A 51,752-nucleotide genomic window follows, 5' to 3' on the forward strand; every position below is an offset into this window, starting at 1 on the left:
CGCCCCCTGCTGCATTGTCCCCGCCCTAGGCACGTAATGCGGGGCAACTAATGTCCAGTCCGGGATCCCGGGGCTGACTGTCAAAATCAGGACAGTCCCGCGGGATCCGGGACGGTTGGGAGGTATGAGAATGTTTAAAGGAGTATGCAAGTCACATACTCAAAGTCATATAACCGCCTGCTGCCGTGTCTGGAGAATCCTCACAGCGTGCGATGTGAACGCTGTGAAGATTCAAATGTCTACAGTCACATAGAGCAACCGAGAACAGAGACATAAATAGAGTGTGATGGGTTGTGGTGCAAGATTTGAACCGGACCCCCGCATCATATCTATCTATAATATAACACTGGGAGCATCACTGTGTCCGAAGCCTTTATAAACTGAGCAAGCGCCTGCGCAGTCTGGACTCCACAGAGTTATGCATCCGGGGATGAGAATTGTGGCCCAGGAAATCGCAGTATGCGTAAGCACTGAACGCATACTGAGATCTCTGACAGAGAAGCACGGACGTGCCAGGAGGGCAAGTATGCGATATTCCCCTGTCCCCGTTCAACCACTGGGCTACGGCTTCCGCGTCCTCTGGCTGTGACGTTCAGGTCAGAGGGCGCGATGACGTGCTTAGTGCGCGCCATCTGACTGAACAGTCACAGCCAGAGACCCGGAAGACAGACTGGAGCACAGCGGTGGAACGGGGACAGGTGAATTTCGCAAGTGTCGGGGGCCTGAGCCATTTTTTTTTTATCGCAGCAGCATACGGGGCATATTATGCTATGGAGCATCTTATGGGGGCCATCAACCTTCATGGAGCAGCATACGGGGCATATGGATGGGAGCAGCACATGACACAATGGGGGCGCAGGATGGGAGCAGCACATGACAGGATGGGGGCGCAGGATGGGAGCAGCACATGACAGGATGGAGGCGCAGGATGGGAGCAGCACATGACAGAATGGGGGTGCAGGATAGGAGCAGCACATGACAGAATAGGGGCACAGGATGGGAGCAAATGACAGGATGGGGGCACAGGATGGGAGCAGCACATGACAGGATGGGGGCGCAGGATGGGAGCAGCACATGACAGAATGGGGGCACAGGATAGGAGCAGCACATGACAGAATAGGGGCGCAGGATGGGAGCAAATGACAGGATGGGGGCGCAGGATGGGAGCAGCACATGACAGGATGGGGGCGCAGGATGGGAGCAAATGACAGGATTGGGACACAGGATGGAATCAGTACATATCAGGATGGAGACCATATACCAATATAAATGCTCGCCACCCGGGCGTAGAACGGGTTCAATAGCTAGTCTATCTATATACACACACTGGTATATGTCCCTTATACTGGGCCTCATCTTGGTATATATATCCCCATCCTGGTAATATATATCCCTTATCTTGGTATATGCCCCTTCCCCCCCCCCCCATTCTGGTGCTGTTCTTTAACCGCTTTATTACCTATGCCGTAATAGTACGACATAGGTAATAAACCCTGTTTCAGCGCGGGCTCCGGCGCTGAGCCCGCTCTGAACTGAGCATCTCAGCTGATCTATACAGCGGAGCCGCGTGTGTGTTCGAGGTGTACTGAGCGGAGCCGCGTGTGTGTACGAGGTGAACCGAGCGAAGCCGCGTGTGTGTACGAAGTGTACCAAGCGGAGCCGCGTGTGTGTACGAGGTGCACCGAGTGGAGCCACGTGTGTGTCTGGGTACCGAGCGGAGCAGAGTGTGTACCGAGCGGAGCAGAGTGTGTACCGAGCGGAGCAGAGTGTGTACCGAGCGGAGCAGAGTGTGTACAGAGCGGAGCAGAGTGTGTACCGAGCGGAGCTGCTTGTAATTTTTGTGTAGAGCAATTAATTAATTGTGCCATGATTTGCTGTCTCATAGCACATGATGATACAGTGTCAGACTGTCACAGGGGCTTTGGTAGCCCTTTTATGCGTGGGGAAATAGCAGCCACAATAGCGTCGTGTCGTCACCCTCTCCGTGGGAGCTGCAGCTGCTCCTCCTCAAATGCCCCTGACTGGAGACAGACATGTCAATGAGTCACCGATCTGTGACATCGACTACTCACTCACACTGGGCGCTCTGCAATAAGAACACAGCAGTGAGCACTGAGCAGCTGAGGCAAACAGAGGGAGGCTGTAAGTGTGTCCGTCCCTCCCTGCTCAGCCCCACTCTCATTCCGCACGATTATTATTAGCCAGGCATTATAATTAGCAGCTACAGCAGTCCACTCACACTCTGGTCTGCTGCTTACATTGCCGCTGGCACCCAGGCTGTGTTCGGCTGTGTTACTAATTACGTACCTCAAACTGAAACTAGACGTGAGTCACTCCCCTCTCTCCCTCTCTGAACAGTGACGCTGGAAGACTCAGGAACATACAGGGGAAGGGGCGTGGCCTAACAAAAGGGGGCGTGACGGGAGGGCTCCTGCTGTCTCCTGGGATCACAGCGTCCTGCGCTGGACAGCAGGACAAAGAATGAAATCCAGGACAATCCCGCACAATGAGGGACGGTTGGGAGCTATGGGAATGGGAGGAAGCTGGTGGGCCTAAAGGCACAGACAGGACAGAGATTGTCCAGCGAGGCAGGGATTGCCCGAAGCGAGGCAGGGATTGCCAGAAGCGAGGCAGAGACTGCCAGGAAGAATGGAGTTTGCCAAAAAGGCAGGGAAAGCCTTAGAAATATCAGTCTGTATACACTGTGCCGCATCTGTACTGAAAACCCTCTTGCTCAGTAAAGTTAACTTGTTAAGAATGGACATCGTCTCCAGAGTTATTTGTGAGACCCCTGGATCCGGAGTTGGAGTGACAGAAGACGAGGGACTCTGACAACTAATGTGAGTGTTCTGCTGCGCACGTTGCACACACCGAAAAAGGAACATTGGGTTTTATTTGTGAGGTGCCAGGGTATGGAAACACTATAGCAAGTTGCCACGACTACCACCCTGTCAGCCTTACACTAACCTGTGGGCTTGATGCCACTTGACAATACAAAGATGACATCAACCCCACAAATATGAACTTCACTTGCCACCGCTTCAGGGCAAGTGGGAAGAGCGAGGCTAAGCGCTAGAATTGGCACATCTTAGAGATGTGCCTTTTCTGGGGCTGCTGAGAGCTGATGTCTTTAGCCTGGGGGCCAGTATCTAATATCAGCCTGCAGCTGTCAGCATACCATTTGCTGGTTATTAATTATAAGGGTACCCCACGTCATTTTCTGGGGGGTCCCCCATTTTAATAGCCAGTAAAGGCTAAGTATACAGCTGTGAGCTGATATTAATAGCCTGGGAAGCTCCATGGGTATTACCCCTTCCCAAGCTATAAACATCTGCCCCCAGCTGTCGTCTTTCCCTCTGCTGGTTATTAAAATTTCGCAGGAGCGCATACCAATTTTTTTTTAATTTTTTTTACATTAACAGTTGCTGTTTGGCTTCAGCCTATGTAGGTTCATTCTGTTAAGGCTGGTGACAATGTGTGTTAAGATTACGGCTTAGTAATGAGGGTGTCCAGCTGACACCTTTTCATTACTAAGCCTAGAGCTACATATCAATGACAGTTGCTGCCCTAATCCCATTACCCTGATGCCACACTGCATCAGCGTGAAATGGTGGTGTTGAGCCAAGTAATCACATCACAAAACTTTTTTTTAAGATATTTTTTTTAGCTCAAAAAAGCATTTGTTTCTGTACGCATGCAAAAACGCACCAAAATGCATGCAAAAATGCACCAAATCATGGCAAAAATGCGTGTTTTAGCTGCAGCGTTTTTCTTACCAAGGGATGCAGAAACCTTGACGAAATTTCGGAAAGCAAATACTCAACGTGCGCACATAGCCTTAATCCGAGTCTGGGAGGAGATCCCTCAGGAGAACATCCGACGCCTCATCAGGACCATGTACAGTTGTTGTAGGGAGGTCATGGAGGCCACACACACTACTGAGCATCATTTCCTTGTCTTGAGGCATTTCCGCTGAAGTTGGATCAGCCTGTAATTTGATTTTCTATTTTGATTTTGATTATCATTCCAAATCCAGACCTCCATGGGATATTAATTTTGATTTACATTGATCATTTTTATGTTTATGTTTTATTGTATTTATATGTACACAGCAGTTTCGGCATCTATAAGGTGCTGTGTACAGAGGAGTTTTGGCTTGTACTTACCCTCCCTGGGTCTACCGCTGTCTTTGCAGTTATGGTGATTAGTATTTCAAAGTGAAATACCGTATATACTCAAGTATAAGCCGAGATTTTCAGCCCAAATTTTTGGGCTGAAAGTGCCCCTCTCGGCTTATACTCGAATCACGGTCGGCGGCAGGGTCGGCGGGTGAGGGGGAGAGGGCGCTGAGGCATACTTACCTGCTTCCGGGGCTCCTGGCGCTGTCCCTGCAGTCCCACGGTCTCCAGGTGCCGCAGCTCTTCCCCTGTTCAGCGGTCACGTGGGACCGCTCATTAGAGAAATGAATATGGACTCCACTCCCATAGGGGCGGAGCCGCATATTCATTTCTCTAATGAGCGGTAACGGTGACCGCTGATAGAGGAAGAGGCTGCGGCACCGAAGATCAGCTGTCCGGGGGAAGGAGCGGGACGCCGGGAGCAGGTAAGTATTACATATTCACCTGTCCACGTTCCACACGCCGGGCGCCGCTCCATCTTCCCGGCGTCTCTCCGCACTGACTGTGCAGGTCAGAGGGCGCGATGATGCATATAGTGTGCGCGCCGCCCTCTGCCTGATCAGTCAGTGCAGAGAGACGCCGGGACGGGATGCTGAGGAGCAGCAAGCAAGAGGGGTGAGTATGTCATTTTTTTTTTATTGCAGCAGCAGCAGCAATGGCACAGCTTTCTATGGTACATCTATGGGGCAATAATGAACGGTGCAGAGCACTATATGGCACAGCTATGGGGCAATAATGAACGGTGCAGAGCACTATATGGCACAGCTATGGGGCAATAATGAACGGTGCAGAGCACTATATGGCACAGCTTTCTATGGTACAGCTATGGGGCAATAATGAACGTTGCAGAGCACTATATGGCACAGCTATGGGGCAATAATGAACGGTGCAGAGCACTATATGGCACAGCTATGGGGCAATAATGAACGGTGCAGAGCACTATATGGCACAGCTATGGGGCAATAATGAACGGTGTAGAGCACTATATGGCACAGCTTTCTATAGTACAGCTATGGGGCAATAATGAACGGTGCAGAGCACTATATGGCACAGCTATGGGGCCATAATGAACGGTATGGAGCATCTATTTTTATTTTTGAAATTCACCGGTAGCTGCTGCATTTTCCACCCTAGGCTTATACTCGAGTCAATAAGTTTTCCCAGTTTTTTTGTGGCAAAATTAGGGGGGTCGGCTTATACTCGGGTCGGCTTATGCTCGAGTATATACGGTATTAGATTGTTGTTTTTATTACCTCAAGTACTTTTTTTCTTTTTAAAGTTAAATTGGAACTTTTCTCTACCCCTTTATTTAAAATTCATGTTTGGACCTACATATTATATGGTCACATGTACATGTATCTTTTAAAAGACGACAACAACAACATCATTTTTTTTTATTGTTAAATGTGCTGTTCTCTCTTTTGTCTGTGATAGATAAAATGTGGCAAAGATCCAGGAGAAATTCTCAACATTTTAAAAATCTTCTGTATCCCCTCAAGTCTAGGCAGAGTTTTTACACCATGTGAGCTTCTTCATTTAAAAGGAACCTGTCAGCTGATACATGCTGCCCAAATGGTGGGCAGCATGTATCAGCCACTGGCTAAGTGATCACAGCGATATATGTTTGCCTTTGAAACACTGCAGCGCTTCACAGAAAAACATGCTTTTAATAGCCAGCAGAGACCGAGCTATGTTATTGACTAGTTGTACAGGCGGGTCCGTGGCAGCTTCTCCCTGCCCGCTGACACTGACTGATAAGCATCTGCCTGCAGGTGTATAGGCAGAGGCTTGCCAGTCACTGTCAGCGGGAGGGGAAATGTATCTGTGGACCTACCTGTATGACTAGTCAATAACGGCTTGGCGACTATCAAAAGCATGTTTTTCTCTGAAACACCTCAGCATTTCAAAGACAAACATATATGGCTGTGATCACAGTTTGGGCAGCATGAATCATCTGACACGTTCCCTTTAAAGCAGAGCCATGAGGATGAAGCATATACACGGCCTCTGGTACTATGGAGTCCTGTCATATTGAGATTCCATACAATATCCTCCAGAAGCAATGGCAATGCTTAGGCTAAGTTCACACTAGACATTTTTACAGATTTTTTTTCTATGCTTTTTTTTATGCCAATTTTCAGCTGGGTTTTACAGTACCAGCAAAGCCTATGAGATTTCAGAAATCTCATGCACACACATCGGTTTTTTTGTCATCAGAATTTTGTACTTTGCAAGTACAGTAGTACATGAAACCCATTTATTTTTGTGATTTTTCCAGGTTTACAATCTTATCTTGGTCACCTGAGATGGCAGTTTGGATTAGTACAATTAAATTAAATTAGTGATGCGTGCAAAGTAATAATTGTCCCACGCAGGTGTGAGATTGAACAATGCCTGTGGCTGACCAAGGTGTGAGATTGCACAATGCATGACCAGCTCAATGGGTAACCAAAGTGTGAAATTTGACAGTGTCCTACAAACTCAATGCACTGCCAGTGTCTTAAGGTACCTTCACACGAAACGACATTATAACGATATCGCTAGCAATCCGTGACGTTGCAGCGTCCTCGCTAGCGATATCGTTTCGTTTGACACGCAGCAGCGATCAGGATCCTGCTGTGATGTCGCTGGTCGCTGAATAAAGTCCAGAACTTTATTTGGTCGTCCGATCGCTGTGTATCGTTGTGTTTGAAAGCAAAAGCAACGATACCAGCGATATTTTACACTGGTAACCAGGGTAAACATCGGGTTACTAAGCGCAGGGCCGCGCTTAGTTACCCGATGTTTACCCTGGTTACTAGCGTAAAATGTAAAAAAAACAAACAGCACATACTCACATTGCGTCCCCTGCAGTCTGCTTCCTCCTCTGACTCAGCGCCGCAAAGTGAAAGTGAAAGCAGCACAGCGGTGACGTCACCGCTCTGCTCTCACTGTACGGCGCTCAGTCAGTCAGGAAGTGGACGCAGGGGGACGTGAATGTAAGTATGTGCTGTTTGTTTTTTTTAGATTTTACGCTGGTAACCAGGGTAAACATCGGGTTACTAAGCGCGGCCCTGCGCTTAGTTACCCGATGTTTACCCTGGTTACCCGGGGACCTCGGCATCGTTGGTCGCTGGAGAGCGGTCTGTGTGACAGCTCTCCAGCGACCAAACAGCGACGCTGCAGCGATCGACATCGTTGTCGCTATCGCTGCAGCGTCGCTTCGTGTGAAGGTACCTTTAGGTAAATCATTTCAGACCAATTCATGTCCCTCAGCTGTTACATTTGTATGTGCATTTTTTCATGAACATAGGTCTTCTATTGGTGACCAGTATTCATGCTTCTGTGGAAGCAAATCTGAACTTTGGGATCCTGAAAAAATGCACCTAAAACACATCAAAACCGGTTATTACTTACCGGTAATAGGATTTTACAGAGTCCACGACAGCACCCTACGAGAGGGGGGATCTGCCCACCATCAGGACAGGAACCTACAGGTTAAAAAGGGGCGGTCGCCTCCTCAGTTTGTGTTTCAGAGTATGAGAGGAACCGCCGTCCAATTAGTACACGATAATCTTCAACTTAATAATACTAACTACCTATATAGTAATCTATATGACACACCTTCCATCAGAGTGAAGGAAACCAGTGATTAACTATGGGGGAGAATGTGCGGGTGCTGTCGTGGACTCTGTAAAATACTATTACTGGTAAGTAATAACCGGTTTTCCTATCGCCACGACAGCACCCAACGAGAGACTTTCAGAGACTATTCACCTGGGAGGGACCCCAGCATTAAGTACTGATCGCCCAAAGTCTAAGCTGGAAGTGGATGATAGATTAAGACGTAGTGTCTATAAAAGGTGGAAGGTGACAACCACGTTGCTGCCTTACAGATTAGATCAATGGAGACGTCCGCTTTTTCTGCCCAGGATGATGGCATAGCTCGTGTGGAGTGAGCTTTTATTCCCTCTGGTGGAGTTTCCCCTTTGGCCGAATAAGCTAGACAGATCGCATCTATAATCCATCGGGCGATAGAGTTCTTTGTGACACTTGATCCCTTCCTTCGATTCTGGAAGGAAACAAACAACGCCCTACTCTGCCTCCAGCTCTGCGTCTTCTCTAAATACTCTAGCACTGATCTGACTTCCTTCCGGCTACTCAACAAGGTAGCAACTAAGGCCTCCGAAAATCCCCTACGCCTCAGTAACTCCCTCTCAAATTCCACGCCATCAAGTAGAGACCCTCCACCTGAGGATGACGGAATGGGCCCTAAGAAAGAAGCTCTGGGCTCGTTGGCAAAACCCAATGGTCGGTTATAGACATTGCTTTGAGTAGAGAAAACCATGGCCTCCTTGGCTAGAAGGGGGCAATTAGTATTGCTCTCGCCCTCTCCTCCCTGATCTTCCTGAGAACTAGGGGAATCAAGCACATTGGTTGAAACGCATAAGCTAGAGAAAAATCCCACCGAACCTGAAGACAGTCTACTATGTATGGCCGGTCTGCTACTCGTAATGACACAAATCTCCCGACCTGACTGTTGTTCCTTGTGGCAAAAAGATCTATAACCGGGAGTCCCCATAGATATACCATCTGTCCGAAGATCTGCCGATTCAGGGACCATTCCCCCTGGCATAGGGAGTGACTGTTGAGATATTCTGCCTGCACATTGTGCTCCCTCTTTATGTGGAGTGCCGACAGAAAGGAGATGAGCCTCGGCCAAGATAAGTATGTCGTCTGCAGGGACATCAGTGATTGTGACCTTGTCCCCCCCTGATGGTTTAGGTAGGCTACCACTGTCATGTTGTCGGTCTGTATGCATACGTGTGAACCATGCAGAGATGGTAGAAATTGAAGGAGTGCATATTTCAATGCCGTAAGCTCTTTTAAGTTTGAAGAACTTTGGGTTTCCATGACTGACCACCTCTCCTGGGCTAGTATGTCTCCCATGTGGGCTCTCCACCCTACAGGGTTGGCATCGGTAGTAATTATGCTGTCTGGTTTTATTCCCCACGGCACCCCCTTTGACAAGTGCCGTAGGTCCAACCACCAGATCAGATTGTCGAGTGTGGCGGTTGACAATCACAATCTTCCACCCAAGCGATCCTGAAGTGTTCTGTCTGCTCTGAGAACCTCGGTTTGTAACATGCGGGTGTGGAACTGAGCCCACTGAACGGCTGGTATGCAAGATGTCAAGGAACCCAGTAGGGACATTGTGTCTCTTAACGTCAGATTTGGATCGCTTCTTACTCCCATGACCCTGAGAATGATGCTTAGTTTTTGTCCTCCGGCAGAAAACAGAAAACATTGTTGAGCTTTTGAGTTCAGAAGGATGCCGAGGAAAGTCTGACGAGTTGAAGGATTTAGCCTTGACTTATTTAAATTGATTAACCAGCCAAGATCCTGAAGGGATGATATTATACAATTTTGGTGGGCTCTACATTGGATGACCGACCCTCCCACTATTAGTAAATCGTCCAAGTAGGGTATCCCGTTCTCTGAGATGGGCCATTACCTCCGCAATTACTTTAGTATATACCCTTGGTGCCATAGATAGCCCGAACGGCATAGCCGCAAATTGAAAATGTCTGACCTGATCTTCAAGCCGTACCGCCAATCTGAGTTATTGCTCGTGGTCTTGGTAAATAGGCAGATGGTAGTAAGCATCTTTTAGATCCAGAACTGTCATGTAGCACCTGGGAAATAGAAGTTTAGTCGCAGATCTAATGGATTCCATTTTAAAAGGTATGATACTGCAGGAATTTATTCAGTTTCCGCAAGTTTATAATGGTTCTAAAGGAACCATCAGGCTTGGAAATTAGAAATAAGGGAGAATAGAATCCTTCCCTTTCCTGGTCTTTAGGGACTTCTACGATAACTTTCTTTTCCCTCAACTGCAGAATTTCTATTTCTAGGGCTTGCTGCTGATCCGGGGCATTTAAAGTTGTTAGTACAAAGAAGTTCGGAGAGAATCTCTGAAATTCCAAATTTAGCCCGGATGAAATAATTCCCAAGATCCAGGTACTGGATGTTATTTTAGCCCATTGGTTATAAAAATGACTATCTACCTCCCACCGGGAGGACAGCTCTAACGATAGATAGTTGCGTCTACGTCTTGACGTCGATGCGCCACTGAAGTAAGCACCTCTCTTTTTTGGCTCCACCGGTTCCAAATCCCTGTCTGAGTATGTCTTCTGGAAGGACATCAGCTTCCTGAAGGTGTTCCTGAATGCAGGATTAAATACCGTATTTTCTGGTGTATAAGACGACTGGGCGTATAAGACGACCCCCAACTTTTCCATATAAAATATGGAATTTGGGATATGCCCGCTGTATAAGACGGGGGTCATCTTATACGCCCAGTCATCTTATACGGCGTGTGGTTCCCAGGGTCTGAAGGAGAGGAGACTCTCCTTCAGGCCCTGGGATCCATATTCATGTTAAAAATAAAGAATAAAAATAAAAAATATGTATATACTCACCCCTCCGAGAAGCCTGGCTGTCACTGCTGCAAGCGTCTGCCTCCATTCCTAGGAATTGCAGAGCATGAAGGACCCTCGATGACGTCGCAGTCCTGTGATTGGTCCGTGACCGCTCATGTGACCGGTCACCTGACCGTGACGTCATCGAAGGTCCTTCACGCTCTGCAATTCTTATCCCATTCCCGCTTTGAGATCTTTAACTGTGTCATTTACTGGAAATGGATTGCGATTTCTCTGGCACAAACCCGCACACATGAGGTCCTGGGTCGATTTGGGCTCTTTATTATCTGCAACCCCCATGGTGGTGCATACTGCTTTAACTAATATGTCCATATTTTCTATGGGGAAACATGGTCTACCTTCCTCGTCCGAGGATGATTGCGATGAGGATTCTGAACACTCATCCTGCTGTCCTCTTAGAGATGGGCTAGATCCTGAGCTCAATTTTTCCATACTAACCCTTTCATGGCGTCTGCCTTTAAGGGAACTCTTAATCTCTTCCCTGATGACAGCCCTTAAATCAGATGTACGGAGGGGAGCTTCTTCCTCCGTACATCTCCGTACAAGCCTGACAAAGCCTCTTTACATAGCTGTCCAGCAGGGGTATTGTGCATAAAGCACACTGTTTGTGTTTAGTTTTAGCTGACTTTTTAACCTAAAACAAAGCACAGAATGGGAAATTCAGCTATTAGGTGATCAACAAAAAAATCACCACACAAAGCTGTTCAGTGGAGTACCGGTACCGGAGGAGGGGATTCGCCACGTGACGTTGGGGCCCCCGTATGCTGCCGCCCCCGTTCCACTCTGCTGTCGGTAGTCCCGCTTCTAGAGCGGCCGCTACTACCACCGCTGCCTTTCTTGTGCTGCTCGGGGACCTCAGACACTGGTAGGTGCTCCATATCCCCCACAGAGGACATCTTACTGGCACGCCGCCCGCAGATCCGGCGCCGACCTAAGAAGGCCAGGCTACGCCTCCTCCATGCATCCTCCCTGGCCTCCCCCGGAAGTACCTGGATCAGCTTCCGGGTTACGAGCGCTTTGCTTTCCACGGTCATTTGTAACCGGCCTGGATGAACGCAGGGATTTCTCCTCCACCTGCGCTGTACCCATGTGACCCAGGGCGGCCTCCCCCGGACCCTGGGATCGAGACATCCATACCTTCAGCTGAGGAAGGGTCTGCGTGCAGAGCACCCCGATGCTGCTTCCGGCGCCCCAGGCTCTACCGTTCTCTCAGACACTGCCGCAGAGGCTGTTGGACCCGGGTCGATTCTATCCCTGTCGGTTCCCAACAGGAACCCAAACTGAACTGAGGAGGCGAGGGGGACCGCCCCTTTTTAACTTGTAGGTTCCTGTCCTGATGGTGGGCGGATCCCCTCTCTCATTGGGTGCTGTCGTGTGCGATAGGAAAACATGTGTTTTTGACATCGCTTCTTTTCTGCCAAGAATGCAAGTTTTGCTGCAGAAAAAAAAAGCATCAAAGACGCCTAGTGTGAACTTAGCCTTATAGTGGAAAAGACCTCCACAATACTGAATCTGATGGAACCGGCCATTATAATGGAGGCATACGAAGGTACATTAGGATCTCAAGACCTTTACAGCTGCAGTAATAAGGACCACTAAAAGTGCATTCCAGCTCTGATCACTTCTACATCAGGGAGTGAGCAGAGCCACCGAGGTCACGTCTACGGAGATTTGCTAGTTGTTGTGCGCAAGCGGAAGGTAACATGCAGCTGTCCTGATAAATAAGACAGGTACAAAATACCAGTCGCTTGCACAATCAACCCTGCAAGAATCAGTAGACATGACCTCAACGTCTCCACTTGCCTCCCGATGCTGGAGTGTACAGAATTACACTAACACCTTTAAATGCAGTTCAGTTCTTGCTATGCCTCGAAAAATAAAATTACATTTGCAAAATTCTAATTTTTATTGGCAGTAAAGAAAAAAAATTAAGGTATTTTCATTTAAAAAAAAAATCACAAATTAATTGTAAAAAATGCTGTACATGTCATAATTCGGCCTTCTTACAAGAAAAAAAATACATTCTGGATACTCTGCCAGTATTAGCACAGGAGAATAATACACAGCGTACTACACTGAAAGTAGATTTAGGCAGATCAGACCCTTCATAGTAAACACAGCATTTTTGGAATGATTTTTTTCTTTTTCTCTTTAAAGTGATGATACCAGATCCTAATTCAGCGTTTGGAACATGATTAATGCAACAGATTTAATGTCCTCTGGCATAAACCACTGACAAAACTGTATTGGCATACAGTGAGATACATCGCCAGTAGGGTCCCATTATTTCACACATTATATACTATACACACAATTTTAGATTATTTGCAAAATCTACTATGTTATTCTCTACATTTTATACTGTCTGGACATAAGCAAGGGGACTCTTTTTTGACCTGTTAAATTTCTGTATACATTCTTAAAGGGAATCTGTCAGCAGGTTTTAGCTATGTAAGCTCAGAACAGCGTGATATAGATACTGAGACACTGATTTCAGTGATATCTCACTTATTAGGCTGTGTGCTGTTTCCATAGAGTGAATGTTTTAATCATCATAACATTATCACTGCACAGACTAGCTGCTTCTTGCCAAGTGGTCCAACCATGCCCCCTCCTCTAATAAACAGCTCTCTGTCAATAGGCAATTTGCACAAAAAGCCGAGGTGTGGGCAGGGGTAGCTTTCTGAGCTCTGCTACATCTAAAAACTCTGAGTCACAACTGCTGCACCCAGTAAACTAAGTGAAACATCATTGGAATCAGGGTCTCCTTCTCTACAGCTCTGCTTCATGCTAAATCTAAAAACTCTGTGTTAGAACGGCTGCACCCAGTAATCTAAGTGATACATCGTTGGATTCAGCTTTTCTTTGCCTACAGTAGATGACATAGCAAAAACATGGTGACAGATTCCCTTTAACACTGACACAAACAAACTTTCCATAAAGCAATAATACAGGCGATTATAAGAACCTTTATAATGTAACTTAGAGAAATCAGCCTTCTTCCCCACGTATCAGGCACTTCTCCCCCACCACCTCCTGATCTCACCATTCACTGAAAAATCAGCTTAAGTCCATTCTGCCCAGAGAAGAGAGACTGCGGGTTATCACGTGAGACAGCCCATTATCCTCTGAAGAGGGTGAGTGAGCAACAGGGACGGGAACAGAGGGGCAGACAGAAAAAAATCAAGCAGAGCTCTGAAACAAGTGTTTTACCTCACATCAGAGGTTAATTCAGATCAACACAGCTCAGCTCTGCTGTATAATCTCCTCCATGCTACGGAAGCTTGTCTCTGGGAGCTAAAAAGGGAATGAAGAGCAAGTATTTCCCTCTCTGTGCTGTCTAAAATCACTTCAGCTCATTTCTTCCTCCTAGTAAACAGTGGATTGCAAGTTACAGATAGAGCATAAAGAGGGGAAAATTGGTGAGAATGCATGACAGAAGTCACATAAGGGTCAGAAATGGTGCCAATCGTCATGTACACGCACCAGACACCTTATTCTGAAAAGTTACTTGAAAGTAAAGTTACCATTTAAAGGGATTGTCATAGGACCTGTTCTGCAGTACCTGGAAGGGCCCATTACCCACTGAATAGAGGTGTACAGTACAGCTCCGTTCCACGTGCATATGTCCAGGCGCCACCAAAGCTGGTAAACGCAGATTGGTAGGGGTGTTGGGTGATGCACATATCCCATGGATATCTCCTCAATATATTATGACTGGAAAACCCCTTTAAACGTACACCACAAATTCGATGTGGACATAGACTTAACCGCATATAGTAACACTAGCAAATAGTAGACCTATGTGGAAATAGACTAATGCCCAGTTTAACACATAACCTGCATGTTCCGATTCCTGGACCAGTTCCTTGAGAAATAAAAAGTCATTTTTCTTCTAAAATCATCTTCTCTCTTCTTAAGCATATTTTTGTATATACACTTTATAGAATAAGGTCCTTATTAGTGAAAAGTCCAGTTTTCAGGAACTTACCATCTACAACAAACACATTATACAAATGATCTTTTAAAAATACTCCAGGTAAAAATATAGAAAATAGCATTACTGTTGTTCTTGTTTGTCTTGTTTAAAAGGAGAAAACCTGCACAAAAAAAGACAGAATTACTAATCTTATCATACAGTTCAGATGGGTTTTATAAGTATGGCCACATGCTCGGGTGCAGGGGGCTACTGGAATTTGTTATAAGAGTCTGTAAAAAAAAAATAACCACGTAGTTCGTTGTGGGCTACATGGCGACTTGTCACAAGGCTGAAATTGCACTGACACATTGCAATATTGGATGTAATCATGGCCTATGGTGTCATGTCGTGACCTGCGACAACATTTTCTAAGAATTAGTGTTGTGAGACAAATGTCACCGTGCAACCCTTCATACTTCCATTTTTGTTGTATCCAATGTGAGATATAGAATCTGAGGATAAGAGTGACTAATGCACCGAGAAGCCCTGGGCCTTATATATGGGGAGGTAAGGTACCTATACACCTTGAATAAAAGTCTGTTTCAGTTTACCTTCCCACCCCCAGCCAAACATTTAAAGGGACTCTGCCAGCACAGAATGACTGTTCAAACCAAGTATAGGTGATCATGACATGGCCAAACAAGTACACCTTCCCACCTGCTTGCTTTCTATCTCTGCCCTTTTCTGACTCTATGAAGCTAGAGCTGTCAATCAAAGAAGAAGGGGGTGAGGGAAGGTGCACTTAATTGTTTGGCCATGCCATCAGTGCCTGTGCTTCAGTCATTCTGTGCTGAAAGAATCCCTTTAAGAAAGAAAAACAAACTAAGCGCAAAAGGATAATTCTAGTCTTTCATGGAAATCCCAACCACAATGTACGCAGAAGACTAACACTTACAGGCGTCTTATCGTTGACTTATCTTTGCTGCTGTCGTTTGGTCTTGGTGAACTGGTGATTATGGATTCATTTTCCAACGTCACAATGTGGTCTTCAGTATGAGGAATGACACCACTGTACAGAGGATTAGAGAAGGTTATTCCTTAACTTGAAGAATACAATTTTAATATTAAAAATAATTTGAATTAGTTTGAAACATTTATAAAGATCGAACAGGGAATGACCTTTTATAGCACTGCAATTCATCTTGTGCAACCAAGAGCTGAACCTTCAGCTTATTCCGCTCCTGCAGCACCGCTCTTAGTTCTTGTAATGTAAATCGTGGCCGGTTTGGGTCTGTGAGATCTATAATCATTTTGTCAGGTCCAAGGTCAGTCTGCAAAACAAAACAATAAATCAGTCCATGCATCTTAATAAATGAGAGCATTTCAAACTCTTCCTTTAAACCCGCGTTAGAACTTATCTATCTCGATGGTCCACTACGTATATGTCATTTAACAACTGCATTTATTGAAGGTTTTGACAAATGCAGAAATAAAGTACTGTAAGATGGTTACAATATTCTTAATAAAACAACATCAGTATCAGAACCACAATAAATGCACCAGAATAGTGCATGCCACATTTACCATTGTGTGGAAATCCAAATGAATGTTCACACCTTTCAAGATCCTAACAAAAAACCATAAGGTTGTGAAAATTGATAGAGATGGGTGAACCTGAACAGTAAAGTTTGGCGTCCATACTGAACACTTACTGTTTGGGCACGGATACTGAACACGGACTCACCAGTAAGTCCGACTTACTGTTTGGGTTCGGCCCCTGGAACAGCGGGTGTATGTCGTGCTGTCATGGCATGACAGCGCAGCAGACACTGCTTCTGATCGGTAGTAAAATCATCACTGCCGGTCAGACAGCCGCGGTTCCCATGCTGCACAGCCCTCCGTCTGTTCTCTTCCCCCACTCAGGGAAGAGGGGCGCTACTGTGCACTGTAGTACACCAACCTGACAAACAAGGGTTAACAGAAAACTCCAGGCATACAAAATATTCACTCACATATAACAGAGGAATGTACCGGGGCGTGGAGTAGGGGAATAAACCAAAATCAAAATAGAGAAGGATAGGGAATTAACACACATACAAACCAAGCAACAGTCACTCCTCCAACACTCCTTCTCATATGAACACCTCTCCCTCCGGAAGCCATGCAGCAAATGCTAGCTCTGACAAGGATTTGCATCAGAGCCCAGATTATAAAGGGGAAAGGAGTGGCTAACTGAGCTCAGCTGCGAGCACAGAGATTTCCAATATGGCCGATAAACCCCTGTTATGCCAGAAGGAATAAACACCATTAAAATGATGGCGAAGTGCTTCTTCTCAGAGCCGAAGAAGGAGCAATCAGACGCTGCGGTCTTTTGGCTCCACACTGTAGCGGTAACCCGTGACACGAGCTCACCGCAGTTCAAATTCACCGCACTGAGATTCGCTCGGTGAATTCGCCTCTGCACCGAGACATTTTTCCACGGTGCTAGCAGGGATCTCACCAAGGAATGCAGCCTCAATTACCTGAAGTAACCTTGATGACGTCACCGCTAGTCACTGATGCTGCGCTTGCAGTTCAATCACCAGTGGTTCTCAGCTTGGACGGTCGCATCTTGGCACCATCTAGGTTGAAAACTGTTTATTCCCCAGACATGGATTATGGCGCGGGATAGAACGACGGACAGGAGAGGGATATTATTTTTTTTTTAGCTTTGTTTTATTACAGGAGACGAAGGATTCAATGGAGAATATGTGTTAGGTGAGTATAAATATGTTTGTTATTTTTAAATAAAAAGGAAAAGTGTGATTTGTTTTATTTCAAATAAAAAGACTTTAATCTGGCTGTGTGTTTATTTACAATACAACTATAGGATTAGTAATGGAGGTGTCTTATAGACGCCTCTCCATTAGTAATCCGTGGGCTTGAAGTCACCTGACAATACAAAGTTGACATCAACCCCACAAATGTGAACCTCACTTGCCACCGCTACAGGGCAAGTGGGAAGAGCCGGGCAAAGTGCCAGAATTGGCGCATTTAATAGATGTGCCTTTTCTGGGCAGCTGTGGGCTGGTATTTTTATGGTGGGGAGCTATATCCATGTCCCCTAACCAGACTGAGACTACCAGACCCCAGCTGTCTGCTTTAGATTGGTTGGTTGTCAAAAATGTGGGGGACCCCACGCCGTATTTTTTATTATTATTAATTTAAATAATTAAAGAGTACGGCGTGAGGACCCTTCTATTCTTGATAACCAGACTTGTTGAAGCTGACAGCTGAGGGTTGCAGCCCCCAGCTGTGAGTTTTGCCTGGCTGGTTATCAAACATACAGGGGAAACCACGCGTTTTTTTGAATTATTTATTGACAACGCACTCACCGGCTGAAGAATACTCTCATCAGCCACTAACTGTTATTAGTGGCAGCAGACATCGGCTGATGGCAGCAGTAGTGCCATCAGCTAACACTAGTAAACTTTATACCTCCGATCACAGCTGCACGCTCATACTGTCTTTTGACAGCATGGAAACTGCGGCTGTCTGACCGGTGGTGATGATTTTACCGATCAGATGCTGTGTTTGCCATGCTGTCATGCACATGACAGTGTGGCAAACACTGGATGCAGATGCCGCAATTCAAGTGAATAGGGTCCGGGTACTGAACCCGAACTTTTTGTAACTGTTCAGCCGAACCCGAATATCCAGGTGTCTGCCCATTTCTAAACATTGATGTAATTTAGACCCATGCAATGTTTCCATCATAACAACAAACCAGGAAGATGAGGAAGCATATAAGCTGCGAGCTCTCAAAGGTGTGCAAGCTCTTAAAGGTTGTCCAGTCTTGTGATGAAAGTCTGAATCCTGACAGCATGTGGTTGCGTACACTGTTACGATTCATCCTCTCTAAGTACACTTCTATCGAGAGAGGACAAGCATGTCTAGTCGGCATGTGACAAGTATGCAAATCGCATAAACACTTGTACTGGCAAAACTAGAGAATCCTGACAGCGTGTGCATTGCACGATGTCAGGATTTTGAAGTCTGCAGACTTTCATCTTTAGCCTGGACAGCCCTTTTAAGTCAAACGTTTTGATCTCAAGTATTTTTTTCATCACTAATTTTGTGGGTTAGAAACAAGAAAATCTTGAAAGAAGAATGATCCATCTACACATAAAACTCAACTAAAGAATCCTCAGATACCTGATCAGCCTGCAGACCTTCTCTCATCAGTCTTTCCACCTCTCCCTTTAGGTTGTCCCTTTCCATCTTCAGTTCCTCAGTGGTAAGACTTGACTGGTTCACCAGTGTTTCCAGGACCTCCAGAACACGTACAATTTTAAACTGAAGATCGGCTACTAGGTCTGTTACACCTCGGGCTTCTTTGCCGATCTTCATAAGATCTTGTCCAATTACATGTGAGATATCATATACGTCTTCTACAGTCATTTCAAACGGGTCCTTTTCAAATGCTGTTTTGGGAGACATGTCCTCTTGTTCAATTTCCATCTTTTCGTTAACCTACTTACTTCCTGCCAAAGAAATGAACCAAAATGTTGCATGACAACTGAGAAGATATCAAAGGGAATCAAGAAAACTTTGATGTATAATGTGGACACTGGGCACACATCCTCAGCCACCTTTGTTACTAATGATGCGATGTAAAAGCATGCTTCGCTTTTTTATTGCTGTGTAGAAACATTTTGCAGCATATGGCCGAAACTTGTTAAAATCTAATCCACATGCCTATTGTATTCTTCGGCAGATTTTCCACATGGAACTTTGCCTAAAAAATCCCTAATATTTTCATCCTATGTGGTTGTATTTTGATTTTTACAACTTCCCCATCCAACTGTACTGCCATATTCAGGTGAATGGAACGGAATTTCATTTTCAGAAATGTCTGCGACAAATCGGACTCATGTGAATTCATGGGACTAAAGGTAGAGTCTTATCTTCCTGCTCTAAGCCAGGGAAACCCAGGAAAGACCTGCCCACAGGCCGCCCCAAAGCACAAACATGTTCCTCATTATAGAATCATAGAGACAGACTGTTTATGCTTTGGGGCGGCCTGTGGGCAGGTCTTTCCTGGGTTTCTCTTGCTTAGAGCAGGAAGATAAGACTCTGCCTACAGGCCGCCCCGGAGCCCAGGCAAATCATTAACTGAAAATGTCTAAAGGCCCCGTCACACTTAGCGACGCTAAAGCGATCCCGACAACGATACGACCTGTCAGGGATCGTTGCTGCGTCGCTATGTGGTCGCTGGTGAGATGTCAAACAGTGAGATCTTCCCAACGACGCAGCAGCGATGCGGCGACCTGTAGCGACCTGTACAACGATGTCGTTGGTCGTTGTGACCCTGTCACATGGCAGCTATTATGACGATTCAGACCTCGATGAGGGACGTCCTGTGTGACGTTGTAGTCACACAGGCGTGCATTTGCGTTGCCTTTTCCGCGCCCATTCAGTTCCGATTGGTGGTCGCTACTGCGTTCTGATTGGTGGCGGCCTTGCCTTATGAGGCGACACAATAGCCCTACCGTGCACAAAATATAGGTGTCAGAAGAACCGTTGAAGAATAGATAAATCGAAGGAGTCGCAGGCCGGAGAACTCTACAACGATCTGCAAACCACCACGCGGTCAGGAACAAAGGATGGAAGCGCTACTATGTCGCCTTCTGTTGAAGGCATGACCGCCAATCAGAACGCAGTAGCGACCACCAATCGGAGCGGAGGGGTGCGGAAAAGGCAACACAAATGCACGCCTATGTGTCGGTGTCTGAGTCGTCAACGAGGTCGTTGGTAAGGTGTCAAACACAACGATGTGTGCTACCCAGCGGGACCTCAACGATCAAAAAAAGGTCCAGGCCATTCCGACACGACCAGCGATCTCACAGCAGGGGCCTGGTCGCTGCTACGTGTCAAACATAGCGAGATCGCTACTGAGGTCGCTGTTGCGTCACAAAACTTGTGACTCAGCAGCGATCTCGCTTAGTGTGACGGGGGCTTAACACTGATTACACCAGATGGATTTCTTCACCCCAGGTATCATTGTAATCAGATTAATAGTGGCAACATGACAATGCCTGTAGTTTACTTAACAAAATCCTGCTGACAGATTCGCTTTAAAGCTACGTTCCCACGATGAGCTTTTGGTGAGTTTTTGATACTGCAAATTTTCTGCAACCTTTAGGTAAAATAGGTTACTTACAATTTTTCAAAATATGCAGTGTAAAAAAAAAAAATCAACAAAAACTCATCCTGGGAACATAGCCTAAAGGTACCGTCACATTAAGCGACGCTGCAGCGATATCGACAACGATGCCGATTGCTGCAGCGTCGCTGTGTGGTCGCTGGAGAGCTGTCACACAGACAGCTCTCCAGCGACCAATGATGCCGAAGTCCCCGGGTAACCAGGGTAAACATCGGATTACTAAGCGCAGGGCCGCGCTTAGTAACCCGATGTTTACCCTGGTTACCATTGTAAATGTAAAAAAAACCCAGTACATACTCACCTTCTGATGTCCGTCAGGTCCCTGGCCGTCTGCTTCCCCCACTGACTGTGAGCGCCGGCCGGCCGTAAAGTAAAAGCAGAGCACAGCGGTGACGTCACCGCTGTGCTGTGCTTTACGGCACAGGGTCACTGGCAAAGAAGTTTCTTTCCAGCATGCTATGTGTTGAGAGGGATTAACTGGCCACAACAGGGTTGTTTTTTTTGTGAGTAGCTGTAAGAGATGGGCGGGACGGCCGCTCACCATATATCCTCCTCAAGGGTTTGTGGTTTAGCAAGTTAAATGTCCTGCAACTGAATTTGTTGTCTGTCTGTGTGTCTGGAGGCAGGAAGCTCCATACATTTAGGTGAACTCTGTTGTGTACCCTGAGCCAAATTGGTGTATGGAGTGTACTATACGTTGTCTTTTGTTTTCTTGTTATGCCAGAAATGCCATGTTTATTTTGTTGAAGCCTACATTGGATTATGTTCTAATAAACCAGCAGAAGATTAACCCAAGAAGCATTCCTGTGTCTACCTCTTTGAAAGCCCAGTGAGCCAATCTACCAATATAATATCTATATATATAATTGTCTAAGTGGTACTTCCGTCTTTCTGTCGGCAACTTCCATCACGGATATTCATTCGCTGATTGGTCTCGCCAGCTGCCTGTCATGGCCAGGTACAGTCCGATTAGTCCCTCCCTACTCCCCTGCAGTCAGTGCCCGGCGCCCGCTCCATACTCCCCGCAGTCACGGCTCACACAGGGTTAATGCCAGCGGTAAAGGACCGCGTTATGCCGCGGGTAACTCACTCTGTTATCGCCGCTATTAACCCTGTGTGACCAAATTTTTACTATTGAGGCTGCCTATGCAGCCTCAATAGTAAAAACATCTAATGTTAAAAATAATTTAAAAAAAAACAACAAATCATTATATACGGTACTCACCTTCCGCCGCCTTTCCGACGCTCCGGTGACCGGTCCATGCAACGGGCAGGTTCTGGTGCTAAGGTTGGTGTGCGACAAGGACCTGCCATGACGTCACGGTCATGTGACCGCGACGTCATCACAGGCCCTGCGCGCCAGCGCAAGAAGGACCTGCCATGACATCACAGTCATGTGACCGCAACATCATCGCAGGCCCTGCGCGCCTGCGCGAGAAGCACCTGCCGTGACGTCACGGTCATGTGACCGCGACGTCATCACACCCTCAGACCGGAAGCTGCCGCCTGAACCGAACACAGGCGACAGAACTACAAGGGGCCCCTCGGAAGGTGAATATATGTTTATTTTTTATTTTTTCACGTGTGACATACGTGGCTGTTCAATATACTACGTGGCTGGGCAATATACTACGTCGCTGTGCAATATACTACGTGGCTCTGTCCTGTATACTACGTCACTGGGCAATATACTACGTCACTGGGCAATATACTACATGGCTGGGCAATATACTACGTAGCTGGGCAATATACTACGTGGCTGGGCAATATACTACGTGGCTGGGCAATATACTACGTGGCTGGGCAATATACTACGTGGCTGGGCAATATACTACGTGGCTGGGCAATATACTACGTGGCTGGGCAATATACTACGTGGCTGGGCAATATACTACGTAGCTGGGCAATATACTACGTAGCTGGGCAATATACTACGTAGCTGGGCAATATACTACGTAACTGGGCAATATACTAAGTGGCTGTATACTACGTCGCTGTGCAATATACTACGTGGCTCTGTGCTGTATACTATGTCACTGGGCAATATACTACGTAACTGGGCAATATACTACGTGGCTGGGCAATATACTACGTGGCTATGCAATATACTACGTAACTGGGCAATATACTACGTGGCTCTGTGCTGTATACTACGTAACTGGGCAATATACTACGTCACTGGGCAATATACTACGTCACTGGGCAATATACTACGTCACTGGGCAATATACTACGTGGCTGGGCAATATACTACGTGGCTGGGCAATATACTACGTGGCTGGGCAATATACTACGTGGCTGGGCAATATACTACGTAACTGGGCAATATACTACGTCACTGGGCAATATACTACGTCACTGGGCAATATACTATGTGGACATGCATATTCTAGAATACCTGACGCGTTAGAATCGGGCCACCATCTAGTTATATACACTCACCGGCCACTTTATTAGGTACACCTGTCCAACTTCTTGTTAACACTTAATTTCTAATCAGCCAATCACATGGCGGCAACTCAGTGCATTTAGGCATGTAGACATGGTCAAGACAATCTCCTGCAGTTCAAACCGAGCATCAGTATGGGGAAGAAAGGTGATTTGAGTGCCTTTGAACGTGGCATGGTTGTTGGTGCCAGAAGGGCTGGTCTGAGTATTTCAGAAACTGCTGATCTACTGGGATTTTCACGCACAACCATCTCTAGGGTTTACAGAGAATGGTCCGAAAAAGAAAAAAAATCCAGTGAGCGGCAGTTCTGTGGGCGGAAATGCCTTGTTGATGCCAGAGGTCAGAGGAGAATGGGCAGACTGGTTCGAGCTGATAGAAAGGCAACAGTGACTCAAATCGCCACCCGTTACAACCAAGGTAGGCCTAAGAGCATCTCTGAACGCACAGTGCGTCGAACTTTGAGGCAGATGGGCTACAGCAGCAGAAGACCACACCGGGTACCACTCCTTTCAGCTAAGAACAGGAAACTGAGGCTACAATTTGTACAAGCTCATCGAAATTGGACAGTAGAAGATTGGAAAAACGTTGCTTGGTCTGATGAGTCTCGATTTCTGCTGCGACATTCGGATGGTAGGGTCAGAATTTGGCGTAAACAACATGAAAGCATGGATCCATCCTGCCTTGTATGGAGCATCTTTGGGATGTGCAGCCGACAAATCTGCGGCAACTGTGTGATGCCATCATGTCAATATGGACCAAAATCTCTGAGGAATGCTTCCAGCACCTTGTTGAATCTATGCCACGAAGAATTGAGGCAGTTCTGAAGGCAAAAGGGGGTCCAACCCGTTACTAGCATGGTGTACCTAATAAAGTGGCCGGTGAGTGTATATATACACTGTGTTCCAAATTATTATGCACAAAGAGTTTAGGAGTGATAAGGTTAGAATTTTTTTGTTTGTCATTTAAACTCATTGATGGTGATGTGTGTCAGGGCTCTTTATATCACTGAAAGCAATTGCAGATACCTGTGCAATTTAGTTTGGCAGCTGTGTCCGAATAAAGGCAAGACTACTTAAGAAGGCTGTTCCACATTATTAAGCAGCCTACATTTTTTGCCAAAATGGGAAAGAAAAAGAATGTGTCAGCTGCTGAGAAGCAACAAATTGTGGAGTATTTAGGTCAAGGCATGACTACAATCAACATTGCCAAGACACTTCATCGTGATCATCGCACAATCAAGAAGTATGTAGCTGATTCCCGGCACACAAGTGTGCGTGCTGATAAGGAAAAATTGAGGACTCTTTCCAACAGGCAATTGCGTAAGGTTACAAGAGCAGCTGCAAAAATGCCTTGCCATAGCAGCAGACACGTTTTTGAAGCTGCTGGTGCCTCCAACATCCCCAGAACAACAAGATGCAGGGTCCTTCAGAGGTTTGCAGCTGTGCGTAAGCCATCCTGTCAACCACCTCTATCCACTGCACACAAGCAGAAACGTCTCCAGTGGGCCAAACGATACATGAAGACTGACTTCCAAACTGTTTTGTTCGCCGATGAGTGCCGTGCAACGCTTGATGGTCCAGATGGATGGAGTGGAGGATGGCTGGTTGATGGACACCCCATGAAAACACGGCTAAGGCGCCAACAAGGAGGAGGTGGAGTAATGTTTTGAGCTGGAATCATGGGGAGAGAGATTGTCGGCCCCTTTATGATCCCTGAGGGGTAAAGATGAACTCCATAATCTATGTGGAGTTTCTAAAAACACTTCCTGCCATGGTTCAAGAGGAAGAACCGTGCTTTCCGCAGCAAGTTCATTTTCATGCATGATAATGCACCGTCTCATGCTGCAAAAAAACACATCTGCATCTCTGGCTGCTATGGGCATAAAAGAGGACAAACTTATGGTGTGGCCACCATCTTCCCCTGACCTCAACCCCATTGAGAACCTCTGGAGCATCATCAAAAGGAGTGTCTATGATGGCGGGAGGCAGTTCACATCTAAGCAACAGCTCTGGGAGGGTATTCTGTCCACATGCAAAACAACTGAAGCAGAAACCATCCAAAAACTGACAAATTCAATGGACGAGAGAGTTCAGAAGCTTCTTTCGAACAAGGGGTCCTATGTGCAAATGTAACATCACCTAGAATAAAGTTTTCAATTGAAAACTGTTTGATTTCATTTTGTAATAAGCTGATAATGCTTATAACTTCACAATTGACCATTTTTTTGTTCAAAATAAAAAAAAAAGGTTGAAAACTCTGCTGTGAATAATAATTTGGAACATGCATTTTGAGTGTTTATTTTTTTTAGAAAGGATACTGTTTTCATAGGCAGTTTGTTCCAAAACATTGCAATTATACTAGAATAGTAGATGACTGGAAAATAACAACGACTGCAATTCAGATAGGTAATTTAGAGAAAATATGAGGAAATATTATTTGCATAATAATTTGGAACACAGTGTGTATACACACACACACACACACACACACACACACACACACACACACACACACACACACACACACACACACACACACACACACACACAGGGCCGCCATCAGGGCATTACGGCCGTGACTGGCGTATGGGGCCCGGTGGGCAGAGGGGGCCCGCATCAGGCCCTGTCTCATCTGCCCATCAGGCCGGGCCCCAGCGGCAGGCTTCAGACAGTACACTGAACCTGCGTCTGAGACGCAGGTTCAGTGTCCTCTGTTGCTTGCGGGCCCATCCGGGCCCGCAAGGCAACAGTTAAAGCCGCCAGCCAATCGGAGGCTGGCAGCGATGTCAGCGCGCATGGACATCATTCGCCGGCGACTCCGCGCTGAAATGCCTGCGATGGACGTCGGCGCTTTTTTTACTGATTGCGCCAAGCCCAGGGCATGATAAAGACAAGAGGGCAGGATGGGAGACACAGGGGCTTGATGGAGACACGGGCGCAGGAATGTGAGACACGGGGCAGGAATGTGAGACACGGGGCAGGAATGTGAGACACGGGGCAGGAATGTGAGACACGGGGCAGGAATGTGAGACACGGGGCAGGAATGAAAACACAGGGGGCAGGAATGTGAGACACGGGGCAGGAATGCAAACACGGGCCTGAATGTGTGACGGGGTAGAATGTGTGACACAGGGGGTAGAATGTGTGACACGGGGGCAGGATGGAGACAAATGGGGCAGGAATATAGGGCAGGATGGAGACAGATGGGGCAAGATGGAGACATGGGGAAGGATGGAGACAGATGGGGCAGGAATATAGGGCAGGATGGAGACAGATGGTGCAGGAATATGGGGCAGGATGGAGACAGATGGGGCAGGAATATGGGGCAGGATGAAGACAGATGGGGCAGGATGGAGACATGGGGCAGGAATATTGGGCAGGATGGAGACAGATGGGGCAGGATGGAGACAGATGGGCATGAATATGGGGCAGGATGGAGACAGATGGGGAAGGGATATGGGGCAGGATGGAGACATGGGGCAGGAATATAGGGCAGGATGGAGACATGGGGCAGGAATATAGGGCAGGATGGAGACAGATGGGGCAGGAATATGGGGCAGGATGGAGACAGATGGGGCAGGATGGAGACAGATGGGGCAGGATGGAGACAGATGGGGCAGGAATATGGGGCAGGATGGAGACAGATGGGGCAGGATGGAGACAGATGGGGCAGGGATGTGGAGCAGGATGGAGACATGGGGCAGGATGGAGACACGGGGCAGGATGGAGACACGGGGCAGGATGGAGACACGGGGCAGGAATGTGGGGCACGATGGAGACAGATGGGGCAGGATGGAGACAGATGGGGCAGGAATATGGGGCAGGATGGAGACAGATGGGGCAGGATGGAGACAGATGGGGCAGGGATGTGGGGCAGGATGGAGACATGGGGCAGGATGGAGACACGGGGCAGGATGGAGACAAATGGGGCAGGAATATAGGGCAGGATGGAGACAGATGGGGCAGGAATATGGGGCAGGATGGAGACAGATGGGGCAGGATGGAGACAGATGGGGCAGGAATATGGGGCAGGATGGAGACAAATGGGGCAGGATGGAGACAGATGGGGCAGGATGGAGACAGATGGGGCAGGATGGATACAATGGAAACAGATGGGGCGGCAGGATCATGGGACAGATGGGTCAGGATCATATGGGGGCAGAATGTGAGAACATATGGCTGGAGCCAGGAATGAGATACACGGGCCAGGATGGGGGATATTATTACCATAGGGGCTAATTAAGGGATATTATTACTGCAGTGATGTATTTATTTTATTTTTTGAGGATAGTGTTTTAAATGGGGGGGGGTAGTCCTGTTACTGTGTAGAGTGATACTATGTCGCCTTTTTTTCTTCATCTGGTGTAGTGTAGAAGTTGTGGAAAAAATTAAGCAATGTGTTCTGCAAGAGGAGCTCTAGATATCTGTGTTATTTCCTGCAGAGACAAGTCCTGGCTGGAAGACGTGATGGCGGTCTGTGCTGGATGAAGATGGAAAGCGAGGCTGAAGGACTTCATCTAGAGACCTCACTGGTGAGTCAGTGTTTTACCTGTACACAGACACTGCATACTAAGTACAGATCTCCTGTGTATAATGGCACATATGGTGATATTAGTATTGTGGGGTTTTTTTTTTAGTAATGATCAGTATTGCAGTATTCAGTCACTATGTGGTGGTAATATGTGGTCTGGTCATGGTGCGGTGGTATTTGTCCCTTGTATGTGCTATTATTCGGACACTGTGGTGGTAATATGTGGGCTGGTCATGGTGTGGTGGCATTTGTTCTCTGTATGTGGTATTATTAACCACCATGTGGTGGTAATATGTGATTTGGACATGATGCGGTGATATTTGTTCCTTGTATGTGGTGTTATTCGGTCACTGTGGTGGTAATATGGTGTCTGGGTATGGTGTGGTGGTATTTGTCCCTTGTATGTGATATTATTGGTCATTTTAAAAATTGAAAAATAAATAAAAATATACCTAAATTGTATTGTATATTTTAACAAATTTTTAATAGGTTACAGTAGCGTAGGGCCCGGCCAAAAGAATCTGCCGTGTCGTGGTGGCAGATTAGAAAAATCTTTTGGCCAAAACAAAAGCTGCTGTTATATGTGTGATCTGGTGATGGGAATTGTTAATGTGTGATAGGTGAGAAGTGGAGTTTTTCCAAGAGAGCGCGGTGGGGCTGTGGACAGTTCAAGGGGTGGAGGCGGGGCTGGGGTGGAGCCTGGGCGGAGTCTCAAGGGGGCCCCGAAAATTTTCTAGAATGGGGCCCCGAAATTCCTAGTGGCAGCCCTGCACACACATATAGTATGCATGTTATATATGTGCATATAAATCCACATAACATATATATTACACATATATATACACACACACAGTATTACAGACAAAAATGTATATATGGATGGATAATATCAAAAAAGGAAAAGCGGCAGCACTCCTCCAAAAAGTAAAAAAATTAAGTTGCCTTTATTAGTGCATAACCAATAGAAAGGTTCCAGTTCCTCCTGGAAGATGTCTCGAGCTCAAAATAACCTATATGTTCTTTTCACTTATTGGAGAAGTGCTGCAGTTTTTTGGATATTATCTATTATAGACCTTTGTGAGGTCAGATTTGGATTTGTGCCCTTAGGCCGGGGTTACATGAGTGTATAACACCCGGCCCAGTGCTATGTGATAAAACTCGGCCCAGTGTTACTCTATGGGGCAGATGGCATCTGCAATTATTTTCTCATGTAGCAGCATGCTGTGATTGGCAGCGAGACTCGGCTCACACTCACCCATACAAGTCTATGTGTGCGTGTGAAACATCGGACTGCACTCGGATGTCATCCCTGTGCAGTCTGATATACGCAGAGTCAGGCCGTGGCGGAGATGGAGACATTGCTTGGTTCTCTGATATGAGAGGACGGGAGCACAGAGCACTGACACTGCCTATCACATCCGCTGGTGCCTGCCCCTGTGTTCGTGCTGCTCATCTTTATATAAGATATAACACACCAATACATACATACATATACACCAATGATACGTGTGTGTAGATATGTATTTGCATACTATTACAGATTGATAGATATGATACACATGATATATCTCCACATACTGTGACTCCATGCCCAGCAGATACACACCTCACCTCCAGTGATAGCAGTGCAGGCTGCAGACATGTGTTATGTTTCCCATTTCCCAGAGTTAATCCATAATATTCGCAGATAAGTCTCTTACCACAAATGTCGCAGCTGAGGCCTCCGCTTTGCCCCCAGTTTGGTCACTTCCTCAAGTCACTTTCTAGGCTCAGCAGGTGACTCTGCTGGCGGTTGTCATGGAGACGGCATTCTTTAGTCCACGCCCTATAACCAGGTCAGCTGTGCGTTCCAAACCTCGGTATGGGCCATCCAATAGCTGTGTGCGTTGGGGTAAAGCAAGGCTCTGATTGGTTTACATTACCAGCGGCTGTGCCTGCCTGGCCTGGTGTAAGCACGGCACGGAACCCTTTGGGCGCGTTGTTAACACTTGCTTTGCTGACCGTCAGACGCATCCTACGTCCTCGCTGGACGCACCGTGGAGGTAAGCTCGTGTGTGAACGGTTGCACCGCTCCAGATCCGGGTGAGCGCTCGGCCCCTCATCTTCTCACCAAATAAAGGCTGCAGATTGCTCCTGGCCTGGAGCTCGGGCATTGTGTCACCCTAGCTGCACATTGGCACTCTCTAGGCTTCTGTAGAAAGGGCTGCGGCCGCCTCTCAGGACAAGTTATTTTTCTTGAAGATAATTATTTTATGTGAATTATTGGCTGACTTTTATCAAATCTGTATGAGGCCTTTAAGGGGATGTCCAGGCTGACATGAATAGTCTGCAGTCGCTCTTTGTGACTGCAGACCAAATGTGCACACGGTCACGGTTCCCCTTGTGGGCGGTCATGTGACCTCGCGCATGAGATTTCCATATTTTCGGTTGAGCGCTGACTAGTCGCCTGGCGTCTCCCAACGCTGAGATGAGACTGATCGGCACGTGATCGAGGTTATGGAAATCGCATACGTGAGGTCACATGACCGCCCACATGGGAAATACTGACTGCACACTTTTCATTTCATCACAGACTATCCCTTTAAGGCATCTTATCTGCTTTTATTTTGGCAGTAGATCCAAAAAAGCTGATTAGTAGCGTTCTGTATAAAATCATTGTCCGTATCTATAATAGTCGGGTACAGATTATTCCGCTGTCTATAATATTTCCGTTTCCTCCTTTTAGACCATGAGTGAATGGACACCTATAGCAAAGTTTTATGATCCGCTTAAAGCTGGCAGTATTGATGGCACCGATGAAGAACCGCACGACCGCGCTGTGCTTAGGGCAATGTTGGCCCGGTATGTTCCCAATAAAGGGGTGGTTGGAGACCCCCAGTTGACTTTGTTTGTGGCCCGCTTAAGCCAACAGACAACCGAGGAAAAACTAAAAGAAGTGTTCTCTCGTTACGGAGACATCCAGAGGATCCGATTGGTCAGGGATTTCATAACTGGTTTCTCCAAGGGTTATGCATTCGTTGAATATAAACAGGAGCACGCCATAAAGAAAGCGTACCGAGACGCCAACAAGCTCGTGATAGACCAGCGGGAGGTCTACGTGGACTTTGAACTGGAACGATCTCTGAAGGGATGGAGGCCCCGCAGGTTAGGAGGAGGATTTGGTGGGAAAAAGGAGTCGGGCCAGCTGAGGTTTGGAGGCCGTGACCGACCATTTAGGAAACCAATTAATTTGCCACTTTTTCCAAGTAACGCCCGCCTAGAAGGCTATGGAGATAACAGACAAAGGTCCCACTCAAGAGAAAGCACTTATGGCTGGAGAGAAAGGAGGGCAGAGTATGCGAAAGACCGAGGAAGAGAAAGGTGGTCCCAAAGATCGGACAGAGAACACACTGCAGAGAGACATGGCAGGGAGAGGAGCCGAGACCGTGAGAGAGAGGACACGACCAGGAGAAGAAGAGAAAGCAGAAGGGAACGAAGCGGAGAGCGAGACAACAGAAAGTGAAGACGGTTTATAGGCAAATGTACAGTTATTGTACAAGTAAGAGACTTCATAGGAGGGTGGCCTCACCAGGCGGGGGAGACGTATGCTGGATGTTACATGCCTTAGCACCATATTTAAAGGGAAACTGTCAGCAGGTTTGTGCACAGTAAACTACAGACACTGTTAGGCCGGGGTCACGGCTTAGAAATACTGTACATGCAGCCGCAAACTCCGGTCCCGTATTGATGCGAGAGACTCAAGCGAGTTTTTCGCATTGAACTTGCAATTGTGACCACGGCTTTATACTGATTAAAATGATACTTTGGTTGATGAAATCCGTCTTGTGGTTGTTGTTTAATCTTTATTTTCAGTTAATGAGATTCTCGTGCTCCAGGACGGCCTGTGGGGGGTCTTCATGTGGTGCTCTGCTTACATATTTTTCAGTATGGCTTATGACAGGTCACTGATCCCTCAGTGACCTGCCCCCTATTTTACATACTGTATATACTATTGTGGGGTTACAAAAAAAAAATCATTTTAATCAAAATGGCACTGGATTTTCCAAATTTTTGCATTCTTCACACCTTGACAAGGCGTTTCTGCACTTCGAACACCCTCTAGATGCAATCATGGTGAGCCGGACGCTTTTTTTTTTTTTCTTGTATTTTTAGGACTAAAAAAAGACTACGCTCCCACACTGTTTTGGTGCACCAAACTTACGCGGTATCTTACCGATCCAGCAATGTAGATGTGATTTATAGGAATCCCTTTGCCAATTGTGCAGCGTAAACTGACCTGCAGTGCGTCTCTGAAATCCGCAACATGTCAATGGCTTTGTGGGTAGACTGAGTTATATGCAGATTTTCAATATAGAATTACATCGTGTGCGGAAAATCCACAAGGAAAAAAACACGTATTTAATGCATTGCCACTGCAGAAATACCCTAAAAATTTCTGTAATTAGCATATAACTGCATCAATAAAAATGTTTTGTAAAAGCCAAATACCAGAGCGTATCAAAAAGAAAGGAGATTTATTTAAGTGAAAATGTTGCAATTTTTATGTTAAGAAATATTGATTTTATAATCAATTTTTAATACAGAAATGTGACTTTAGTAACTTTTTCTGCAGCCACTGGGGGCTGCCATTTATATGTGCTAATGTGTAAGTTTCTGAGCATGACACTCACACATCCCAATTATGGCAGCCCCTGGGTGTCGGAGACTGCTCTTGGTGTCTGACCGCATCTCCTACACTGGCTGCCTTGGCTATGAACAGAGCATGCCCCTTTGGCTGTTCAGCCCCCAGCTGTAAGCAGAACCAGGTGCTATTGTGTTGTCGTCCAAAGCTGCGCTGTGAGCTACAATTCCCCTGTCACCGCTCAGTATTCAGCAGGAGCAGTGACAGGAGGTGCTGTGCTGCGGTGAGTACAGCATCGGGGCGGTTACCAGCCTGACATCGTACTACTGTCAGGCTAACACGCTGTTCTCACCTCTGGAAGAAGTATCCTCCGCAGGGCTGCAATGAGCGTTGGGACCAGGACTGTGGAGGTGACTTCTTCCAGCGGTGAGAACAGCCTGGTATTAGTAGTACAATTCCAGGCTGCCGACCTGCGCTCATTGCTGCTGTTGGCCTGCAGTATTTGGAGCATTGTAGTGTAATCCTCACTCACTGTGCTCTGATCACTGACACTGCTCTGCTATGTCAGTATAAGCCTCATTCAGATGTCCATGCATTATATCTGAAGGAGGCTTTGCACTGATATAATCTAATCCTCATCATGGGTGATAAAGCCCACAGAGCTGTGTATCCAATACCCATCATGGGTGATATGCAGCTCTACGGGCTGTATCTAATTCTCATCATGGATGATACAGCCCACAGAGCTGTGTATCCAATACCCATCATGGGTGATACAGCCTGCAGACATGCATATCCAATACCCATCACGGGTGACACAGCTTGGAGAGCCGCGTATCCAATACCCATCACGGGTGACGCAGTTTGGAGAGCCGTGTATCCAATACCCAAAATGGGTGATACATCCCACAGAGCCACGTATCCAATACCCATCATGGGTGATGCAGCTTGGAGAGCCACATGTTTAATCCTCATCATGGCCGATACACTCCACATATCTGACCCACAAAGCCATCCATAACCTTTCTCCTCCGTATATTTCCAAACTAATCTCTCAATATCTCCCCTCACATAATCTCCGGTCCTCCCAAGACCTCATTCTCTCCTCCACGCTTATTCGCTCCTCACCCAATCGCCTCCAAGACTTCTCCCGAATATCCCCATCCTCTGGAATTCTGTGCCCCAACGCATCCGGTTATCCACCACATTTGGATCCTTCAAACGGAACCTGAAAACCCATCTCTTATAAGAAGCTTACAACCTGTAATGACCACACAGCCACTTCAACACCATCGGAGCTACTGCAACCCCCGACCTACTGTCTCCTTCCCCCCATCCTGTAGAATGTAAGCCTGCAAAGGCAGGGTCCTCTCCCCTCTGTACCAGTCTGTTATTGTTAGTTTGTTTACTGTAAGTGATATCTGTATTTTGATGTAACCCCTTCTCACGTACAGCACCATGGAATTAATGGTGCTATATAAATAAATAATAATATCTAATACCAGAGTGGATACAGCGAGTAGCACCAACAGACTGTGGGAATATGGGAGATATTAAAACTTTAAATGTTTAATATTTTATACCAATAGTTGATTTTTTTTAAAAAGTTAAACAATACTTTTACACCAATTGTTAATTTTTTTAAATGACACATTCCCTTTGAAAATTACAGGACAAAAAAAATGCAGCATCATAAATGCAATGTAAACCCTAAATAGGTTCTGAAAATTTGTAACCTCAAATGCTCAGCATGAGATTTGGACAACAGAATAAAAAAATATCTTTATATCTTGGCAGATTGAAGTGAGCAGAAGGTGCGGCATTTACTGCCTTCTCTACACCTATGAGAAGACTAAAATATTAGCATTGTTGAATCGGCGAGCACAGCACTGCTAAACCTGTCATGGACTTGATTTTGGAACTACACACCGGAATATTTTAAGAGGCATCCTAATGTGCTTGTTTAAGGGTCATAACTAATATCAGGACTTGCAAAATGACCAAGTGGGCTCATGGAAGGGAAGAGAGCCATCTTATATTCCAATATTTTCCAGCTTCCTAAGGGTAAAGTGTAGTAAGATGAGCTCATGGACAGAGGCAGCTACAACAAGGGTTTGATTTATTTGTTATTATCGGTGGTGCAGAGAACTCCGCTGCATCACTGACTTTAAGAAACTGCATACTGCAGACGTGCAGTCACCACCCTATGATAGCAATCACTGTGTCCTACCAACCCATGCCGCTTCTCTTATCGGTGTGCCCCCGACAAATATTGGCCACTCCGGCATGCAGGAATCCTCAGTGTTCATCTTCGAGAAGCGCCTTGAGTGTATTGCTAGAAGGAAGGAGAACTGTGCAGCAAAACACTCAGCTTAATAATTAAGAAGCAGTTAAGGAGGTTTGGCACTGATTAAGCCCGAGTCACACTAAATATATGAAAAATCAGTTTGAGCCTCCCTGCTGAGAGTTGCACGAGTGTCATGAGAGTACAATCCGATTTTTCACCCCTAGCATCTGATTTACATCCGAATGCAGTGCGATTGCTATGCGATTATAATATGAGCTTTCACATACAGCAGTTATCTCTGTCATTTACACATCATTTTCAAAGGAAATATTCATCAAAACACACACACATAGAATAAGGCTATGTGCACACAATGCGGATTACTCTGCAGATTTTTCAGGTCTGATTTTGGTAAATCCGCAGGTAATCCGCACTACGGATTTCCTGCGGAATTACCGCTTTTTCTCTATTCGCCACGACAGCACCCACTAGAGAGAGGGGATCCGCCCCTAGGAACAGGAAACCTACAGAGAGATAAAAGGGGCGGCCCCCCCCTTGCTCCTCAGTTGGTTTCCTGTTCCTAGATGGGAACCCACAGAGAAGACTCCAGTGGATGTTATGAACGAAGAGGAAAACCCGCCTGGACTGCCGCCTGTTCGTCTCTGCTGAGCGGCAGGGGCTCCAGAGTGGGTAACAAGAGTCGGGGGAATGATCCTGTTGGCTCCCCCCTCGTCTGGTATCCGGCTGTGAAATAGCAAACAGCTCCCTGCTGGGACACTGTTTGTAACCCCGCTGGAAAGTGCATAGCGGCGCCTGCCTGGCTGGCCTGATCGGGAAACAAGTAAGTGCGGGGTGAGCGCTTACCCCGTAAATCCTCCAACTTCTCCGTGTACCGCGCAGGGCTGGTGAGAGTCCGGGGTCGGCGGATGGAAGGAGCCGGCTTGTGGCGGTAAGGCTGCTGATGCAGCGCGTCCAGGGTCCGGCAGTATTGCAAGCACACGCGCGATGGCGTCGGCGCCCCGGAAGTGGTTGGTTGAACTTCCGGGGTCGCAGGGCTTGAGCACCATTTCCGGGGGAGACACCATGTTGGATTCACCTGAGCGGTCTGATCCACCCTGGCGGTGAAGCCCTGATTCACAGATGGAGGTAATGAAAAAAAAAAAAATCATGGAACGGCAGGAAGGGGTGTGGTTTGGAAGGAGCCTACATTATAAAAGGTAGCTCCACAGAGGGTTGTGTGCGCTATCATGTTGTCCCAGGAGGAGGTCACGGAGCGCCCTATGGAGGAGCTAATATTACCCGTGGGTGATACCAGGAGGAAGAGTAGTGGACACTCGAAAGTGAGTGACTCCACTGACAAATCGGAAAAAGTCATCCCATTCCACACCCCAGGCTGATCAAACAACCCGACAGCCGGTATATAAATGTTTCCGGGTGAGTGTATACAGGGCTTCATGGAAGCTTATAGTAGTCTCTTCTGCTTGTGTTTTCTATAGGTAAAGAGGACGGGGAAGTCTAAGCACAAGCAGTGTGCGATATGCACCGAGCCCCTGCCTGATTCTTATATTAAACTGTCAGAGTTGTATTAATAACACCTTGCAGCAGGAGGGGTCAGTTAATAGAGATATGTCTAATGATTCGTGAAGAGATTCAGTCCTTAGGTGGTGGCCCATCTGTGAATATTGAGAGGAGAAGCAGGAGAGCATCCTCACCTAGAGCAGACACGGCAGAAAGTGGGGAGATTGATTCTGACATCTCTCAGATTTCTTGTTCCTCAGAAGAATAGGACTATGTCTGTTTTCCTACTGATGGTGTGAATAATTTGGTGAAATCAGTAAGGAGTACAATGGGGTTATCAGAGTCCAAGGAACCTCAAATGCCACAGGAGGTTATGTTTGCAGGTCTTGCTCAGCGAAAGAGTCATGTTTTTCCTGTAAATCAGACCATTAAAGACCTTGCCAAAAAGGAATGGAGTAAGCAGGGACAAAAAGGGTTTGTACCGATATCTTGTAAGAGGCGTTACCCCTTTGACGATGAGGACTTGGCCACCTGGGCTAAAGTGCCTAAAGTTGATGCGGGTCTAGCATCCACCTCTCGCCGTTCCTCTTTACCTGTAGAGGATGCGGGCTCTTTGTCTGATGCTATGGACAGGAAATCGGACGCACTTCTTAAAAGATCATGGGAAGCTTGTGTCACCGCATTTAAACCGGCAATCTCAGCCACATGCACTAGCAGGTCTATGCTGGTTTGGCTGGAGCAGCTGGATCAGAACATCAAGAGTGGTGTATCCAGAGAAAAATTGCGTGCCTCTATTCCCTTGATTAAGGGTGCTGCGGCCTTTTTGTCAGATGCCTCAATAGACTCGCTCCGCTTAGCAGCCAGAACAGCTAACCTTACAAATGCAGCTCGTTGAGCGTTGTGGTTAAAGAACTGGAAGGGGGATGCCCAGTCCAGGTCTAAGTTGTGTGCCATACCCTGTCAGGGTGAGTACCTTTTGGGAGCTGTTCTGGATGATATACTCACTAAGGCGGGTGAGAGAAAGAAGTGGTTCCCTAATCCCTTTATTCCTTCTTACAGAAGGGCGTTCAGGAAGCCGCCATTTGGCAAGAAAATAGACTTTAAAGACCGCTGGAGTAACAAGGAGTTCAGGCAAAAGGGAAATTTATTCAATAAATGCCCCTTCCAACCAGCGGATAAATTCCGTTAATCCTTTTCTACCTGTGGGAGGTAGATTATTAAAAGTTGTCAATCAATGGAAGTAAATAACAGCTAATTCATGGGCCATAAATTTAGTATCTGCAGGCCTTACCTTAGACTTTATCCGGACACCTCCGGATTCTTTCCTTCTAACGTCCTTAAAATTCAGGCTACAGCAAGAGGCACTTGAACTTGAAATTAGATCCCTCTTAACTAAACAGGTTTTAATATATGTTCCGTCATCTCGGATAGGGAAAGGATTTTACTCTCCCTTGTTTCTGATTAATAAGACTGATGGGTCTTTCAGAACTATAATTAATTTAAGGAAATTGAACACCTTCATAAAATCCAAAACCTTTAAAATGGAATCCATTCGTTCAGCTATAAAAAATGTATTTCCAAACTGTTATATGGTAGTATTGGATCTTAAGGATGCTTATTACCATCTTCCTATACACCAGTTACACCAGCAGTTTCTCCGGGTGGCAGTAATACTGAATGGTCAGGTTTGTCATTTTCAATTCAGAGCAATGCCGTTTGGACTACCTATGGCCCCGAGGGTTTTTACCAAATTATTATTAGAAGTAATGTCCTTTCTACAACTAAAGGACACACTGATCATTCCGTATCTGGATGACCTGCTGATTATTGGAAAAAAAAACCTCCAGTGCGAGCAAAGGTTGGAGGAAGTTATGATTTCTCTGCAAACACTTGGCTGGATTATCAATTGGGAAAAATCCAGACTCCAACCTGTAACATGTCAAAAATTTCTTGGGCTCCTTCTAGATTCAGTAGACCAGGTATGTTGGCTTCCTGAAGATAAGAAGGCCTCCATAATGGATAAGGTGAACTTAGCGATTAAAGAACGCAGTATGTCGTTAAGAAGTGCCATGTCCTTGCTAGGTTCACTGACTTCATGTATTCCTGCGGTGCAGTGGGCACAGTTTCATACGAGACAACTTCAGAAGTTCGTTTTAGAAGAGGACATTAAAAACCGTGGACATTTAGATCACACAGTTTGGTTAACTTTAGAGGTGGTTCACTCCCTTACATGGTGGTTGGATTGGGAAAATCTCTCGAGAGGAGTTCCGTGGGTGATAACTCCTTCAAGTATAGTGACCACAGATGCTAGTCCTGAAGGCTGGGGCGCACATTTTCAGGATCAGATGGTTCAGGGTCTTTGGTCTAGATCAGAATCTTATAATTCTTCTAATGTTAAAGAATTAAGAGCTATATATTATTCCATACTCCACTTTCTTCCTCAGCTGCGAGGCCCTCACACAAGGGTCCTTTCCGACAACACCACTGCGGTGGCCTATCTAAACCATCAAGGAGGTACATGGTCGGACACTCATGGATGTTACATCAGACATCATGAATTTAGTCGAAAGTCATCTGTTGTCCCTGTCAGCGGTACACATCAGAGGCATAGACAATTTCCATGCCGATTTCCTCAGCCGCCACACCCTTCATCAAGGGGAATGGATGCTCAACAGGAAGATTTTCAGACTAGTAACAGCTCGTTGGGGCGTACCTGAAATAGACTTGTTTTCAATAAGATCCACCCGTCAGGTCAGAACATTTGCCTCGCTATGCAGACAGGACAATCCGGACATATTCGATGCCCTTCAGGTGCCATGGACATTCAGTCTGGCTTATGCTTTTCCCCCCTGGAATCTACTGCCCATAGTTATAAGAAAAATAAGGGAAGAAGGGGCAAGAGTTCTGTTGATAGCCCCATTTTGGCCCAAGAGGCCATGGTTTTAGTGGCTCAGGGCAATGTCAATTACAGACCCTTTGATTCTTCCTCAGATCAAGGACCTGCTATCTCAAGGGCCATTTTCTCCAGTCACCTTCCACGACAGCAGTATCGGAGCATGTCTCCCCGCCCTAATAGGGGACAGGAAACAAAGAGGTTAAATACCCCTCCCCTTCCTGCAACCACCAGTGTTTTTCCTGTCCCCTATGGGGCATGAAGAGGTTCTCTGATAGTGCTGCCGTGGCCGGCGATCGGGAGCACTGTTACCTTTCTAGCCGGGCAGTCGAGGTCGGGGGCTCCGCTCTCCTCCTCCATCCAGACTGCTCCCATCTCCGTGACCTTCCACGCGACTTGGGACCCCTGCCCGCCCTACCCGCGCCTCTTTCGGGAGGCAAAGCAGGGCGGTGCGGTGCTCCGGGGTCCTTCTCAAGCTCCCCGGCTTCCTCCTCCCTCCACGCTGCTGCTGGAGCTGGCGCGCGCGCGCACCGGAAGTGACGTTCAGCCGAACTTCCGTTTTTTTCGCCGGCTCCTTGCGCCGCAGCTCCCGCGCGCGCCGTTCAGCGTCCTGAGCTGGGACATGCAGTGGCGGCATGGATGGGGCGTCCCTGACCTCCCCCATCAAACGGACACCACGAGGGGGAGGAGCACCACCAATCTCGCTGGGAGCCTCGGTAACCTATTTATTCCTGGCTAAGGAAGCCTCCAGGTAAGACCTCCTGTCTATACCCTCTATAGTCAGATCTCTGATATGGATGGCGACAAATCCCTTCACTCTGCTTCTGCAGAGCCCAGCGCTCACCCCCCCCTGCCGTAAGTAGTGGGATGATGTCCCTTGCTGTCCATTTTTTAAAATCAAGCGACTTAGTCCGTCTTCTCTCTCTTTCCTTTAGGGAGACAAGACTTCTGCCCCTAAGAAGGTGCCCAGTCGCAAGTGTGCTGCATGTGCGTCCAAGCTTCCCTCCACATATAAAAAGAAGCTCTGCCAGCCATGCACAGACGAGGTTCTGCGTGCTGAACAGCCCTCTCTTATGGACAGCATCAGGACTCTCATCAGGCAGGAAGTTCAATCTTCCATGGCGACCTTCTCCCAGCCCCCGACACCACAGCCTCCTCCTGCTTAAAAAAGGAAAATAGCCCCTGTAGTCTCTGACTCTGACTCAGGAGAAGTGCATACTTCTGACTCAGGGGACCGTTGGGAGAATGAGAGTTCTGCCTCTACCTCTGCTCCCAAATCAGACAACAAAAAGTATCTCTTTTCCTCCGAGGATTTGGAGGAATTAGTGTCTATGGTGAGGGGCACCATGGGGGTGGAGGAGGAGGTGGAGGGCCATTCTGTACAGGATGACATGTTCGGGGGGTTAAAGCCCAAATCGGTTAAGGGATTCCCCATACACGAAAATATAGAAAGCCTCATCCTCCATGAGTGGGGCCTTCCAGAGAAAGGGTTAAATGTGCCATCAGAACTCAAGAACCGTTTTCCCTTGGAGGGAGACTGTTCTCTTTTCGAAATGCCCAAGGTTGATGTCCAGGTTTCAGGGGTAACCAAAAAAACGGCCCTGCCTTTTGAAGATTCCTCCCAGCTAAAAGATCCCATGGATCGCAAAACTGAGAGTTTATTAAGAAAATCCTGGGAGACTTCAACTAACCTACTGAGGTCCAACGTGGCATCAACATGTGTAGCCAGATCCCTGTTCCTCTGGCTGCGTACATTGGAAAATCACCTGGTGCAGGGTACACCCAGAGAAGAGATTCTTAATTCTCTTCCTCTGCTCCAAAGGGCAACCGGATTCCTCGCGGACGCCTCCGTAGAATCAGTACGGGTTGCCGCTAAATCAGCAGTTCTCACTAATTCCGCTAGAAGAGCTTTGTGGCTTAAATCCTGGGGAGGTGATATTACCTCAAAGTCTAAGCTTTGCGGTATACCTTTCCAGGGTCATTATGTATTTGGGCCAGTCCTGGACGAAATCTTGGACAAAGCTTCGGATAAGAAGAAGGTCCTTCCGGAACAAAAGAACCCTAAGAAGCGGTTTTTTCGTCCCCCCCGTGACCAAACACCCCAGCAGAATTACAGGGGTAAGGGCAAATCAGGACGATGGAGTTACCCCAAGGGAGGAAAAGCCAGAAACATCCTGGTCCCCCAACCGACTCAGGCCTCTGAAAAACAATGACTGCCCTCCGGTCGGGGGTCGACTCTCGGGATTCCTCTCCCAGTGGCAGGTGATTACCACAAACCAGTGGGTCCTACGTACCATACGGGAGGGACTAAGGTTGGAGTTCGAGAGTCCTCCTCCCCATCGTCTGTCTATCACTTCCCTACAATCCCCAGGACTTCGGGAAATTTTGATGCCGGATATCCTAGACCTGCTTCGAGCGAAGGTGATCTCCCAGGTGCCACATCGGGAAATAGGAGAAGGTCACTATTCTCACCTCTTCGTGGTGAAAAAACCCTCAGGGAAACATCGCATCATTATCAACCTGAAACCTCTAAATCAGGTAATAAAATACCGGAGATTCAAAATGGAATCGATCAGATCAGCAATCCCCCTGATCGGTCAGGACTGGGTGATGGCGACGCTGGACCTGAAGGACGCATACTATTATGTGCCAATACACCCAGACCACAGAAGATTCCTCAGGTTCGCGATCTCCCAAAACAAACGGGTCAGCCATTACCAATTCAACGTCCTCCCGTTCGGAGTCTCGTCGGCTCCACGAGTCTTCTCCAAGATCATGACAGAAGCGGTAATCTTTATTCGTCAACAGGGGATCTGTGTCATACCATACCTAGACGATTTTCTTATCACTCCATCCGCTTCATGTCTCAATCAGGATGTGACAAGAGTCCTCGACATTCTAGAATCTCTCGGGTGGATCCCGAACCTGAAGAAATCAGACCTCCAGCCTTCACCACAGAAGAAATTCCTAGGAATCCTTCTGGATTAGGAGAAGAGAATGTCCTTTCTACCCGAGGACCGTCAGACCGATCTTGTCCGCAGGATCTCCAGGTTCAGAGATCAAAGAGCCCCGACTCTAAGAGACTCTATGTCAGTCCTGGGTTCATTGACATCCTGCATTCAAGCAGTCTCCTGGGCACAAGCCCATACGAGAATACTTCAATCACACATCCTGGCATACTCAAGAGGACATCAGATGGCCTTAACCAGGAAGATTCCCCTTCCCTCGCATGTGAGATCCTCTCTGTTATGGTGGCTGAACCCCCAGAATCTACACCGAGGAGTCAGCTGGGATCAGCTTCCCCTCAGAGTTCTCACAACAGACGCAAGTCAGAGAGGTTGGGGCGCCGTGATAGGCGGCTTCCACTTCCAGGGGTTGTGGGCCCCAGATGTGAGACGCAGTTCCTCAAATCTGAGGGAATTGAAAGCGGTGGAAGAGGCGCTAAAAGCCGCATCTATCATCATCCAGGGCTACCATGTCCGGGTGATGTCCGACAATATGACCACCGTGGCATATGTCCGACACCAAGGGGGCACAGGACACTCGAACCTGAAGCTGACTGCTGGAAGGATTTTTTCCTGGGCAGAAAACCACCTGATGTCAATCTCGGCAGTTCATATAAGGGGATTGGGACAATTCCCAGGCGGATTATCTCAGCCGGAGAGACTTCCATCCAGGGGAATGGTCTCTAAACCAGGAGTTATTCCTAGCCCTGGTCCAAAGGTGGGGAACTCCCGATGTGGACCTATTTGCCAGCATTCAGAACACAAAATCAATCACCTTCTTCTCCCTGACCCCCTCAAACGGGACACTAGGACTGGTAGCGTTCTCCCACCCCTGGGAGTTTACCCTGGCATATGCTTTTCCACCAATACCATTGCTACCCAGGACGTTGCAGAAGATCCGGACGGATCAGGTCACAACGATTTTGGTGGCCCCATTATGGCCAGGAAGGAGCTGGTTCAGCGCACTAACTGGCATGTGTCTAGAAGGCCCGATTCCGCTACCACAGAGACACGACCTTCTTCAACAGGGTCCCGTGACCCATCCAGACCTACACAAACTAAAGTTGACAGCCTGGTTACTGAAGCTGAGAGCCAGAGGACTCTCGCAGGAAGTAATCGAAACCCTACAGAAAAGTAGGAAGCCAATAACGAACGCCATTTATGGCAAGATATGGAAGAAATTTTCATCATGGTGTGCCCCGAACAGACCGGATCCTTTCAATCCAAATATTGCGCAGATTCTTCAATTCCTACAGAAGGGCTTAGAGCTGGGTCTTTCACCAAGTACCCTAAAGGTTCAGGTGTCAGCTCTTGGTGCTTTCTTTGACCGGGATCTAGCAAGTCATCGATGGGTGAAACGATTCATATCATCGGCAACCAGAATCCGTCCGAGACTCCAGATCCATACCCCACCTTGGGACTTAAACCTGGTGCTAAAAGGTCTGACCGGGGACCCCTTTGAACCCCTTTCAGCATCTAGCTTAAAGATCTTAACCCTCAAAACGGTCTTTCTGGTAGCTATCACTACTGCCAGGCATATAGGGGAGTTACAAGCCTTATCGATTCAGGAACCATTCCTGACTATAACTACGGATAGTATAATCCTCAAATTAGACCCGTCCTTTACACCTAAGGTAGCTTCAAGCTTTCACAGAAATCAGGACATCATATTACCTTCTTTCTGTCCCAATCCCTCTAATCCTAAAGAGGAGGTCTTTCACACCCTGGACGTCCGCAGGGTGGTCCTGTTCTACCTCCAGCAAACGGAGGATTGGAGGTTGGATCAAAACCTGTTCATCCAGTGGTCAGGGCGTAATAAGGGCAAGAAGGCAGCCAAAAGCACAATCGCTAATTGGATAAAGCAGGCCATTAGCCTAGCATACTCTTGTCAAAAGCTATCACCCCCAGCTTCTCTGAAGGCCCACTCTACCCGCTCAGTCTCAACCTCCTGGGCAGAAAGGGGAAGCGCATCAACAGAGCAGATTTGCAGAGCTGCCACCTGGTCATCAATACACACGTTCACCAGGCACTACAGGCTCAACAGGGATCTAACGTTCGGCAGACGTGTTCTGCAGGCGGTTGTCCCTCCCTAAAGAAATTAGCGGTTGGTATCACTCCGATACTGCTGTCGTGGAAGGTGACTGGAGAAAATAGAATTAGTTCTTACCGGTAATTCGGTTTCTGTGAACCTTCCACGACAGCACTAATTTCCCTCCCTATCTGTTTTATAAATTTATGATTCCTGCACTTAAATGGTAACTATACATGCTACTGTGTCCATAAAAAACACTGGTGGTTGCAGGAAGGGTAGGGGGTATTTAACCTCTTTGTTTCCTGTCCCCTATTAGGGCAGGGAGACATCCTCCGATACTGCTGTCGTGGAAGGTTCCTAGAAACCGAATTACCGGTAAGAACTAATTCTATTTTTCCACCCTCAGGTAAAGGGCATGAACTTGACTGTCTGGAATTTGAGAGGCAGTTATTAAATCTTAGAGGATTTTCTAGAGGATTGATAGATACCCTCATGAAGAGTAGAAAACCTTCTACTACCAAAATTTATGTCAGAGTCTGGAGAAAATTTCTTGAATTCCACACAGCACAATTTCTTCTGAGGTACCCATATTTTCTATATTAGAGTTTCTGCAGAGGGGTCTTGAGTTAGGGCTCTCTGTAAGCACTCTAAAGGTTCAGATCTCAGCTCTAGGAGCTCTCAATTATAATGTTGCAGGCGATAGGTGGATATCCCGTTTTATATCTGCATGTGAGCGATCAAAACCAATCAATATACCACAGGTTCCTCAGTGGGATCTAACTTTGGTCCTAGATGCATTGACACAGAGCCCTTTCGAGCCTCTTCATACAGCCTTATTGAAAAATATTTCATTAAAGACGGTGTTGTTGGTAGCATTGGTATCTGCTAGGAGAGTGAGCGATCTCCATGCCTTATCAATAGATCCTTCCTTTTTATCGGTAACATCTGACAGAATCATTTTAAAAACGGACCCGGCCTATCTTCCTAAAGTAGCCACTAGTTTTCATAGATCCCAGGAGATCTTCCTGCCTACTTTTTATAAAGACCACTCAACTCCAGAAGAAGTAAGGTTTCATACCCTAGACGTTAAAAGGACTGTTCTGGCCTATTTAGAGAGGACTAGGGACTGGAGGAAGAGTAGGGCTCTCTTTGTGTCTTTCCAGGGTAAAAACAAGGGGTCCAGAGTTAGGGTACCGTCACACATTGAAATTTCCATCGCTACGACGTTACGATTCGTGACGTTCTAGCGATATCGTTACGATATCGCTGTGTCTGACACGCTACTGCGATCAGACACCCTGCTGAGAATCGTACGTCGTAGCAGATCGTTTGGAACTTTCTTTCGTCGCTTGATCACCCGCTGACATCGCTGGATCGTTGTGTGACAGCGATCCAGCGGTCTTCGCTTGTAACCAGGGTAAACATCGGGTAACTAAGCGCAGGGCCGCGCTTAGTAACCCGATGTTTACCCTGGTTACAAGCATAAACGTAAAAAAACAAACCGTACATACTCACCCGTCGGTGTCCTTCAGGTCCCTTGCCGTCTGCTTCCTGCTCTGAGTGCCGGCCGGAAAGTGAGAGCAGAGCGCAGCGGTGCTGCGCTCTGCTCTCACTGTACGGCTGCACTCAGAGCAGGAAGCAGACGGCAAGGGACCTGAAGGACACCGAAGGGTGAGTATGTACGGTTTGTTTTTTTACGTTTACGCTGGTAACCAGGGTAAACATCGGGTTACTAAGCGCGGCCCTGCGCTTAGTTACCCGATGTTTACCCTGGTTACCCGGGGACTTCGGCATCGCTCCAGCGCCGTGATTGCAAAGTGTGACCGCAGTCTACGACGCTGGAGCGATGATCATACGACGCTGCGACGTCACGAATCGTGCCGTCGCAGCGATGAAAATTTCAATGTGTGACGGTACCCTTACAAAGAATACGTTATCACGCTGGATCAGAGAGGCCATAATCTTGGCATATAAAGCTAGAGGAAGAGATTCACTACTACATGTGGAAGCACACTCTACAAGAGCCTTGTCGACTTCCTGGGCAGAAAAGGCAGACGTGCCAATAGACCTTATATGTAAGGCCGCAACCTAGTCTTCACCTAGTACTTTCTATAAGCACTATAGATTAGACCTATCTTCCGCCTCTGATCTAACCTTTGGAATATCGGTCCTTGACACAGTGAACCCACCCAATCTATAGTCTCTGTAAATCTCTCTAGTGGGTGCTGTCGTGGCGAATAGAAAATACCAGATTACTTACCAGTAATGCTCTTTTATAGAGCCCACGACAGCACCCATTCACATCCCTCCCTTTTTTATAGTAGCACGGGGTGCCTTTGTGGTGAGGTGTAAACAATAGAACAATATTGTATAAAGTTGTAAATATTTCTGAGCCTATTAACTAAAACCTGGCGGCAGTTCCTCCTATTCTCTGTAATACAACTGAGGAGCGAGGGGGGACCGCCCCTTTTATCTCTGTAGGTTTCCTGATCCTAGGGGCGGATCCCCTCTCTCTAGTGGGTGCTGTCGTGGGCTCTGTAAAAGAGCATTACCAGTAAGTAATCCCGTAATTTTTTTGGCGTTTTTTGTGCGGATTCCTATTATGGAACAGGTGTAAACCGCTGCGGAATCAGCACAAAGAATTGACATGCTGCGGAATAATCAACACTACGTTTCTGCGCGGTCTTTTCTGCAGCATGTGCACTGCGGATATGGTTTTCCATAGGTTTACATGGTACTGTAAACGCATGGAAAACTGTTGCGAATCTGCAGCGGCCAATCCGCTGCGGATCCGCAGCGTGTGCACATACCCTAAAAGCTGACAATTCATCTGCCGTGTACTGGAACATCACTGCAGGAGCTGACAGGATAGAAGCGATGGATTACATACAGTAAATACAAATAGAATAGGTAGATATATAGATGTCAGTTACTAATACAATTTGTACAGTGTGTGCAAATTACTGTACATGTATTTAATTAAAAGATTATTTTTCTGAACAAAATGGTATGGGCTCCCCCTATCATTAATAACCAGCAAAGGCTATGCAGACGGCTGCAGGCTGATATTAATAGCCTAGGAAGGAGCCATGAATACTGCCCCCTCCCCCCCAGGCTAAAAACATCAGCTCTCAGCCGCCCCAGAAAAGGCGCATCTCTAAGATGTGCCAATTCTGGCACTTGGTGGCAAGTGGGGGGTTGATGTCACCTTTGTATTGTCAGGTGACATCAAGCCCAGAGGTTAGTAATGGAGAGGTGTCAATAAGACGTCTACATTACTAACCCCATAGTCACATTGTATGAAGAGACAGACTCCCCAAAAAAAGTCCTGTAATTGAAAGAATGACAGACTCCTTTAATAATCTTAATTAAACCATTTATAACCTCACCCATTTCCCCGATGCCTTTGCTGGTTATTAATCATAAGGGGACCCTACTTTTTTTTTTTTTTTTTTTAGTGTCCCCCATTTTAATAGCCAGTAAAGGCTAAGTATACAGTTGTATGATGATATTAATAGCCTGGGAAGCTCCATGAGTATTACCCCCTTCCCAGGCTATAAACATCTACCCCCTGCGGTTGGCTTTCCCTCTGCTTGTTACAAAAATTATGAGGGGAGTTCATGTCATTGTTTTCAGAAAAATCTTAAATAAGTGTACAGTAAGCTACACTGTACTAATTGTATTTGTCACTAACATTTGTATATCTATTCTGTGTATTTACTGTATGTAATCCTTCTCTTCTATCCCGTCGGCTCCTGTAGTGATGTTACAGTACACGGCAGATCGATTGCAGGCTTTTCTTCTAACTATGTGATATATATATATAGTACATATTTATATGTGTGTGTCACTGACATCTATATGTACAGTATATATCTATGCTAACCTGTCAGTGTGATTTTACTGTATGGGCACATGAATTGCTGGCTTTTCAAAGGACACCAAGGCATAAAAATCGGACAGCACTCGCATGGTCCAAGTGCTGTGTGATTTTTTTTTTCCCCTGCACCCATAGGCTTGCATTGGCGAGTCTCAGCCGAGTATGGTTGACAATGGCAGCATGCTGCGATTTTACACGCATGCGGAATACGCCCAAGAAAATATACACTGATGTGAGCTGCCCCATAGAGTAACACTGGGCCGAGTGATATGCGATATTTTCTCGCATAGCACATGCCCGTATTCTACAGTAGTGTAATGCTGGCCTTAGGATGCGTTCCCATGATGACCTTTTGGGGAGTTTTTGATGTTACAGAGTTCCTGCACCATTTCTCCGCCCTTTAATTAAAAAAAGGGGACTTGAAATTTTTTAAAAATACGCAGCGTAAAATACCAAAAACTCATTGTTGGAACGTAACATAAGGAGTCAGCCATCAGTTTCTCTCATGTATAATGAAAACGGACAGATTATTATTATTTTGACCAGATTTTGATCAGAGTGTGGTCGGAGTTTCATCACATTTTGTTATACGGGGAGAGTGTAAAAAAAAATAAAAAAAATTCTCATTTCTCACAGTCCGTGAAAATCAGACCACACTTGGATGATATTCAAGTAAGATCCAATTTTTATTTTTTACAGACCTATAGACTTGTATTGCAGGATCATAATAGGACATGTCTCCCCGTTTTTTTTTGTTTTGTTTTTTGCAGTGAAAAGCCACAGACATATGAATGACCTCCGACAATCACAGGTAGGAGTGCTATAGGTGAAAACCATGTACAGCACTCGTATGCAAAAAACAAGACGTCTGAATGATCCTCACTGCAGGTTTTCTAAAAATACCCAAGTCCTTTTATATTTCCCATTCAGTTTTAATTCCCTTTTGGCTTACATTCATAGAACACATGCCAGCGCATTTCTAAATGGGTTCAATATGCAAAATAAGGACAGAGCCAATTGGCGTAGGTGTTGATTTGCACTTTATGTACAGCTTGGCCATTCTTGGGGACTCGGCGTTATCGTTTTATTATTATAAACAAAAAACAGGCACATAATGGTAAGTAGATATCAGGCAATAATAAACCATAAAGCAATAAGCAAATGTGCTCAAATAGCCACTCCTATTATATAGAAAAAAGGAGAACAAAGTGGAGTTTTAAGGCTAAAAACTTCCTTTATTGGTACAAAAAAAAAAATATATTAAATAGTCAAATGACTCCTAAAGACAGAAAAGTAGCAATACAAAAAAAAGAGTGATGTACCAGTAGAATGGTCCAAAAATATAAATGGGTGAGAAGGAAACAGAAAAAGTATCCTTTTTATCTGGTATACACATCATAGTATTTAAAGACAAAAAGGGTTGAATCAAAGAAAATAGGGGTATCCACATGCCAAAAGACAATCTAATTAAACCAAGTGATACCTAAACCTATTTAACCATTTAATGGACATAACAGTTCAGTACAGAATTGCATGGAGATCCGATAAAAAAAATGTACTAAAGAACCAAATATATATAAAAGACAGTTTTTATTAAAGAAAAAAAGCAACAAAAAAACAATGACAAAATTACAAAAACATGATAAGTATTAAAAAGTGGGAAACCAAAATTCGGCGCAGGAACCCACCATGTTGTAAAGAGAGGCACTACAAAAAACCTAAGTGACCCAATGGGATGCACATGATCGATCTATAAATATTACTGCAAAGTTATCTAAACATAGAAAAGTTCTAAAAGCAGGTTACTAATAGCAATGTGCAAGTAATTACCTCTGGTGGGTGCCAACGCCTGCCCCTACGCACGTTTCGGCAATCAGCCTTCTTCTGGGGGTGGCATCACACCAGTACAAGCAAGCTTATATAGTTTAAAACAACCAATCACAAAGAACATAACACATGAACACAAAACAAAAAACCTAACACGCCCTCCCTGTGGTCAAGATGCTGCCGGGACTTGATACTGCATCCATTAAGGAGTGTCCGGGAGCCTGGGTAACGCATCCTCGCTCCCGGACATGTGTGCTGGTGGCTTGATGGTGGATGAGAGGCGTGCACGGAGATCTGCGCATGTGTAGACAGTCCGATCCGAATGATTGGCCGTGTAACCAGGGTTCACCGAGTTATAAGGTCCTTCAGAGCTTCTTTCTCCAGTTACTTCACCTTGAGAAAGATATGGAATAAATAAGCAAAACGCGCGTTGGGGACGTTTTGCACTTCTTTTGGGACTGTCCAATAGAATGGGTAATGCTTGCCAATTATATGGCCTTATTCACATGTTTTGATATGGTTTGTGAAGGAGTTACAAATACTATGGTGATGTGTATACCAGATAAAAAGGACACTGTTTCCTCCTCACCCTTTCATATTTTTGGACCATTCTACTGGTACATCACCCTCTTTTTGTATCGTTACTCGTCTGTTTGTCTTTTTATGAGTCATTTGGCTGTTTTTATATTTTTATTATCAATAAAGGAAGTTTTTAGCCTTAAAACTCTAAATTTGTCCTCCTTTTTCTTTGTTTTATTATGTATACAGTATACTTGTTGGAAAGACTGGAAGTTAAGCATTTCATATAGTACACAATGCAGATGTCCCCCACCACTTAATAAAATATCAGAAATCAATTTCCACATTTGTTGTTAATTTAACCTTTATTTTTTTTCTTCCACAACAAACTTTGATGAAAATATCCAAACATATGTAAGTCTCTTGTATTCCTGGAGCAGATTACATTGCACTTCATAAGAACGCACTGTCCAGCGTCAATAAACAGAAAATCTCAAAATCTTCTATTACTCAATCTAGTAATACTGTAAAACCATATGGCAAATGCAATTTTTTGCATACAGAATTTATTAGGCACAACAGACAAAATGGCTGTTACGTGACCTATAAATGTGAGAATTATACACAATTTACCTTTTCAATAAATAGTATTTTATCACTATATAAAGTTATAAAAAATAAAAATAGCAAGTTGCATAAAGTAAGTGGTCAGGTAAATATTCCTCAACAAACCCTCCGTTTTTTTGAGCCAATAGGTGAAGGCACGGACGAGCACACAGATGGTATCCAACATCTATGTCACTAACCTACTAAAGGCAAAGCACAGACTGAATAATATATAGTGTAGAAGCCTGTGGGTACTTCCACATGGGTTGGTAAATCCACAGCGGCAAAGTCTGGAACAAATAATGGAGATTTTTCAACAAATTGCAGTTTGCTTTGCAAAAAGTTATATCCACTGTAAATATCATGGCTTTTTTAGAATGGTTTTAGTGACTATATACAGTATATATATTTTTTATATGGTAAAATCTTAAGTAAATTTCCTGTGCATCAAAACTCCGGGTTTAAAATGTTAAAAAATGCCAAAAATCCTAATATTCAGAACAACTTTAGTTAACTGGAGTGATTATATAAAAGAAAAGCTGCAAGATGGCCAATTACTTGAAGGATGGTAACTTGAACATAAATTAAAAAAAATATAAAAAAATGTTATGATATAAGGGTCCTTATCAAATTCAGAGGATGGTGCATATAATGACAAAAAAGCCCTCCAATAGTAAACTCTCAGACATTATATGGCTAAAAATAAGTCGCATCATCAAAACGGCCTGTTTTTAGTCTGTAATACAGAGCTGGTTAACCTTTGCAGCCATTTACATGAGCAGCTACAATATGTGGGTCATT

General features: G+C 46.1%; 2 protein-coding genes across 4 annotated transcripts; one reads left to right on the top strand and one right to left on the bottom strand.

Moving 5' to 3' along the window:
* Positions 1-14,668: 14,668 nt before the first annotated feature.
* On the bottom strand, positions 14,669-29,597 carry RILPL2 (Rab interacting lysosomal protein like 2). 2 transcript variants are annotated; one of them, XM_077293212.1, is made up of 5 exons: positions 29,464-29,597; positions 18,774-19,102; positions 15,759-15,910; positions 15,535-15,648; positions 14,669-14,760 (listed from the first exon to the last, which is right to left on the bottom strand). In XM_077293212.1, exons 2-5 carry the CDS (start codon positions 19,077-19,079, stop codon positions 14,721-14,723), a joined length of 612 nt encoding a protein of 203 aa, XP_077149327.1. In that variant the 5' UTR covers positions 19,080-19,102; positions 29,464-29,597; the 3' UTR covers positions 14,669-14,720. The 2 variants fall into 2 exon arrangements, with proteins under 2 accessions (XP_077149327.1, XP_077149328.1); XM_077293213.1 differs by having other exon boundaries at positions 29,370-29,501.
* A 68-nt stretch (positions 29,598-29,665) lies between these two features.
* Positions 29,666-31,408, top strand: SNRNP35 (small nuclear ribonucleoprotein U11/U12 subunit 35). Of its 2 annotated transcripts, none has more exons than XM_077293210.1 (2): positions 29,666-29,805; positions 30,489-31,408. In XM_077293210.1, exon 2 carries the CDS (start codon positions 30,492-30,494, stop codon positions 31,263-31,265), a length of 774 nt encoding a protein of 257 aa, XP_077149325.1. In that variant the 5' UTR covers positions 29,666-29,805; positions 30,489-30,491; the 3' UTR covers positions 31,266-31,408. The 2 variants fall into 2 exon arrangements, with proteins under 2 accessions (XP_077149325.1, XP_077149326.1); XM_077293211.1 differs by having other exon boundaries at positions 29,722-29,845.
* The last annotated feature ends 20,344 nt before the right edge of the window (positions 31,409-51,752 follow it).

Source organism: Ranitomeya variabilis, chromosome 1 (assembly GCF_051348905.1).
Source record: "Ranitomeya variabilis isolate aRanVar5 chromosome 1, aRanVar5.hap1, whole genome shotgun sequence".
Classification (NCBI taxonomy): domain Eukaryota; kingdom Metazoa; phylum Chordata; class Amphibia; order Anura; family Dendrobatidae; genus Ranitomeya; species Ranitomeya variabilis.

Excerpts from the sequence above, each read along its gene's own strand:
- RILPL2 (XM_077293212.1), bottom strand. The coding sequence starts at position 19,079 with ATGGAAATTGAACAAGAGGACATGTCTCCCAAAACAGCATTTGAAAAG. Across the intron at positions 15,649-15,758 it reads GAATTGCAGTGCTATAAAAG|TGGTGTCATTCCTCATACTG; the intron begins GTCATTCCCTGT and ends TCCTCTGTACAG. Across the intron at positions 14,761-15,534 it reads AAGTCAACGATAAGACGCCT|GTTTTCTCCTTTTAAACAAG; the intron begins GTAAGTGTTAGT and ends TTTTTTGTGCAG.
- SNRNP35 (XM_077293210.1), top strand. The coding sequence starts at position 30,492 with ATGAGTGAATGGACACCTATAGCAAAGTTTTATGATCCGCTTAAAGCT.